The sequence below is a fragment of the Aquarana catesbeiana genome, linkage group LG07, assembly GCF_042186555.1.
Source record: "Aquarana catesbeiana isolate 2022-GZ linkage group LG07, ASM4218655v1, whole genome shotgun sequence".
In the NCBI taxonomy this organism is placed as follows: Eukaryota; Metazoa; Chordata; class Amphibia; order Anura; family Ranidae; genus Aquarana; species Aquarana catesbeiana.
Window position 1 is genome coordinate 211,358,835 of NC_133330.1, and position 72,089 is coordinate 211,430,923.

Below are 72,089 nucleotides of genomic sequence, written 5' to 3' on the forward strand. Positions count from 1 at the left end.
TAGACCCCCCAGGACAAACCACCCCCCTACAGTAGTATAGACCCCCCAAGACAAACCACTCCCCTAAATTACTATAGACCCCCCAGGCAAACCACCCATCCTACATTAGTATAGACCCCCCAGGATGAAACCACCCCCCCTACATTAGTATAGACCCCTCAAGAACAAACCACCCCCCACATTAGTATAGACCCCCCCAGGAGGAACCCACCCCCCCTACATTAGTATAGACTCCCCCAGGATGAAACCACCCCCTCCTACATTAGTATAGACCCCCAGGACAAACAACCCCCCTACATTACTATAAACCCCCCAGGACAAACCCCTCCCCCTACATTAGTATAGCCCCCCCAGGACAAACCAACCCCCCTACATTAGTATAGACCCCCCAGGACAAACCACTCCCCCTACATTAGTATAGACCCCCTAGGACAAACCACCCCCCCTACATTAGTATAGACCCCCAGGACAAACCACCCCCCCTACATTAGTATAGACTCCCCAGGGCACACCACCTCCCTACATTAGTATAGACCCCCCAAGACAAACCACCCCCCTACATTACTATAGACCCCAGGACAAACCACCCATCCTACATTAGTATAGACCCCCCCAGGACGAACCCCCCTACATTAGTATAGACCCCCCCAGGATGAAACCCCCCCTACATTAGTATAGACCCCCCAGGATGAAACCACCCCCCACATTAGTATAGACCCCTCCAGAACAAACCACCCCCCTACATTAATATAGACCCCCCAGGATGAAACCACCCCCCTACATTAGTATAGACCCCTCAAGAACAAACCACCCCCCCACATTAGTATAGACCCCCCAGGACAAAACCACCCACCTACATTAATATAGACCCCCCAGGACGAAACCACCCCCCTTACATTAGTATAGACCCCCCAGGACAAGCCACCCCCTACATTAGTATAGACCCCCAGGACAAACCACCCCCCCTACATTAGTATAGACTCCCCAGGGCACACCACCTCCCTACATTAGTATAGACCCCCCAAGACAAACCACCCCCCTACATTACTATAGACCCCAGGACAAACCACCAATCCTACATTAGTATAGACCCCCCCAGGACGAACCCCCCTACATTAGTATAGACCCCCCCAGGATGAAACCCCCCTACATTAGTATAGACCCCCCAGGATGAAACCACCCCCCACATTAGTATAGACCCCTCCAGAACAAACCACCCCCCTACATTAATATAGACCCCCCAGGATGAAACCACCCCCCTACATTAGTATAGACCCCTCAAGAACAAACCACCCCCCCACATTAGTATAGACCCCCAGGACAAAACCACCCACCTACATTAATATAGACCCCCCAGGACGAAACCACCCCCCTTACATTAGTATAGACCCCCCAGGACAAGCCACCCCCCACATTACTATAGACCCCCCAGGACAAACCCCTCCCCCTACATTAGTATAGACCCCCCAGGACAAATCAACCCCCCTACATTAGTATAGACCCCCCAGGACAAACCAACCCCCCTACATTAGTATAGACCCCCCCCAGGACAAACCACCCCCCCTACATTAGTATAGACCCCCCAGGACAAACCACCCCCCTACATTAGTATAGACTCCCCAGGACAAACCATCCCCCTACATTAGGTTAATCGGAGCGTGTCAGGCTTGGGCAGCATGCGTCAGTAAGACACAGGAGGTTGGAGAAGGAGAACTGGAACACGTTGGGCACGGGCACGGGCCGCCCCCCCAGTGACATCACTGCGCGGCTGGTCTCTCACACAGAGACAGCCGCTCCAATCTAATTTTGCTCTCCTCCTCTGACAGGAGGAGGGAGGAGGGAGGGGGGATGGGCTTCGGCACTCGGCAGGTCGAGGCGGCGACCAGCAGAGAGAGCCGCCTATGGACAAGGAAGAGGAAGAGGAGGGAGGGGAGCACTCTGGCGCTTCAGCGCCCCCACCTCTGTGGCACCTGGGTGCACTGATTCCAATATAAGATTGAACTTACTCTTCATGAAACCAAAGACCTGGTGAATGTTACACGTGCTTTTTGCTTCCAATTCCATTTATTTTAATGTTGTTTATTGTCTGTTTTTTTTTTTTTGTTTGAAAACGTTTTTATTGAAGAAATAAAGAAAATTACATGAAAAAATATAAAGTGAACATTAATCAGCATTGAGAGTGTTATATAGAGCTAGAATCTATGTACATCCAATGAATTTTCTGACTAGAGTGCTGAAATCAATATGAAGTGTAGGTATCACTCACAATGCTCAAGTCCTTGAAAGTCTATAGACAAACTTATTACAAAACGAAAAAAAAAAATAAAAACAAAAACTGCTACTTATGCAAAAGCCATTAGAAAAAAAATACTGCATATTGAACTCATCTTAACAATCTATAAGAGTTCACATATATTCAAGGCACTATTGGTGTTGATCTTCAAAGAGTCAAAGCAAATAACAAATCCCTCTGTTAGAGCTATATGTGCTTTCTGGTTCCAAGGAGGCAAAACCTTCCCCCAAGCCAGCTAAGATGCAGGCCAGGGGCCCCATTTATGCTCAAAGATTCTCATAGAATCCACGAGGGTGTGGTGGATGCGTTCCATCAGTTTTATAGATTCCATGCGGAGAAACACCTGGGACCATTGAACTGAGGATTTTTGCCAGGTCAGGGCTATTGCCCATTGTATAGCACTAAACAGCGTGTGGACCAATTTTCTCCCAGGGGGTGGAACCTCTGGGAGGTCTGCAAACAAAATACACATTTGGTACGTCAAGGTGATGCTATATCCTGACATTTGGAGTACTTTCGTAGCTGTCTGCTGCCAGAGAGAGCCCAGGACCTTACAGCTCCAGAAAGTAAGGTGCATATATAGGGTGAAATTCATTCCTCTATCTCTGGACCCTTCATGGCACAAATTTTCAAAAGGTATTCTAGCCTCATCCCTTATCTGGGTGATGGCCTTTTGGAAGAAGTGTCGAATCTGATGGTATTTGTAGAGATCTGAGTTAGGTATGGCGTAATTTTGGTGCAAATGTTCAAAAGAACAAAACATGGTGCCCTGTAGCAATGAATGCAGCATAACCAGTCCTTGTGAGGACCAGTGTGCAAAGTCCATCTCCGCATGAAAAGCCACAGGGAAGTTGGGGTCACCTAAAAAGGATGTCAATAGGGAGAGTTTAGGGAGAAGCCCGAACTTTTCCTTATACAGGGTCCAGAGGTAAAAGGACTCCAATGATTCCATTAAGCTGGGTAATAATTCTATGGTTTACTGCATTAGTCCACAAAAGACCTGGGAGGAAATATGGTTTAATTGAAGCCCTCTCAAACAGTAGCCATGGTATGTTAGACGGGGAAGTATGCCATTGAGCTAGTTGTATTAACCTAGCTGCTAGGTCAGGGATACCCTGTGGCAGGACATACACTCAGGCGTGAGTACACATGTTCCTATGGGAGCGCGCTGTACCAGGCAGCGGTGCGTGAGCACACGCAGAGTCGCGTGCGCGCGCTGACTCGGCTTGGCGCCAATTCCCCTTTAAAAAGCCAGCAGCTGCTCTGGTACAGTGCTGTCTGATCTGCAGTTTAAACCTGAGCCTGATCCTGAACCTGCTGTATTACCTGACCTTGCTTCGTTGACTACTGCTGCCTTCTCCTCTCCTGACCCGGCCTGCTTGACCTTGCTACTTCTAAGACTATTGATCTCCTGTTGCCAAACCTCAGCCTGCCTGCTGACTACCCTTTGCCTGCTGATTGTACTACCTGTTGCCCGTTCTGACCCAGCTTGTCTCACTCTGCTTAGTCCATTCCTGATCCAGCTCCGCCTAGATCCAGGGGTCGCTGACCTGCACCATACCACTGCTTCCTACTGCTTCTGCTACCAGTCCATCCGGTGGATCACCTCTACCACCTGCATCAGCTACCACGGATCATACAGGCACTCCTACCTCACTGCGCTCCTGTACCACTGTTGCAACCCCAGTGGTCCCCGAGCCAGGGCTGTAAGAGAGGTCTCTTTCTACAGTTGGGCTTTGATACCAGGTACGTGACAGTATCAGACAGCCATGACTGAGCCTACAGAAGGAGTCTTGCAGATGGAGGAGGTGGGCCGCCACCTTGCAACCCTCACACAAGCAGTACAGTCCTTACATGAAGGGTACCTTAAGTTGGAGGGACAAATTCAGACACTCCCTGTCAGCTCAGTTCCAGTATCCTTCACTACACCTCCACCTGAACCCAGAGTTCCTGTTCCTGAGAAATTCTCTAGGGAGCGCATCAAGTTTCGGGCCTTCCGCAACGCATGTCAGCTGTATTTTGCTTTACAACCCGGACTTTTGTGCTGGAATCCAGCAAAGTGGGGTTTATTATCTTGCTACTACAAGGGGATCCTCAAGCCTGGGCCCACCGGTTGCTGGAAGGAGACGACATACAGGCGCATACTATGTCGTCTTTTCTTGATGCTATGTCACAACTATATGACGATCCATTACGTACGTCTACGGCAGAAACTGCTCTCCATGCGCTCCACAAGGCCGCAGAGCAGTTGAGGACTATGTGTCGGACTTCAGATGCTGAAGCGCAGACACCCAGTGGAATAATGCAGCTCTGCGGCATCAGTTCCGCATGGGTCTATCTGAGGACTTGAAAGATGAACTTGCCCGAGTATAAATACCTGATACCTTGGAAGGACTTATCAGTCTGGTAATTCAGATTGACCGGTGGCTCCGTGAGCGCCAATCAGAGAAATGCACCCAGCAGACCCACTTTGTATGGATGATACCAAAGGCTCCTGTTCAGCCCCTTGCCGGCTCGAGTTCCATCAACCCCGCACCTGCTGCTCCAAGGCCCATGCAACTCGGAGTGATGCGCCACACGCTATCTCCAGAGGAGCGATCATGCCGCCAGCAGAAGAATCTTTGCCTGTATTGTGGAGAGGCTGGCCATTATGTTCATGGGTGTCCTGCAAAGATAAGGAAGCTTCATCCTACTAACCTCATGATGCTACCTGCCCAGTCAGCCCATCTTACTCTTCCTCTGTTAGTCCAGCTTCCAGAAAAGACAATTTCCGTTAACGCTATTATATACTCCGGAGCATGCAGTTGCTTTATTGACTTAAACTTTGCCACCCAGCAGCATATTCCCTTGCGGCCAAAGATGCATGGACTGTCTGTCTTTTTAGCTGATGGCTCACGCATCAGTTCTGGACCCGTAACTCAGGAGACACCCCTTTTACCCGTTACTTCCTCCCATCAACATAAGGAACTTTTGAGCCTTGACGCTATCACTTCCCCCTTGTTCCTGTCATCCTGGGTTTACCTTGGCTCCAGGCCCATAACCCTCAGATTAACTGGTTGTCCGGGGAGATCAAGTTTTCATCACCATATTGTCTGAAGCATTGTCTACCGGGATCTATGACTACGTCGGTAAACTTATTCTGTATGGACTTTGATCAAGATGTTCTTCAATCTATACCCAAACCCTACCCCCAGTACCTTGATGTCTTCAGCAAACAAGGAGCTGATACCTTGCGGTGCCACCGCCCATATGACTGTCCAGTTGATCTCTTACCCGGAGCTGAGATTCCATTTGGACGTGTGTTCCCATAGTCAGAGTGAAAACAAGAGGCACTGAAAGAGTATGTTGATGAGAACCTCAAGAAGAGGTTTATCCGCCCATCCACCTCCCCAGCAGGAGCAGGGATATTCTTCATAACCAAGAAGGACCACTCTCTCTGCCCTTGTGTGGATTATCGGGAGCTAAATAAAGTTATGGTTAAGAACCGCTATCCCCTGCCTCTAATGACTGAGTTGTTCCAGAAACTGAGATCTGCAACCATTTTTACTAAACTGGACTTGAGAGGTGCCTATAACCTGATACGTATCCAAAAAGGGGATGAGTGGAAGACGGCTTTCCGCACCAGATTTGGGCATTTTGAGTATCTGGTCATGCCCTTTGGGCTCTGCAATACTCCGGCCATCTTCCAACACTTTATTAACGATGTGTTTTCCAAGACCTGTTGGATATCTTAGTAATTGTCTACTTGGACAATATTTTAATCTTCTCTGGTTCCCTTGATCAACACCGAGAGCACCTCAGTATTGTGTTAGGCCGACTCCGTCAACACAAGTTGTATGCAAAACCAGAGAAATGCGAATTTGACCGGCAGAGCATTCAATTTTTGGGACTAGTAATTTCTACAGCAGGAGTTGAAATGGATTGCCAAAAAGTGTCCGCCATACTGGAATGGCCTGTATCCACAGACAAGAAGGGGGTATAACGCTTCGTAGGTTTTGCAAACTTTTATAGGAAGTTCATTAAAGGGTTCTCTGCCATCATTACCCCAATAACACAACTAACCAAACAAAACCTATGATTCTGCTGGAACTCTGAGGCACAAAGCGATTTTGAAACGCTGAAGAAACTCTTCACTTCGGCTCCTATCCTCAGCCACCCTGACCTGTCCTTACCCTACATCCTTGAAGTGGATGCATCCGAAACAGCAGTGGGGGCAGTTGTTTCCCAACGTCAAGGGGTTAAAGCCTTGATGCACCCTGTGGCCTTCTTCTTATGGAAACTTTCTCCAGCAGAAAGAAATTACGATGTAGGAGATCATGAGCTGTTAGCCATCAAAGCAGCACTGGAGGAGTGGAGATATTGTTGGAGGGCGCTAACCATCCCATCCCATATATATACTGATATATACTGACCATAAAAATCTAGAGTATTTAAGATCTGCCAAAAGACTGAAGCCATGACAAGCTCGATGGGCTCTGTTTTTTACTCATTTTTCCTTTCACATAACCTACCGACCTGGATCAAAAAATACAAAACCGGACGCACTATCTCATATGTACGATGACCCCAAGGACTTGACAACACCAGATACCATCCTGCCGACAGGGAGCTTCCTACTTCTGCAGACGGATCTTTTGTCACAAATCAAACAAGCTTCCATGAACATCCTTAGCCCCCCTGGAGTGACTCTAACCCCTAAAGACGGTCTGCTTTGGAAAGGAGGCAAGATTTTTGTTCCTGAGAGTGTGCGTGTAGGGGTCTTAAAGATGTTCCATGACCATCCGCTGGCAGGCCATTTTGGCATACATAAGACTCTTGAACTCGTACGATGTACCTTTTGGTGGCCTAACCTAGAAGAATTCTGTAAGAAATATGTGAACTCATGCTCTGTTTGTATTCAGAACAAGACAGCGAGAAGTAAGTCCTGGGGCCTGTTGAAGCCATTCCATCTATCCATTCCTGATAAACCATGGCAGATGATCTCTATGGACTTTATAGTGGAACTTCCACCTGCCGAAGAATGCACGGCAATCTTTGTTGTAGTGGACCGATTAACCAAGATGGCCCATTTTTTGCCCTTAAAGAATACCCCATCTGCTATGGAAACAGCCAGAGTATTCATTAAGGAGATTGTTAGATTACATGGGGTCCCTGCAAACATCACGTGTGATCGTGGTGTACAATTTACCTCACGGTTCTGGAGAGCCTTATGTAAAGTGTTGAAAATCGAGTTGGCATTATCCTCAGTATACCATCCCCAAACTAATGGGCAAACTGAGAGGACTAACCAAACGCTCGAACAGTACATCCGGTGTTTCACATCCTTTGCTCAGGACGATTGGGTATCCTTACTGCCATTAGCAGAATTTGCCTACAACAATGCCAATCACTCAGCTACAAGTCAATCCCCTTTCTTTTATAATTATGGTTTCCATTTATCATTTTTGCCTGATTTCATTCCAGAGTCTACAGTTCCAGCAGTACAGAATACCATGGATTTCCTCAACCACAATAATAAGATCTTGCAGGAAGCAATGGCCAAAGCGCAAGCTGACAACAAGAAGGCTTTTGATAGGAAAAGGAGAGGAGAACTGAACCTACAGCTGGGTGATCAGGTATGGCTTTCCACAACCAATCTTAAGTTGAAATGTCCATCGAAAAAGTTGGCACCCAAATTTACTAGTCCCTTCCCGGTGAAGAGGAGATTGAATGAAGTATCATATGAACTGTCTCTACCCGACTCATTTAAGATACACCCTATATTTTATGTTTCGCTACTGAAGCCTGCAGTACCTGATCCTTTCCCCGACAGAGGACCTAAACCACTGGAACCTGTTTTGATTGATGGAAATGAGGAATATGAAGTGGAGGCTATCTTGGATTGCAGGAGAAGGCGGAATCAGGTACAATTTTTGGTTAAATGGAAAGGATACGGCCTGAAGGACAATTCCTGGGAGCCCGCATGCAATATTCATGCAAGAAGGTTAGTTCGTGCCTTTTTTCTTGCTCACCCTGATAAAAAGAACCTGTTGGGCACCCGGAGGTTGCTCCTTGGGGGGGGGGGCAATGTCAGGGATACCCTGTGGCAGGACAGACACTCAGGCGTGTGCGCGTGTGCACACATGTTCCTATGGGAGCGTGCTGTACCAGGCAGCGGTGCGTGAGCGCGCGCAGTCACGAGGTGGGTGCGCGTGTGCAAGAGCACGGGGCAGGCACGCATGCGCGCACGCTGACTCGGCTTGGCACCAGTTCCCCTTTAAAAAGCCAGCAGCTGCTCTGGTACAGTGCTGTCTGATCTGCAGTTTAAACCTGAGCCTGATCCTGAACCTGCTGTATTACCTGACCTTGCTTCGTTGACTACTGCTGCCTTCTCCTCTCCTGACCCGGCCTTCTTGACCTTGCTACTTCTGAAACTATTGATCTCCTGTTGCCGAACCTCTGCCTGCCTGCTGACTACCCTTTGCCTGCTGATTGTACTACCTGTTGCCCGTTCTGACCCGGCTTGTCTCACTCTGCTTAGTCCATTCCTGATCCAGCTCCGCCTAGATCCAGGGGTCGCTGACCCGCACCATACCACCGCTTCCTACTGCTTCTGCTACCAGTCCGTCCGATGGATCACCTCTACCACCTGAATCAGCTACCACAGATCATACAGGCACTCCTACCTCACTGCGCTCCTGTACCACTGTTGCAACCCCAGTGGTCCCCGAGCCAGGGCTGTAAGAGAGGTCTCCTTCTACAGTTGGGCTCTGATACCAGGTATGTGACAGTAATATTTCCATAAGTTTGGGCAACCCAGGCACCCTTTGTTTTGGGATCTATACATCGGTGATCTACCCATGCATGGTTGTTTACCCTGCCAGATAAATTTTAGTAGATCTGCTTGTATGGCTTGTAAAGTGGATCTGGACACATACAGTGGTAAGACTCTAAAGAAGAAGAAGAATTTCGGGAGGACCAACATTTTGACCGCCTGTATTAGACCTAAAAAGGAGATGTGATATAGGGACCATTGGGAGAGCTTTTTTTAATGTTGGAGAAAGCCTGAGGGTAATTTTGGGTGTATATTTGCTTAGGAGATGGTGCTAGACGAATTCCCAAGTATTGTAAAGAATCCATGTTTCAGGAAAACTCAAAACTGTTCCCAAGGGACGTCACCAAGGAGTGCGGTATGTTGATAGGCATAGCTACGCATTTAGAGGGGTTCACACCCAGACCCGATATGTGGCTAAAGGTGTCCAAGGCTGTGAGTAGATTACACAATGAGATTAACGGGTCAGTTAGGGAAAGAAGGGCGTAATCCGCATATAAACTCAATTTAAATTCCTGATTGTTGGTACAATATCCTCTAATGTTGGGGTTGCTGTTGATATGCCGGGCCAGGGGTTCAATTGCAAGGGCAAATAAAAGAGGGGATAGAGGACAGCCCTGTCTAGTTCCCCTCCCCAGGGAAAAGTTTTCAGATGAACAGCCTGGAAGTTTAATTCGTGTTCGAGGTTGGCAATACAGAGCCCGAAAACTGCTCACAAATTCTCCCCGGATCCCAAATTTGGATAAGATAGTATCTAAATAAGGTCAGAGGGCACTATCAAAGGCCTTGTTAATGTCTTGTATAATGTTTGAGGCCTAGCATATGTTATCAGTTAGTTGTCAAGTGGGAATAAAGCCCGTTTGGTCTGGGGATATTAATGTTGTGATTATGGTTGCTAGGCGATCTGCTTATAGGCGACTAAATATTTTCAAGTCATTGTTAATGACAGATATAGGCCGATAGTTTTGGGGAAGGGAATGATCTTTTCCTGGCTTTGGGATCAATGACGTTAGCCATAAGCATATCAGTGGGGAAGGAGTCCCCAGCTAAAACCCGATTAAAAAGTTTTGTCAATTTTGGGGTTAATAGGCCAGAGAAGTTTTTATAATAGAGGGCTGGGGCCTTGGAAGGCTTCAATGTGGAAATTATTGTGGCTACTTCCTCCTCTGTACAGGGTGCATTTAGGGATTGCAGTTGGTCTTTACTAATCTTAGGTAGGTAAATTGTATCTAACCAGGATTGGGGCAAGGGTGCACTGGGGGTTTGAGGGTCAGCCAGTAGGATTTGATAATATGTGGAGAACAGTTGTAACACCTCCTTTGGGTGAGAGGTGAGGTTCCTTTTAGAGTCCCTCATCTTATATGTATCTGTGGGTTGTAAGGATTGTTTCAACTTCCTCGCGAACATGGTCGAAGCCGAATTGGTATACAGCAGGAAGCGAGCCCTGGACCACCTAAGGGATTTCTCAGTTTGCCCCGGCAGGAGAGTATCCATAGCTCTCCTTTTCTGATTGATATGGTTGAGCAACTCTTGTGTAGGGGTTCAACCATGTTGGTGATAAAGCTTGTCTAGGTCTGCAGTGAGGGAGGTAATATCCACAAGCTTCTGGCGTTTGCGCACAGAGGCGAGCCGCATAAGCCGCCCGGAGCACGGTAAAGTATTCTGTGATGTATTCTGCAATCTGGGATAGTGCTATTGGGTCTGTGAGCATGGAATCATTAACCTGCCAGGCTCCCATATCCCGGGAGAGACCCACATGAGAAAAGACGGTCAGACCATGGGCATGCGTGAATTCTAGCTGAAGTGGGGGCTGTAGCCCAGCCTGGAGTAGCTGTTGTGGGGGTGGGAATAAAAAGCATATTCCCAGGTCCCCACTTTGTGAGCCCTCCAGGTGTCCAACAGCTGGTGGGTTTTCAGTTGGTATTGCAGTCATTTTGGGAAGGCATTGGCAGCTAGCCCCGTGCGACTCCTGTCTAGTTCTGAATGTGTGCTACTAGATTAAAGTCCCCTCCTATTAGCATATGGGGAGAATGGTATTTTTCTAGTATTTGAAAAAAAATTTGAAAAAGGAATCCTGAGAGTCATTAGGTGCATACACCGAGGCAATGGTGATGCTTTTTCCCTGAATTTTCCCTTTTCACAAAACTACTATCTGGGTCCCTATAAGTGTGTTGTACATTAAACATTATTGTATTCCTTATAAAAATAGTGGCTCCTCGCGTCCTGGACTCAAAGGTGGTATAATAACCTTGTTGAAATGCCCTATCAAAACAGTGTGGGTGATTGTGGGAGGAGAAATGAGTCTCCTGAAGAAGGAGGATATCAGCCCCCAATCTATTGTATGAACAAAAGGCTTTCCTCCTTTTATTTAGGGAGTTAAAACATTTCAGGTTGTGGGAAATTTCTTTAAGACCCATGTTTTAGTAAAACGGGGAAGCGTATGGTATAGAATGAATCCAAAACACGTAGTTGACCAGGATTTAAATCTGTATGCCCGCTCTGCGGTAACCATTTGCCTTAATAGGCAGATGCAATAGACAACACATAGATTATCATATATCGACTTAACCATATACGAGAAGGCAGATACAATATCGAGTAGCATGCATGTAAAAAATAAGGTGAGCAGCAGTATAAAAAAAACAAAAAGAGGAAAAAAAAGACAAGCAGCAACGGCCACAAACTCTTGTAATTGTAAGTCATGTCTGCAAAGAACAGCTTTTTAGCCAAGGGAGTCAGGGGAGAAACCTTCACCCTGACCAAAGGAAACATCATAACACAGACCAAATGGTCCAAAACTCCAATCAAGTGGCAAAGACTGTCTTAGCAGTCAGATGACTGCAGTGGGTCCGGTCCCAAAGAAACCGGGGGGAGACAGATCCAAAAATTAGACAGTGTCCAAGTGCTTGATCCGACTTTATTGGAGTGGGGGGACGATCAAGAGAGAACGAGAACTTCCGCCTGGGGTGGAGACTGACTTAAGGTTACTGTATATGCGAGCAATATAATGACTATACAAGCCCGTATGGGCCCAATGGGGCCTAATGTTGGTTGCGGCGATCCCTCCTGGGAGAAGGTGTAGCCCATATAGCAGATGGGCGTGGGGTGGATGGCATTCTTGGGTGATCAGCAGCATCCATAAGACCAAGCTTCACTAAAAGGTCTTTCCCTTTCGGTATCGTGGTGATCGTGTAGGTGGTGCCGTTGTGTGGGACTTGTAGCTTGAAGGGGAAACTCCAGCGGTATCTAGTACCGTTGTTATCTCCTTCATTCTCCTGCGCTTGTCAAAGGTGGTGGGTGATATATCCGGGTATATCCGGATATATTTGGATATATTTGGATCGTGATGCCCTCTAGTTGAATATGAGGTGTGTTGCGTGAGGCTCTAAGGATTTCCTCTTTGATTAAAAAATCCTTCAGGCACAGCACAATATCCCTGGGTGGTCTGTCCGGGGGAGGTTTTGGGTGCGGGGCACTGTGTATTCTGTCACATGTGAAGGACGCTGCAGGGGTTTCAGGAGGAAGTGACTAGAACAATTTCTGTATGGCTGGGAGCAGGTCTGTCACCGTTTCTGGGACCCCACTCACTCTCAGATTATTCCTCCTATTTCTATTGTCCAGGTCCTCAAGGTGGGCTTGTAGGAGCTGCACCGTTTCAGTGAGGGTCTCATGATCCTGAGGTCTGAGTGAGAGAGGCTAAGCTCATCGTGCTTGGTTTCTAGCAGATCTGTTCTAGTGCCCAGGGCAGCTATCCCCAGGGTCAGGGTGTTTGTTGACTTTAGCAGTTCAGATTGGAATTTCCTGCCTAGCTTGTCATACATATAGGTGAGGCTGTCCTCCAAATCTGCTTTTGTGATCTGTACATTACACTCACTGTCCCCTGTGGAGTGCTCTGGAGATGAGGCTGTGGTCTGTGGGCACGCTGGAGCTGTGTCTGGTTGGGCGCCATCTTGGGACATCCTGCTCTGCTCTCTCACACAGAGTAAGTAGTTCAAAAAATACGGGGGTTTGGTCACACTATATGGTCATATAGTGCTAAGCCCACTTACTGCGACAAAGTACCCCGAATTAGTGGGTCCTACTCTAGTAATAGAATGGAAGATCCTTAGGACCCACTAATTCGGGGTACTTTGTCGCAGTAAGTGGGCTTAGCACTATATGACCATATAGTGTGACCAAACCCCTGTATTTTTTTAATATGTTCAGGTGTTTTTAACTAGCCCTGCAGGAAATGTCATTCTTGTATGTGTGCGCTGTAAAATATTTTGTACTGTTTGTAGGTCTTATAGCAGCACCATCTTGAATTTAAACGCATTGTATGGTGTGCCCCCCAAATATGTTCTTGTATATTGTAATAGGCCCTGACCAGGTCTTTTGGGCTGGAGCACCCCTCCCCCTCCTCATTACCTCTTAATTAGTGGCCACCAGTGTTAGGATGTATCCCCTCCAGTTCTCCCACATAGAGGAGTTCAGCTCCCATGGTTGAGACAAAGGATCTTCCATTCTATTACTAGAGTAGGACCCACTAATTCGGGGTACTTTGTCGCAGTAAGTGGGCTTAGTACTATATGACCATATAGTGTGACCAAACCCCCGTATTTTTTGAATATATTCAGGTGTTTTTAACTGGCCCTGCAGGAAATGTCATTCTTGTATGTGTGCGCTGTAAAATATTTTGTACTGTTTGTAGGTCTTATAGCAGCACCATCTTGAATTTAAACGCATTGTATGGTGTGCCCCCCAAATATGTTCTTGTATATTGTAATAGGCCCTGACCAGGTCTTTTGGGCTGGAGCACCCCTCCCCCTCCTCATTACCTCTTAATTAGTGGCCACCAGTGTTAGGATGTATCCCCTTCAGTTCTCCACATAGAGGAGTTCAGCTCCCATGGTTGAGACAAAGGATCTTCCATTCTATTACTAGAATAGGATCCACTAATTCGGGGTACTTTGTCACAATAAGTGGGCTTAGCACTATATGACCATATAGTGTGACCAAACCCCCGTATTTTTTGAATATGTTCAGGTGTTTTTAACTAGCCCTGCAGGAAATGTCATTCTTGTATGTGTGCGCTGTAAAATATTTGGGACTGTGTATGTGACTGCTGACTGAGAGCCGAGTAAGATGACGGCTCAGTGATTTCCTGCAAGGAGAGATGGTGAGCTGCATTGATAGGGGAGATAGGTGCAGATCAGGTTGCAGATGGGCACAGATCAGGTTGCACTGAAGATGCAGATGTGCACAAATCAGGCTGCAGATGGGCACAGATCAGGCTGCACTGAAGCTGCAGATGGGCACCGATTAGGCTGCATTGAGGCTGCAGATGGACACTAATCAGGCTGTATTGATGTTCACTGACCATTGTTTTGCTTCAAAGTGGTTTATTTAAAAAAAAAAAATTTTTCTGAAACTTTCCTCTTAAATTGGGGTGCGTGTTATACGCCGGCGTGTGTTATATGCCAATAAATACAGTAATTACTAAATATATCTCATAAGTCAGGGGCTATACATGTACCACCAGTCAATACTAAATAGAATAACAGAAGAGAGACTATGGGCTTACTTCAAAAAAATAACAAATCTTATATTTTATATGGATGGTCCAGGCCTTAATGCCACCAACTAAGATTCCAAATGAATGCAGAAGGAAGTACTATGAGTACATTCTTAGTTAGTGTTTGGCTGAAGCCATTTATTATTAATCAACTGTGTTTACTCTTTTTAAATCATAATGGTAACATAAACTACCCAAACGACCCTGATCAAAAGTTGACATACCCTGGTGATTTTGTCCTGATAACATGCACACAAGTTGACACAAAGGAGTTTGAATGGCTATTAAAGGTAACCATCCTCACCTGTGATCTGTTTGCTTGTAATTAGTGTGTGTGAATAAAAGGTCAGTGTGTTTCTGGACTCCTGACAGACCCTTACATCCTTCATCCAGTGCTGCACTGACGTTTCTTTTTTTTTTGTTTAAATACTTTTTTATTCATTTTCATATTACAAAATTTAAAAACATACAAGAGCATAAATTGACATGAGTTATTGCTTGGTACAAGAAAAGAGGGGAAAAAAAACTATTATTATTTTATAATACCAACTCCCTCCTTCCCCCCCTAATACGCCCGCCTCTTCACCACACACCAATTAGTCTTTGGTTATACAAACCAAGTTATCTATTATCCAACAAAAACAGGCGAAGGGAGAGAAGAGAACCACTCTAAAGAGAAAAAAATGAAATAAAAAAAACTACAGTTGTGAGGAAATAGATGTCCCCCCAGCTCCCCCCCTTCCCCTCATAAGGGGCAACCCATTTCCTCTAACCAAGGTCCCCGTAATCTCGCAAACTTCCTGAGGTTGTTTTGTCTGATATACACCTCTCTCACTCCAAATCATTGAATTAATAGTCTAAATCCAAAGCTTCACAGTAGGGGGAACCTGTGCTTGCCATTTCTGTGCTATGAGTCTCCTCGCTTGGAACAGACATCTCAGCACTGGTACAACATTACCAGATGGAACTCTATCTTCCTCCAAGCTCCCTAATAGACATGTCTTGGCCACAGGGTCTAATGTAGTCCTGAAGATTTTATTTATCTTGTCAACTATCTCTATCCAGTATCTAAATAATTTTAGACACTTCTACACCATGTGGATAAGATCACATGTCGCCTTACATCTGGGGCATTCATCGTTTGGTTTCCATCCAAATTTAAACATTTTTTTGGGGGGTGTAGTAGACTCTATGAATTAGGAACAGATGAGAGACTTTCTGTGAGGGGAAAATCGAGACCAGGGCTCCTTGTGCTAAGATCTTATCCCATTGTTCCGTAGTTATTGTCCCTACGTCTCTCTCCCACCCCGCTCTGCTCTTCAGGGGTCCCGCTTCACTCATAATTCTTTCCCCCAAGTTGGCAAATAACGTGGAAATTAAGCCTTTAGTTGAAAGTGGTTTCATTCTTTTCAAGAGTACCGGAATCTGGATCCATTCAATGGTTTGAGAACCGAACTGAGCTTGAAAAGCGTGCCTAATCTGGAGATATATAAAACGCCTTGTTTGAAATGTTAACTTCCCGTATTGAATCTAGGAATGTCTTCATGAGGTTGCCCTCATATAATTGGATTAACCAGCTAATGCCCCGTCTTTCCCATTCCCAGGGTCTCTCTATACCACTCATTTCAACCAGATTTTTATTACGCCATAGAGGGGTATATTCAGTTACCCAATTATACCCCATTGATGCCTTTGTTACTTGCCATACTTTCCTAACAAGTGTTATCGATGGGCAACTGTGAATAAAAGAGTCTGCTTCTAATGCCTCCACTAGTGTGTTATGTAGGGTTCCCATTAACATCATTTTATTGCTGGAGTTCCCACCCCCAGGGCTCCACAGCCTGCTAGATGTTGGAGCTGAGATGCCAAGAAATATAATCTTGGATGTGGGATCGCCATACCTCCTTCTTTGATCCGTAATTGCATGGTTTGCAGTCCGATGCTAGATTGGCCCTTCTTCCAAATTAAATCTCTATACAGGGATTCAATCTTCTTAAACCACTTCTGACCAATCCGGGTTGGAGAATTATGAAGTATATACAATATCTGCGGGAGCCATATCATCTTAATTAGGTTACAATGCCCTATGACAGATAGAGGGAGGCGGCACCAAAAGTCTCCCTTTTGCTTTAATTTCAATAGCAGTGAGGCTAAATTATCATTAACATATTGGTTTATATCATTAGTAATCCAAATACTCAAATATTTTAGCTTGGTCACTACTTTCAGGAGGGGAATTCCAGGCAGTAACTGGTCACCAAGTGGGTCGACTGGTAGCAGAGCCGACTTGTCCCAATTAATGACCAGACCAGAGAGTTGCCAAACTCGCCAATCATTTGTATTACTGTATTTAAGGAAGATTCAACATCTCCAAGAAAAAACAAGACATCATCTGCGTGATTCTATCATCTTCCAGCTGGTGCCGGAAACCCTGAATGTCTAGTCGTGATCTAGTCATAATTGCTAGGGGTTCCATTGCAAGAGCAAACATTATGGGAGATAGGGGACAGCCCTGTCTCGTCCCTCTCTCCAGCTGGAACATCTCTGAATGTTCATTACCAATCTTAATTCTTGCTCTAGGTTCATTATAGAGTAACTTCACCTATATAATAAAGGAGGGCCAAACCCAAATCGCTCTAGCATCTTCCATAGATAGTCCCATTCCAGACTATCAAAAGCCTTAGCGGCATCCAACGCCAAAATGGCCTTGGGGCCTAAGTTATCAGTTGGAATCTGCATGTTTAAAAAAACTCTTTTAATGTTGGTGCTAGTTGATCTGCCAGGTATAAAACCCGACTGGTCGGGATGTATCAGCTTATGAATACATTTATTTAGGCGGGTTGCTAAGACTTTGGCCAAGATTTTAACATCAGTGCATAATAATGAAATTGGGTGATAAGAAGAAACGTCCTGTTGATCTTTCCCCTCCTTGTGCGTTACGATAATGGTGGCTTCCGACATTGAGGTAGGGAGTCTACCACTATCCAACGCCCATCCCAATGTTTTCAACAGTTCAGGAAGTAATACCTCACCATAACGCATATATATATATATATATATATATATATATATATATATATATATATATATATATATATATATATCTATCGGAAGCCCATCCGGGCCTGGTGATTTTTGATTAGGCATCCCCACCACTGCCCGTTTTATCTCTGCTAGGGTAACTGGAGCCTCTATATCTATTCTATGCTTCTCTGACAAGGTCGGGATTGATATTCGCTGAAGGAAATCATCCATTATTACATCCCCCACTCCCCTGGTAGATTTATACAGAGACTAATAATAATCACTAAATACATGCATTATCTCTAATGCATCAGTAGTAATGTCTCCACTTGATGTCCTGATCGCCGGGACAGTAGAGGGGGAAGTGTTAGATTTAATCAAAAGGGACAGGGTACGTCCAACCCTTTCCCCCTCGCCAAAATAATATTGCCGCTGGAATATTCTTCTATTCTCCATCCTACTAGTAATTGCCATTTTATAGACTTGTTGCTTGTCTAGCCATTCCCTCTGTCTGTCAAGGGTTGGATCTTCAACATATCGCTTCTCTGCCAGGATCACTTCGTTCCTAATTACTCTTTCCCACTCACTCGATTTTCTCTTAGTTATTCCCACTTGTTGAATTAAGAGGCCTCTAAGATAGGCCTTCAAGGAGTCCCAAACCACCCCAGATGGTGCCGTGTCAGTATTAATTTGTATAAATTAATTTAAGCTAGACAACAATTCTCCAGGGTTGCCAATTATTACCAGCCAACAAGGGCTGATTTTCCATTCTCTAGGATAGTCTTTACCCCCAAAATTTATTGTCAGCACCAACGGGGAGTGGTTGGAGACCCCTCTTGGACTATACTCTATATTACTTACTAGCGGTATTACCCTGTTGCCCAAGGCCATATCGATTCTAGAGAGAGTGAGGTAAGAGCTTGAAAAGCAAGAATACTGCCTTTCTTGCGGATATCGCATTCGCCATGTATCACTCAGGTGTGAAGCTGTCCCTCGCCTGTTTGCTGGATCACTCAGCGGGAATCTGTCTAGAGTCCTATCCAGTACTTCGTTAAAATCACCCACTGCTAATATTGGGGTTCCTGCTTTATCCAATACAAATTCAAATAGTTTGTGTAAAACCTCTAATTTGAAAGGAGAGGTATATAGATATTTGTCACCACAAAGGGTTTATTTTCAATTGAGCAGAGCAGAAATATATACCGGCCCTGTTCGTCAATGCAACTCTCTTTGCAGGAAAACGCCACTCCTCTCCCAAACAGAATACTCACCCCCCCCTTGAATAGGAGGAATAAATTGAGTGGTATTGAGCTTGGAACTTCCAGTTGGGGAGTTGACCTGCAGTATCCACAGTTAAATGCGTTTCCTGCAAGCAGAGTAATCTGGGCTCACTCCCCTCCAGTGTCGAGAGAACATTAGCTCTCTTAATTGGATCCCCCAGGCCCCGGACATTCCATGAGGTTATGCTAAAATTCCTTACTTGCATAGTAAAATGACAAAAAAATAAAACAAGACAAAAACCCTAGAAGATACTAGAAAAAGAATAATCAACTTAATAAACTTGCTCACACCACTCCATCCCAAGTGATTTCTCCAAGCTATATATTCCACCCTTCCCCTGTATCTTCCCCCTCTCACTATTTGTGCTTTCCAATGTGTTAATATTTGTGATGTGTGGTTCTTAACCCTCACCCTTTCCCTGAACCCACCTCCCACGGCCGCCCTCCCCAATAACTCCCCCCATGCCCGTCAGGGCCATCCCTAAGGGCTACACCTGTGACCAGAAAATTCACTACTTCTCCTCTACTATTATGCATTCAAATTAAAAAAAAAAAAAAAAAAAACCAAAAAAGGTGCCTCCCCCCTCCGCTCTCTCCAGTAAAACCATATTATCCATACAATCTTATTTCCGTGATACGTCCGTGTCATTACAGTGGTATTACAGTGATTGTAATATTGTAATATTCAATTCTTCAAGCCAAAACAACCCAAACCTAAAAAAAAAAGCCCAAAGAAGTACAATATAATCAAGTCCCCCCTCACCCCCTCCCCTGCCCCCCACCCTACTCAAACAAGACAGTTCCATGCTCAGAATTTTCCTATTTTCCTCCAGCCATTTCTCCACTTCAGATGGTGAGTTAAAGAATAGAGTTCCACTCAATGCTGTCACCCGCAGTCGGGCTGGGTACAGCAAAGCATATACAATATTGTAGTTCTGTAGAGTTTGCTTAATTGGTATAAATTCTGCTCTACGCTTCTGCAGATCTGGCAAAAAGTCCGAGTAAAATGAGACCCTAGGGAAAAAAGAAAATAAAAACTGCGCTTACAAAAATAACGTGAACTATTGACTGTGAAAAGCAGCAATTCAAAATATATGACACCCATATACCAAATCAAAATAAGTAAACACCTGAATCGCCCTAATATATAACCATAAAAAATATTTTGAAAATCTAAACCCAAATTAGGGATACCATATACCCAAGACTGGATTGCTGAGATGCATAGAGTCAAATGGGTATATAAGCTATATTAAATAGTATAAATCTCTGTGATCGCTAATGATGTGATCTATAACCAAATTAAATACATAATAACAAAATGAAAGTCTCTAGATAGGTGATAAAGATTGTCCACCCATGCAAAACAAAAAGAGCCTTACCAGACAAAGATGATCCCCCATTACAGAGGATTATGGAAGGCATGTCAGCTGTGATGGTAAGTGTATCTCCCGTGCTGGACTGCGGCTGTACCTCAGATCATCACATTGAACAGATCGGTTCAGATGAAAAGCATGGCATGTAACAAAAAGTAGGAAAAACTCAGATCGTGTAACATTTATTAGTATAAAAAGACAAAAACACACTTACAAACGTAGTATCGTAATCAAGCCTTGAGTCCGTTGTGTCGACCGAACACACACGGACAGACCCGTCCTACTGGAAGTAAACACAAAGATTGGAGGTGACGTCAGCGCGTCGTCCTGCTCCCCCCTACGTGTTTTGTGATAGATCATGTCATCCAGGGGCACGTCATCCGTGCCCCTGGATGACGTGACCTATCATGTCATCCGTGCCCCTGCATGACGTGACCTATCACTAAACGCGTAGGGCGGAGCAGGACGACGTGCTGACGTCACCTCCAGTCTTTGCGTTTACTTCCAGTAGGACGGGTCTGTCCGTGTGTGTTCGGCCGACACAACGGACTCTAGGCTTGATTACGATACTACATTTGTAAGTGTGTTTTTGTCTTTTTGTACTAATAAATGTAAAAGGTTTTACACTATCTGAGTTTTTCCTACTTTTTGTTACATGCCATGCTTTTCATCTGAACCGATCTGTTCAATGTGACGATCTGAGGTACAGCCGCAGTCCAGCACGGGAGATACACTTACCATCACAGCTGACATGCCTTCCATGATCCTCTGTAATAGGGGATCATCTTTGTCTGGTAAGGAGTAACCCCTTCTACACTGGTGGTGGATCACACATTTTTTCGCCATGCAACAGTTGAAGACCCTTCTTTGTGTGGACTTTTATGCTGCTCTTTTTGTTTTGCACGTGTGGACAATCTTTATCACCTATCTAGAGACTTTCATTTTGTTATTATTTATTTAATTTGGTTATAGACCACATCATTAGCGATCACAGAGATTTATACTATTTAATATAGCTTATATACACATTTGACTCTATGCATCTCAGCAATCCAGTCTTGGGTATATGGTATCTCTAATTTGGGTTTAGATTTTTTAAATATTTTTTATGGTTATATATTAGAGCGATTCAGGTGTTTACTTAAAATGAGACCCTAACCCCGTTATACATAATGTCCCCCATCACTCTGGCCTTCTGTAATAGAATCACCTTGTCATTATAATTAACGAGTTTCAAGAGTAGTGGCCTAGTATATTCCCCCGACTGGCGGGTCCTAAAAGGAATTTGGTGGGCTCTTTCAATTGCAAATAGTGATGTAAAGTGGAGACCCCAAATATTTCCCTAAACCACCCCTCAAGGAAGGCTATGGGGTTGGGACCCTCACTCCTCTCTGGTAGGCCTATTAATCGCTTGTTGTTTCTACGGCTTCTATTTTCCATTTCGTCGAGTTTAGCAGTCTGCATAGCCATTTGTTTCTGCAACCCCTTCAATTTCTTGCTTTAGTGGATATAAATCATCCTCAACAGTACTTAGTCTCTCTTCTAATGCTGTAGTCCTTTCCACGGTACTACCCAGTACCTGACTCATTGAAAGTAATTCATCCTTAATACTTTTTAACTGGCTATCAAGGCTAGAAATTGAGTCTTTACAGGCATTAACGGTATAGAGTACATCCTTTAAAGTAGGCTCCTCGTTCTCCAATATAGGGTCGGCTGCAGAAGCTGCCCCAATTCCTGTAGACCTTGTTGTTATAGCCCCTGATTTTCCTCCCCCTAACCCCTTATTACTCACAGTTTTGTTGGTTGGTGGGGTGGTAGGGTTTGAGGGTAATAATGAAAAGTGTGGCGCTAATGAGTAGTAGGACACATACTACTAATCAAGTAATAGTGATCTCTATAGAGGAGTAATGAAGCTTAAAGTGTAAACTTATGAAGTGAAAGGTAATTATTATATAAAACATCCCAAAGAAATATAAAGTATATAATAATAGTGAGTGCTTGGATGTGTAAGGGAGTGGATACTCAGTAACAACCTGTAGGGTAATTAAGAAACAGTCGTGCATACAGAACCATATTCCAAAAAAAATATAGAGAAATAATAATGCAAGGTAACTTAATATACTAAGTATGCAGCTCAGCGAAAATAATGTTCATTGGGTAAAAGCCAAGAGAAAGGACGTCCAAATCCCTAAAAAGGTAAACATATATGGATACTCGAAGTCTATTAATGGGTGGATGGGGTACTCCTATTTAGTCCCACAACCATCTGGGCGTAGGCCGTCTTCATATGAGGTGATTAAAGGCTGTTTAAGAAGGGTCCTTAGGTATAGGCAGATTCTTGACTCATGTGGGTGGTCTCAACAAAGAAAAGCAAAAGGATGCCCTTACCAGATAAGGTGGACTCACAGGCCGTTGGCGGTGAGTCAAACGAGCTTGCACCGTCAAGCGGTATGGGGTGATGATCTGTAGGAAGACTTGTGTAGAATCTTGTCAGGAGTCCTCAGATGGTGTACCAATTTAGGATCGGGAGCCCCCAGGATTCGATTTCGGTCGCCGAATGACCGTTTCCTCAAAAGCCCGTCATATGAACAAATAGGCAAAGAAAAGAAAAAAAAGAAAAAAACTTCCACATAGTGTAAATCCTTATTTTGTAAAAAGCGTTAAAGCATTTTATTAAGGAGTACACTCCAAAAAAATTCTACAAGCGAGGGCAGTAAAAACTCGGCTCAAAATAAAATTGATATCAAAAGGCATAAAAAGTAGTGTAAAAACAGCGCAGTGGGTAGTGGTGGGGTGTAGTCATAGAGACCCGACGCGTTTCGCCTCCAAAGGCTTCTGCTGGGGTATGAATGGGGTTTGAGGGTAGCTGGCCATGTCCCTGGCTTCTTTTATCTGATGCCGGTCCCATCTGGGGTTTAAGCTGTGTCACTGCCTGTTGGTGACCTCCCTTGGCAGGTGATAGGGAGTTTGTATGAGCAAAGCGTTCCAGTTTTGCTGCTGCCACAGACACTTGATTCGCCTTTTCCTTCTCCTTTGCGGAGCACGTTTTTTGGGACCCTTCTTGGGTTGGCAGCTCGTCATGTGCTTGTTTGCTAAGCATGTTAGGATGAAGTATTTAATTTGAACAAAAGCTGATGAATGCGATTGTATACTGTTAGGTGCAGTTGAATAATATTAAGTGCTGTTATAACAGTTATTAAGGAGAGGGGAGGATTTGGGTAGCCTAGCGGGTCCCCCCGTTCACCCCGCGGCTCGTACCTCACTCATCTCTCACTCCGTGTTATCTGAGCAGATTGCTGTGAGATTGGCAGATCCCGCACTCTCCCGCAAGATCACGGGAGGGAACACAGACGGCTGCACTCGGCTCTTGGCCCCGACTCCAGCCTCGGACACCGCACGGCCCCAGCAGCGGACACCAGCGCTCAGCCCAAGGGAGACCAGAAACACAGAGAGAGCGGCTCCAGGACCACCCGTAGTCCGCTCCTGGCCAAGGACGATGAAGCCTCCAGAAGGGTAGGCACAAACGGCACAAGCACAGATGGAGAGTGGAGGTAAGGCACTCGCATTCTCACTCACTCACACACATCCTTCTCCATCCGGTCATGCCCCAAAGTCTCATCGAATTATTTCTAAATGAATTTGCACTGACGTTTCTGGATTCATAGTCATGGGGAAAGCAAAATAATTGTCAAAGGATCTGCGAGAAAAGGTAGTTGAACTGTATAAAACAGGAAAGGGATATAAATAGATATCCAAGGAAATGAGAATGCCAATCTGCTGATCTGCTGTGTTCAAACTCTAATCAAGAAGTAGAAAATAAGGGGTTCTGTTGAAACCAAACCACGGTCAGGTAGATCAACTAAAATTTCAGCCACAACTGCCAGGAAAATTGTTCGGGATGCAAAGAAAAATCCACAGACTTTAGGTGAAATACAGAACTCTTTGAAAACATGTGGTGTGGCTGTTTCAAGAAGCACAATAAGGAGGCACTTGAAGAAAGATGGGCTGTATGGTCGAATCGCCAGAAGAAAGCCATTACTATGCAAATGCCACAAAGTATCCTGCTTACAATACACCAAACAGCACAGAGACAAGCCCCAAACCTTCTGGCACAAAATCATTTGGAGTGATGAGACCAAAATTTAGCTTTTTGGCATAAACGCTACATTTGGAGAGGAGTCAACAAGGCCTATGATAAAAGGTACGGAGGTGGATCGCTGATGTTTTGGGGATGTGTGAGCTACAAAGGCGAGGGCTGGTGCAAGAATTTTTGACACCCTAGGCGAAACCTCATTTTGCCACCCTTCCCTGGCTCCACCCCTGACTCCACCACCTTTTCCCTGCCCATGTATACCCCACCTTTTTAATAAAGCGCCCATCAAATGCATCCCATCAGCGCCCATCAAATGCAGCCTCATCAGCACCCATCAAATGCAGCCTCACCAGCGCCCATCAATGTAGCCTACCAGTGCCCATCATTCGGGAGTCGGGACACAGACACAGTCCTCCACCGCCGCTGTGCCTCTAACACTATGTGCAAATGGAGTGGCGGCTGCCTGCTGATGCTGAGACTTAGTTGCTTGCTGCAGAGAAAAGAGAGTAGGAACACCAGTGGCGGGGCGCCCTAGGCAGCAGTGCACCCTAGGCGGCTGCCTAGTTTGCCTAGTGGCAGCACCGGCCCTGACAAAGGCACAAGAAATTGGTCAAAATTGTTGGCAAGATGAATGCAGTATGTTTTAAAAAAAATATTGGAGGAACATTTGCATTCATCAGCCAGGAAGCTGCGCATGGGACGTACTTGGACATTCTAACATGACAATAATCCAAAACACAAGGCCGAGTTGACCTGTCATTGGCTACAGTAGAATAAAGTTCTGGAGTGACCATCCCAGTCTCCTGACCTCAATATCATTAAACCACTCTGGGGAGATCTAAAACATGCAGTTCATGCAAGACAGCCCAAGAATTTAAAGGAACTGGAGGCTTTTTGCCAAGAGGAATGGACAGCTTTACCATCTGAGAAGATAAAGAGCCTCATCCACAAATACCACAAAAGACTTCAAGCTGTCATTGACGTTAAAGGGGACAATACACGTTATTAAGAACTGAGGTATGTAGACTTTTGAGCAGGGTCATTTGGGTAGTTTCTGTTGCCATTATGATTTAAAAAGAGTAAACACAGTTGATTGATAATAAATGGCTTCAGCCAAACACTAACCATGAGTGAAAGAAAGGTTTTTGTGTTATCATTCATATTCTCTGAAAAATGGCCAAGAAATCATGAATTCTGCCAGGGTATGTAAACTTATGAGCACAACTGTATATCCAGACTCCAGGTGATAAAGGGGGCTGACATAGCGTGATACCATTGAAAAAGAAGGTGGTTTATTAAAAATATAAATTCAACACTCACATTTGGAAGAAATTGATACAGCATGTAAAAGCATGAAGCGATGTTAGCTGAAGGTCCACCCAACGCATTTCGACTGCACAGTCATCATCTGTGCAGTCAACGGTATCACGCTATGTCAGCCCCCTTTTTCTATTACATGATACCCTTTCTGTGACAATAAGTTTTCATGCTCCCTGAGACTCCTGGAGCCTTCAGCTAACATTTCATGACCGTCTAAGGCTGATCGACTGACGGAGTTCCAGGATCTGCTGTCCCCCATTGGGTGGTTTGAACCCAACAAGCCTTGTTGACTTGGGTGGTATATGCCCCGCCAAGTTAATAATATCTGGTAAGCCTCCTCCCTCTTTCACGGTGGTGGTGTTTGCTTCCATTTTTTCACTCCAAGGTTCCCAGGAATGCCAGGAACTTCTCACATGTGTATTGGATCACAAACCTAATTGGATTGTATTTCATCATTTCGTTCAATTTGGACATTTGTGTGTAGTGCAGTCACTATATTAGCACATTGCTTAATATCCATTCACATCTATTATGTTAGAGTTTGTGTCATTTTGTCACGTATATGTTTGAATCACATACAATTTTTCCCTTTTTTTGCAATCATAACGCTGGACTTATTTATTTTCTACCTACCTAGCTCTTTATCTACAGCCATTCCGGCTGCTGGATTGCGGAGTCACAGCGCAGTATACACTTTTTATTATTCAATACCGCTTTGGAATACAAAGACTGTGCTGGAGAGCAATTTTTCTGCTTGCAAGGTAGGAAAAAAGGGACTGTCTCAACAGGATTGAAAGAAAGAGATCACAGCAACCTCTATCCCTGTCTGACTTGACTTTTACTGAATCAGTAAGAGTAAGAAATGGGTTCCCTGGGTCTAGATAAAAACTAACATCATACAAGTTAATCTGTTTTAACAAACTACTGGCCAGTGGGATAAAACTGTCACTGATATTACAAGTTAGGACTGTCTTTATATACTGCTGTTAGGTAAATGCAGTTCAGATCTGTAAAGTACTGTTAATCAGAATACTACTGGTGTTTAACCATAACTCACAGAGTAACATTATTGTCTTATTGATTGTTGGTATGAGTACACTTGCTAATCATTCTTCCTTTTATACCATGCTTGGCCCAATAAAAACAGATATTGGCGCAAATAGGGGGACATAGATGGGGCTCAGGTTCATAAAGTCTATAGGTTAAGAGAGTCCATGGGCAAAAATGTCCACAAGTGAAAAATCTCACTGTTGTGGCAGCTCAGTCTCGGAGCAAGAATCAGCTCTAAAGGGGTACAAAGAGAGAGACACAAGCACCTACTAAATGTAGCAGTTTGGTCACGTTATTGGAGTTAAAAGACCGCTGTTTTGTTGAGGAGGGTGTCGACAAACACAGCATCCCCCAACACTTTCTGGAGTTCCACGAGTCCTCATCAGGTTTGACAGTATGGGTTATTCAATCCATCCCAAGAACTTTCCCTAAAGCAGAGCGTTTTAAATGTCGCTGCCAAAGTGAAACCTTTTGGATTTATACCCTCGACACCCTTACACCCGGTGGCCTTAATAAGGAACTGGAAAAAATTAGAGAAAATTGCCCCAGGGATTTTATGGGTGTGGGGGAAAAGGAGGTAAATTTGTTTGAAAGGTATATGATTGGCATGAAATGACTAATAAATATTAGTAGTAAAAAATATATACTTTATTCAAAATTTACACAGAATATTAGGTTAAAAACAATGAATAACTCATACAGATCTTTCACTAACATCATGTTGCTGTGGGTTCTAATAACAGAAACACATACAGTCATGATATATTAAAGACCCAACATGTTTCGGAATATTATAAGTATAATTCCTTCTTCAGGGGTTTCCTGTGAAGATACACTGTATGATCTAAAAAGGATGCATGAATAAGACATACCCATCATTATTGCAGACATAAGTCGATTGTATTATAATAGAATGATAGTGAGAGTAAAGAGCAAGGGTTTGGGAGAAGGGAACAAGAAAGAAAAAACAATTAATTCGTAGTAAAAAAAGTAGAAAAAGCTTACTAGTGCATGCAGCTGTAATCATATCTTAGACCAGTGCTAAATGGTAATTTAGCAGGTGATACTTCCACCTCTGATCTCCATAATGCCAGTTTGAGATTGCCTCTTTGCAGGATGGAACAATATATAAATATAGGCATCCAACGTAGAATGTTGGGGTATATGCAAGATTACTTCAGTGTGTTTGGATGGATAACAGCATCACATTATATACACATCGGGCATGTCAGGCCAGCGGAGTCCACAAGGAGCAGCATAGAGCGAAGAGAGGGGGTGCGGGTCCCTGGATGTGAATATATAGTACTATGATGTAATATGAGTTTAACTGTAGGATCAAATCATACTGTATATCATTGATAACAGCTGCCAAAGTGAAAAAACATGGGGGAAATGAGGAAAAAAGGGGAGCCTAATGTGCATAATTATAAGCGCAGTAAGGAGATTACTCAATATAAGGTGATTATGGACAAATATCTAATTGATAAACTTTGGTAAGTTATCTATGCATTAATAGGAGAAAAATTCATGTATGAATTGAAACATAGTAAAATGAGTCTCATTCCGTCATTTAGGTGGAATGAAGTAAATGCAAATGTAGCCAAAGAGATAGAAGTTTGGAACTCAATATGGAGTCCAAAAAAGAAGAAGAGGAGCTTAGTGGGGTGAAATGGACATTGCAGCTCAATTGCTGCATACACATAGTGCCCAAGTAAAATATCTGCAATGCCCTCAAGTATTAATGTGTATTAAGTATTGGTTGGAAATAGACCACAAATTCAGTACTCACTTGTGCTTGAATCAACACTGGGATAACCTCATTTCCAGGTATGGAGTCTGGGTGTGCAGCAAAAGGTTGCTGACAGCCCCAGATTTAAATAGCAGCTGATTGGGGGAGACCCCGCCTAAAAGGGGTGGGAAATCCCATTGGTGATGGTGATATGGATAAAAGTAGGGAGGGAGGAGGGAGGGGCCCCGACAGACCAAGTTCGGTGGCATACCTCCACAAGCTGACAAGTGTCAGCAAGGAGGTAAGCAAGCCACCGAGTGCTGCTCCCCCAGCGCTGGGATGTCCGGCGCCACCGCGTCATGAAGCGCGATGACGTCAGACGTTGGAGGTTAATGAGGAACTGGAGGTTAGTACCCTCTAGTAACATAACTTTGTTGTGACACTGGCATATATTATCCTCTTGATGACCTTTTTAGCTTTACTACACATCACATATAGTAATATACAGTATATATATATATATATCCTAAGAGATTTTGTTATAGCATATGTATACATACAAATTTATATATATTCACGGTCTTCTATATTTTCCATCTAGGTACACAATGTTGCATTAGCTCTTATTAGCTAAATTAATGTTTGAGGACAAAGGTATGTTTTTTTTCTGCATTTTTTTTTTATATTTGCTTGTCTATATATACACATTGCATCAATGTGTTTATGTGAGCATTACCTTGCTTTATACATACATATATAATTTCTAGAATAACTGTTCTTATGTTGGAGTATATACATATTATTTTCGATCCTATACAAGCAGGTTATTTTTTCCTAAAAATCACTAAGTGATTATATATCAGCTTAAGTTTACATATATGCACCAGTTTTATATTGTCCTTTGGTTTTACAATTTTTAAACATGTATTTATTATGGATTTGTTATTTTTTGCAACTAGTTAAAATGATTAGTCACTGATAATCATCCGGCTGCTGCTGGGCCTTGTGGTCCGCCACCACCCATCTACCCATAAAAGCTTCTCCAACATGGTGCCCATGGGCCTGAAGAAGTAGCGTATGCTCCAAAAATGTATCGCGTACGCCCTTGCATCATGTCCAGTTAGTGACGTCACATCTGCCAGGCCTTACGTTCCCCAGGACTCAGGAAGCACTGAGAGCCACCAGTGCTCCTGACGGCTGGGACCCTGCGCTCCAACTCCTGACGGCTTTGGACCAAAATCTCTGTTGCCAAGGACCAACCCCCACAGCGCTATATGCTTGTTTTTATACCCTCATAGTGAGTAATATTCGTTTAACTACATTAAAGTGTCCAAACTGCTACACTTAGTAGGCACTTGTATCTCTCTCATTATGCTTGGCCCAATAAATTCTTTGAAATAACTCAATGTGTTTCAGTAATATTGTATAAAGATTAAACATTTAACTAGGTTAATGATCCTGTTATTTGAAATTTTCAAATGGATCATACAGAATTTTGACTGTTGGTTAAAGTGGAGTTCCACCCAAAAATTGAACTTCCGCTTTAAGTGAACCCCTGACATGCCACATTTGGCATGTCACTTTTTTGGGGGGGTGCAGATACCCTCTTTTTAGAGGCATACAGCTTTCACTTTCTCGCGGGACTCTGCGGCTCTGGAAGGAAGTTCATCTCTCCCCCCTCCCTCCCTGCAATCTTCTGGGACACGTCACAGGTCCCAGAAGATTGCCCGACAAATCACAGCTCGCAGCGCGGCCCACGCATACGCAGTAGTGATTCCAGTGCCGTGGAGAGGAGAGGGAGAGGAGCGGGGCTTCGTACACCCGCATTGCTGGACCGATTGGTGAGTGCCCGATTATTAAAAGTCAGCAGCTACACTTTTTGTAGCTGCTGACTTTTAATTTTTTTTTTGGTGGAACTCCGCTTTAAGTCAACTCTTGCTCTCTGTTTCTGCAGTTTAGTGTCAAGTTCATATCCATGAATAATAAATCATCACATCTGGACCCATTTAGATATTTTCACACATTCAGCCTAGGATTCTGGCAAAAGGCTTTTGCTAGAAAGGCAGCAGCAGCAGGGCAGCAGGTCCCAGATGGTTATATTTATCTCATCTTCCAAATACTAAAATGAAAATAGTCAAAATAATTTGGGAAAAAAAATACAAGGAAAAATGCTGTATTTAAGTTGGTTACTAGAATAAATGATTGTGCTGAGTCTGAATTGGAAAGAATCAGTAAATTACTACACTGTATATTTCAGGATGGGTGGAGTAGCCTTGTACTTCTGATCATGCTAATGGATTTAGCAGCGCATTATTTTGTTCTTTATAATGCTAGAAGAATGAATTTGTTTTGCTGCTGATATTCACACAGAGTTCTGACAAACGTATTTCTTTATTATTTCTCGTGATCTCCCGAATATTTTTTTTTGTTTTTAAAGCCAGATCTCCATAATAATGTTTAGAATTATTTTTTATAGTCATTTTTTTTTTAATTTTTAATCAAGATCTTCTGTTTTTTTGATTATTTTTATACTTTTTTCTAGTGATCTCCATAATTTTTTTTTTGTGTGTGTCAAGTTTCCACAACAACATTATTATCTTGTATTTTTAATGCTCAAGGAGGTTGGTTTTTGTCCCTTGTTAATTTGACATTGTATTTTTGAAATGTACCTGCCTACTCTCAAACAAACTGTCCTTTTTGAATAAAAACACATAGGCAAGTATTTTCATATAAAAAAATCTCCATTTATTCTGGCTCCTAACAAAATAAAGAGGAAGGCAACGCTGGAGACACTGTTAGAATTTGCGAAGCCTTTGTACCCCAGGACACACATCAACTCTTTGTAAATAAAAATTGGTAGCCTGAGAAGTCCATATAATAGGGAGCACAATTTGGTCCAGGACTCCCAGAGATCAGGAACAGCAGCAGATGACATATATGTCCCCGGGCTGTGGTACTACAACAGCCTGCGTCTTCTGTCAGACCAGACTGAACCCAGGCCATTGCTTTCATGTCTTCCTTGCAGCCTTCCCTCCAAGCTTCCCTGCAGCCTTCCCTGCAGCCTTCCTTGGAGGCTGTGGCTCTGGAGGTGGACTTCTGGCAGGAGGAGGAGGAGGATGGGCGAGCGCACATAAGTGCATGTTATCACTAATTTGGCCCCTCAACCCCTTCTGAAGGGCTTGAAAATAATATTCTTACACATGAGGCCTTGGCCCTCCTCCATTTGCTGCAATTTTGCAGCTACATAGCAGTCATAGGCCTCTTCAGCATCGGGGGTCTTTTCAGGGCCGCATTAGCGTCCTTAATGAGGCCCAGTGCTGCCTCCTCCATGTTATTCCCCTTCCTGGCCCCTTTTTTTGTAAGGCGGGGGGGAGGTGCCCGGGATTGGGTGAGGCTACTGGGCCTGGCCTCCTGGCTGACACTTACCCCCACCTCCTCCTGTCTGCCACATTCCAGAGCCTCGTCCTGGCTGAGGTCTTCCTGTGTATGAAAAAGGGACATAGTTTTAGTTTTTGGTTCATCAATCACACACAATTTTCAGCTCATGATTGTTGCAAATTGAATGTTAATAAATAGAAAAGACTATCATTCTGACTCCTGCATTTTTCATTCTTGTCCCAATCATTTTTGACCCCTACTGTCTATTGATATGTCAAACACTTTTTGTTCAATCATTCATTTGTTATCAATAATAACATCTAGTTAACAACACTAATTTTTGGAAAATAAATATGTTCAAAAATACTATACCTGGCTCCAGCTGGGCTTCTCAACTTCTTCCAGGATGGAAGGCCCAGGTTGGTCCTCGGAAGCCTCAGCTGGGGTTGAGGGAAGGGTGGATGAAAGTGCAAAAAAACTACAAAAACCTCTATTTGGGATTTTTAAGGCAATGAAAACTATAAACTTAGATAAAAATACGTTTATTATACATATAAATTTAATTACATCAAATACGAATAAATAGATAGGACTTCATCATGATATCACATGGCATAATTGTTAAAGGAGTGCATTGCATAAAGAAAAAGAAAAAATTGGAAGAGAGTGATACATCATACTACACGACACAATCACCACAGACAGAATATTGTGGCGTTGAATAGTAGAATACGGGATGATGGCAATGACACATCCATACCACTTGGGTCAATTATAATTTTGTTGCAGGGTGGATGGAGGTGTAGAAAGTGATTCCCTGGCTTCAATCTGGTCTTCCAGAAACCACATCCTGTTGTAGTACCACAGACTGGGTACATACACATCCTTTGCTGCTGCTCCTGATTTCATGGAAGCCTGGACCTTATTAAGCTCCTTCCTATACGTGCTTCTCAAGCTACCAATTTTCTTCTCCACAAACTCAATGTCTGCGTCGGGGACCTGCATCTTCACAAATTGCAGCAGTTTCTCCAGCGATGCCTTCCTAGCTGTTTTATTTTGATATAAGGGGTTTTTAACCTTTCACAAATTTCTTATATCCCTGTATCTGTCTATGAACTGGCCCATGAATTCCGGGTCTTTGAATTGTTTCATATTTACTGCAAGACAAAACACAAGACAAAAACACTAATATTAGGCTAAACTCTCCTAATCGTATCCCAATATAGGCCTCAATCTCGAATCAGTATAGGCCACTGATGTCCCAAGTTAAAATGTTACCTTTGTTCTCATGATCGGCACTTCCTCCACTCACAGATCGTACGTACGACACATGCGTGTTAGCTTTATATACACTGTGCATGCTTGAAACTCTGCCTGTGTCGCCCGCCCCTGATGTTTTTTCTAGAATATTCCCCGCCCCTTCTCTTTTGCCGCAGTGGGAGAGGAACATGGCGGAGACACAGCAGGTGCATAATAGCAGTAACGAGGAGGAAAGCCCGGAACCAGATCCCGCAGGAGATTTAAGGCATCAAATATGGCTTTTGTAGAGATGGTGGAGATGGTGGACATCTTGAAGTGGGCCGACTATGACGGGAAGTATGGATCTTACCTAAACCCAAATGTGAGAAAGGCCAAGATCATGTCTAAAGTTGTGAAGAGTCTGCACAGGAAATTTGGGGTACGGCATTCGAAGGAGCAATTGAGGAAACGCTGGTCAGACCTGAAATTAAGGGAGCAGGATCAGTGCAGAAGGATCAAGAAAGTGCTTCTAAAAAGTAAGCAGTTGTCATGTGTTCCTATTGTTATTATTACTTGCATGCTGCTCCATGAGCTTTTCTTTACTGTTGTACAGTTTAAAATGGCTACTTTCATGTTTGTGGGCACAGTAATCGGTCGCAGTAAACATCGTTCGTTTACAAACTAAATATGATGTTTTTGGCAGATATAGTGTTAACTACATTTGGTCATGCTAATTAAAAGAAGTTTAGGACATTGTTGTCTAGACGTGTTTAAAACTAGAAAGAATTGCAAATTCGATTCTGTGTAATGTAAGGAGAGGACACTCAGCAGCTGTTTACACATCTGGATTCGGGAGCACTAGTGTAGGACACAAGAACAAACTTTTGAGGGTAAACTTTTTATCCAGTGGATACTTGGAGTGTCTCTACGTGTGAAACTTTGGTAAGGGAAAAAATCATGTCTTCAGCTTGGAACTCTGCCAAAACAGACAATTGTACCCCACTTTCAAGCAATGTTTCATATTCCTATTTCTGGCCTCAAATATCGGTGTGCTAAGTATACCTTTTGTTTCATTCTCATAGGGGAGAAAAGACTCCGGACGTCTGAGGACACCAGGAACCCCCCACCTCCTGAAGAAGGGGAACAGAGGACACCACAACCAGAGGATGTGGAGGAAGGAGAGGTGGTTGAAATTGTCACCACAACAGGTGAGTGTCTGAGACCACAGGTTCAGGTAATAGATGTATGCCTGCATATTTATAATACATGGTGTGTATTTTTTCTTTTAGGTGATGTGCATGTTGTGGAAAAACAATCTCCTCATTTTACCAGTGACAGTGCACAAAGGGTAATCCAGGACATAATGTTTTGTTGGGATTTAGACATCATCAAGCAAAAAACAAATGAGGCTGAACAATAACTGAAGAACTTGATTGATGTACTAGGAAGAATCTAAATAACAACAAAATGACACCATTTTATATTTTTTGTGACCAATTTTTTAAAATTTTTGACGCATTTTAAAAGCCAAATTTTGAAGATGTACACAGTGTGTCAACATGTGCTATCTGCCATCACGGGATATCAATGTATTGTCGGTGCAACCCCTTCCTCGTAACCCAAGTAGGTGAGAGGAAGTGGTTGCACCCCCAAAACACGTCCATTGATCCCCCATGATGGGAGATAGCACATGTTGACATTAGGCAGTTGACATTTCAGTTTTTCAATGTTGAACTTTGTAAGTTCCTGAGTTGTGTATGTTATGCCTGTATGTACAAAAAAAATATTTTTAAGGTAAAACTTTATAAAAACCAGATGTTTTTTTAAAACATGTGAATGTGCACGGAGTAAAAGGTTTTATACTCAACAATGTGGCTTCTTCTTTCAATGCTCAATACCAGTTTTTGTATTAAGTTGGTATTTACAGTGACAATGGGTGTTATTTAATAATGGAAAAACCACTTGGCACTACAAGTGCACTAGGAGACAGCTAAAAGAAACACAAGCAGTAAATCAAAATCAAGATTTTTAATATCGAAAATATTTACAAATTTGCTGGCATAGCAATGGCCCCCCACCCGTAAAATAATCTACATATTTTTGACCCACTTCACGGGCTCTTTGGGGGGGGCAAGCCAGGATGGCCAGCTTCCAGGCCCATCGTTGTATTTTCTGGAAGTCCGTCCTCAGGCCTGACTGAGGTAACATAATTCGGAGCATTTCTCTTTAAAAAGTTGTGAAGTATGCAGCATGCTAGAACTATGTGGTTCAGTTTGGCTTCTGTCAGACAGATCGTCATACACACGGGCTGATTGTTGGCCGTTTGTTTTTGAACCAGCCAGTCTCCCGACATTTGGCCCCTGCGCACTGGCTTTACCCGATGCATGCTGTCAGACTGTGTTTTTACAGAACCGCCACAGACCAGCTTAGGATGCTGGCTGACTCTACTTAATATTCTGGGCTCTGCATCTGGAAAAGTATCTGGTTTTGATATGCATTTTACTCCTACAACAGGTGACAATTGGGCTGCACCTCCCCAAAACCTCCCCCCTTCATGGTATAGTCTGTGAATGCTGCACTGATTAGTAGAAGTCTGAAAGCAAAACAAAATCTTCTGGGTCCCCCGTGGCTCTCACTTGTTCCACCTTCTGTCCTCCAAGCCAAAACTTCATTATGTAATGAGTGGAGCTCAGCAGTTGGGTGGGACCCAAGTGATCAACACACCTGAAAGTGTCAATTTCTTTGCAATTTTCGAGGAAGATTTCTAATGAATGGGGTGGCAGGGTGGGTAATGGGAAACCTAAGTATTTACTTATTTTTCAGCAATGCCTCTTTGCTACAATGTTTACTAATGACAGAGTTGCTTTAAAGTAACAGTGGTAAAGTACAGGCACCTGGTGTTGCCTTCAAGCACCTTTGATCACTAAAAAGCCTTGGATGTTCAGGTTACACACAATTTAAAGCTGAAAGTTGGGTTAAAGTATATTTAAAATGTAAACTCATTTATTCATTTTCACATTGAATTTCATTGTTTCTAGCCTACTCAAAATAATCTGAACATCCCATGTGTGACATCATCACTGCTTTTAGGCAGAAGGGTACTATGGAATATGGAGTCCTTAGAAATTAAAGTAAACCAATTGAATGAGCGGAGGAGAAACTACAAAGCATGCAGGGAATCCAGGAGTTCCATCCCTTCAAAGAAATGGCCAGCATATAGGCAGCACTCATGAATGGAAATTTTGGATTGTCAAAAATAAATATTGAACAGTGAAGGGAAGTAACTTTGGGGCACTGGATGCACAGCAGTGTGGAAACCTGTTGGAGCAAGCAATGAGGTAATTATTTCTACATATGACTCCACCCATAGATATAACAAACATATAATCCCTGCAGTGTGTGTGTGTGTGTGTGTGGTTGAGTGTAAGGGTCATTTTTTTCACTTAACTTGGAGTTCAACTATAGGATTAAGCTCCATCACGTAAATGCCAGAGCCCCATAAGGCAGTATATGCTCACTCTTTTTACAAGCTGGTTAAACCTTCAGCATTCCAGTTACCAGACATCATAGTAACCTCTAAGCCACATTACAGTCTGCCTTTCTCTTTCCCCAAATAGTTGTGGCTAGCCTATTGTGAACATGAGACCCAGAGAGGGCATACTTTTCAGGTTGTACCTATGCCTAATCACTACTTCTTTACTATATTTTCAGTGGATGAAATTTAAGTTTATTTTGACCCTCCTCACAAAAATCTTAATGGATATTCTATAAAGAAAACTCTGCTCTTGATTTCGCCATGTTTGATCTGTATCTAATACAGTACATTTTGCTGACTGCTTTACTTCTGGTTAATAAACATTTTAACAGCATGAATAAAAAAAAAAACTTACGCAAATGACCTGATTAAATCATACTGTAGCTGTACAAAGGTCTTTCACGGTGTTATTGCAAATGAATTTAAATGTATTTCCAAACACACTTATCAGTTATCAAAAAATAAATAAAATTACACTATCTAACAATGTAGTAATGCGTCCTGACACAGCCTGATCATAGCAGTGGCAAACCTCCATCCCAGATATACGTTAGACAACAAAAAAGAGGAAGGAATGAGGCTCGGGCTGGCCAGCTGACCATTTCACATGGGCCATTCACACGAGAGGGATCCCAGACATGCTCACATCCACAGAACCACACAAGGCAACTGAGTCTCACTTATATCCACATATAACACTCTTCAGGTTCATTTTAGTTTCACATTTTATAGTTCACCATTATTATGGTGTGCACATAGTCATCACATGGTGGGTTTGGTTTTGGGTTCATTTTTGGTGGGTATATGCATACACATCTCCTTTGGCTGTAGTCGCCTTAGCTAGCACACTTCAGATCACTGCAGTAATTACAGGCATACCCCACTTTTAAGTACGCAATGGGGTTTATTTACTAAAGCTGGAAAGTACAAAATCAGGCTCACTTCTGCATAGAAACCAATGAGCTTCTAACCCCAGCTTGTTCAATTAAGCTATGGTAATAAAACCTTGAAGCTCATTGGTTTCTATGCAGAAGTGAGCCTGATTTTGCATTTTTCAGGTTTAGTAAATAAACTCCATTGCGTACTTAAAAGTTGGGTATGCCTGTACACACTATTCATCACCTCCACTCACTCACTGGTATAGGTTCATCCCATTAATAGTTTATTCATTTCACATGGTTTCATCTCCATATCCTTGCAGAGCACTGTGGGCTGTCAAGCATACACAAGATTCACATGGTCATGATATGGTCGCCTGGTTTTCACCTGGCTGCTGTCTCTGGTCTGGATGGGATTCCTCACTTCAGCCCCGGGGGAGATCATCATCCCTGTCCCCCGTCCTCCCTTGGACATAGGGTGGGTGTAAGTTATAGACCTTTTTTTGAGAGATGGTTTTCCGTTTAAAGGGTATCCTATATTTATAGATATGTTATTGATTTAATTTCAGAGCATTTTATTCCTGATGATTGGCGTGAGCCATGAAACGTGCATCGAGTAAGGTTCGCACACTCCACGTGTAGAGCCCACCAGGAAGTCGGCACGGCGCTGTGCTAATCACAGGCAGTGAGACATTTCCCGATCTCTGCAGCCGCACATCGGGAAAATGTCTCACTGCCTGTGATTAGTGCAGCGCAGTGCCAACTTCCTGGCGGGCTCTGCACGTGGAGTGTGCGAACACGCCGGAGCTCATCCTTAGCCCTCATGCACACAGGCTGTTAAAAAAACGTTATGAAAACGCCAGTATCTTTGCAGTGATTTTTTTTTACTTTTTTCAGCGTTTTTGCAATAGCGTTTTTTAGTGTTTTTGAGCGTTTTTCCGCGTTAGCGTTTTTGAGCGTTTTTTTTTTTTTCAAAATTTATTTATTTATTTTTTTTTCAATGGATCAAAAACGCTAAAAAACGTTGGTGAATGACGTTTTTTGAGCGTTTTTGAGCGTTTTTGAGCGTTAGAGCGTTTTTACAGCTGAAAAACGTCTTTCAGAACCCACTGGTCCTGGGTTTTTTTTACAGCTTAAAAACGCCTATGCCACTTGCAGCTCACAAACGCCTAGGTGGGCATGAAGCCATAGACTAACATAGACAGGCCTTTTTAAGCTGCAAAAAAAGCTCAAAAAAGCAGCTGTAAAAACGTCCGTGTGCATGAGGACTTAGTGTCGAGTACACATCGAAATGATGCCCAGACAAGTTTGGCTCACTAAGAGCAATTTCTTATGTTTATTTAATTAATATCAATGGGTGTTTTATGAAATTGTACTGTTAATCATGTTGTATTTTACTTTGTATAATAATTGTATATTCATACAAGTGAACTATTATTTATAGTGTATTGTGTCCTTTACTAAAGATTATTGACACTTTTTTAACTTGATTTGTAATCAATAAATAATTCAATGATCAATATGAACAAGGTATTAATTCAGTGACATACCTCATTAAAAAAATCCCATTCCTTCCTCTTTTTTGTTGTCTAACATGTATCAGGGATGGAGATTTGCCACTGCTATGATCAGGCTGTGTCAGGTTGCGTTACTACATTTCCAATAGGGATGAGCCGAACACCCCCCGGTTCGGTTCGCAGCAGAACATGCGAACGGGCAAAAAATTTGTGCGAACACCGTTAAAATCTATAGGACACGAACATGAATAATCAAAAGTGCTAATTGTAAAGGCTTATATGCAAGTTATTGTCATAAAAAGTGTTTGGGGACCTGGGTCCTGCCCCAGGGGACATGTATCAATGCAAAAAAAGTTTTAAAAACGGCAGTTTTTTCGGGAGCAGTGATTTTAATAATGCTTAAAGTGAAACAATAAAAGTGAAATATTCCTTTAAATTTCGTACCTGGGGGGTGTCTATAATATGCCTGTAAAGTGGCACATGTTTCCCCCAACAGTCCCTGCACAAAATGACATTTCTAAAGGGGAAAAAAGCCATTTAAAAGTACTCGCAGCTATAATGAATTGTCTGTCCTGGCAATACACATAAAGGTCATTGAAAAAAACGGCATGGGATTCCCCCACAGTCCATTACCAGGCCCTTTGGGTCTGGTATGAATATTAGGGGAACCCCGAACCAAAATTTTAAAAAATTGCGTGGGGTCTCCCCAAATTTCATACCAGGCCCTTCAGGTCTGGTATGGATATTAAGGGGAACCCCGTGCCAAAATTTAAAAAAAATGTCGTGGGGTCCCCCCAAAAATCCATACCAGACCCTTATCTGAGCACACAACCTAGCAGGCTGCAGGAAAAGAGGGGGGGACGAGAGAGGAACAAATGTACCCCTACCATTTCACAAAAAAAGTGTGAAAATGGTAAAAATGACATGACACGGCTTGGGGACAAGTCCTTTATTAAAAAATAAAGAAATAAAAATGTCCCACAAAGTCCATTCATCTTCTTTCTCTCACTCCAACAGACCGGAAAAAAAGAAAAAAAAAAATCCTGCACGCCGCCACCGATCCGCCTCCATGGGAGGCACCCGCCGTAATGACCGTCCTGTCAGGTGATAGTTCTTTTATAACTAAGGGTGGGGCCACACGGTGATGTCGCTGGGTGACCTCACCCCCCTCTGACGCACGGGGACATCCCTATGGCTTCCCCGTAGCGTCAGAAGGGGGCGAGGTCACCCAGCGATGTCACCATGTGGCCCCGCCCTGTTATAAAAGAACTGTCACCTGACAGGACGGTTATTACGGCGGGTGCCTCCCATGGAGGCAGATCGGTGGTGGCGTGCGGGTTTTTTTTTTCTTTTTCGGTTCGTTGGAGTGAGAGAAAGAAGAAGATGAATGGACTTCGTGGGACATTTTTATTTTTTAATAAAGGACTTGTTCCCAAGCCGTGTCATGTCATTTTTACCATTTTCACACATTTTTTTTGTGAAATGGTAGGGTACATTTGTACCCCGTTACCATTTTCACACAGGAGGGGGAGGCCAGGATCTGGGGGTCCCCTTGTTAAAAGGGACTTCCAGATTCTGATAAGCCCCCCGCCCGCAGATCCCCACAACCACCGGGCAAGGGTTGTGGGGATGAGGCCCTTGTCCCCATCAACATGGGGACACAGTCTTTTGGGGGGCTACCCCAAAGCACCCTCCCTATGTTGAGGGCATGTGGCCTGGTACAGTTCAGGAGGGGGGGCCACTCTCTTGTCCCTCCTCTTTTCCTGCGGCCTGCCAGGTTGCGTGCTCAGATAAGGGTCTGGTATGGACTTTTGGGGGGACCCCCACGCAATTTTTAAAAAAAAATTTTGGTTCGGGGTTCCCCTTAATATTCATACCAGACCCAAAGGGCCTGGTAATGGACTGTGGGGGAATCCCATGCGTTTTTTTTCAATTACTTTTATGTGTAATGCTGGGACCGACAATTCATTATAGCCGCGAGTACTTTTAAATTACTTTTTTTTCCTTTAGAAATGTCATTTTGTGCAGGGACTGTTGTAAACACAGGAAACATGCGCCACTTTACAGACATACTATAGACACCCCCCCATTTAAAGGAATATTTCACTTTTATTGTTTCACATTAAGCATTATTTAAATCACTGCTCCCAAAAAAACGGACGATTTTTAAAACTTTTTTTTGCATTGATACATGTCCCCTGGGGCAGGACCCAGGTCCCCAAACACTTTTTATGACAATACCATGCATATAAGCCTTTAAAATTACCACTTTTGATTTCTCCCATAGACTTTTTAAGGGTGTTCCGCGGCTTTCGAATTTGCCGCGAACACCCCAAATTGTTCGCTTTTCAGCGAACAGACGAACACCCGATGTTTGAGTTAAACTTACATTGGACTCGAACATCGGGCTCATCCCTAATTGCCAAATAGTGTAGAAGACACCCACTTTCCTAGTGACCTGCCACACCTTAACCAAATAATTAATTTCTCATCCGTATTCATATTTCTTTCTATATTGAGCCACCTATCTTTAAAATTTAAATCGATATATAGTCATACACTCTGGCTTTTATTGCTGGAATATAGGGGTATTAGACACAGTATATAGGATACAATATAGTATACTTCCTTCAGCCCTGAGTGAGCCCTCTTGTCAGGGGGAGGGGGGGGTGACAGGATGTTTTTTTGACCCCCGGAGCTGTGATGCATGGCAGTCTCCCTCCTCTCCCTTTAAACAGGCTTAGGGGCGGGGCATTGCCTCCTATGCATCGGCGTCATGATTTGATGCCCTGGTCAGGGCATCAACACGTGTGAGCATGGAGCAGATTCCCGCTTTCCATCTAGTTGAGGCTGGGGCTTGCTTGGTTCCGCAGCTGATTCGCATGCTGCGGATGGATGGATTGTCGCCATTTCCCACCGCATTGGGGGGCTTTTGTGACGTTGGTGGGGACCCATCCCTTATCGGGGATAAAAGAGACTCGGGCTGGCCAGCTGACCATTTCACATGGGCCATTCACACAAGAGGGATCCCAGGCATGCTCATATCCACAGAATCGCAGAGAGGGTAACTGAATCTCACTTATATCCACACATAACACTCTTCAGGTTCATTTTAGTTTCACGTTTTATAGTTCACCATTATTATGGTGTGCACATAGTCATCACATGGTGGGTTTGATTTTGGATTCATTTTTTGACGAGTATATGCATACACAGTGACATCTCCCTTGGCTGTAGTCCCCTTAGCTAGCACACTTCAGATCACTACAGTAATTACACACTATTCATCACCTCCATTCACTCACTGGCATAGGTTCATCCCATTAATAGTTTAATCATTTCACATGGTTTCAATATGAACGAGGTATTAATTCAGTGACATGCCTCATACAAAGTCCCATTCCTTCCTCTTTTTTGTTGTCTAACAATTTGCGTTAAAAACAACATTTGCAAATATGTGTGGTGGCTTCCACATATATTTCCAAATGTGTGCAACTAAAATATCTGTTTTTAATGCAAATTAAACTGTTTTTTTTTTGGCTAGCTAATAAGTGTGTTGAAAAGTAAATTTTGTTTTGTTTGCTGTGTACAGTATATACTCCTTCTATGTGCACCTTGCTTTTAAGGCTTGTTATAGATTGGGGCAGTTGCCGTTTTTGTTTTTCCTTTTACTGTGTTAATCATTGATTAATGTGAAATTAACATCTAATTCCCCATTCACACTATGAGGTCTACATAGTTGCCAACAGTCCCGATTTTCCCTGGACAATCCGGATTTTGGGACCCTCGTCCCAATCGGAGGCTGTCCCGATTCGGGATTTTGCGTTGTGTCCATGGAAAAACTGGAATGTTTGGCTCCGCAGCAATTCTGGCTCCTGGCTTCAACAAAATGGCCACCGGCACTGCTGCGAGAGCTCTTTCCCCTTGTGTTCAGCTACATCTCCTCTCATTCCTTGTGTTCAGTGTAGATGGGAGGGGCCGGTCCATGCAGGCAATGAATCGGCCCCTCCCCTCTCCACTGAACAGTGAGTGAACACAAGGAACGGGAGGAGATGTAGCTGCACTGCAGCCAATCCTCCGCTGGCCCTGGGGGCACTGATTTAAGATTGTGGGGTCCTGTGTGCTACCTTCATGCATTGACCTGGCAGCAGCAAGAGGACCATGCTGGCCTGGGAGGTGAGACTGCGATGGAGAACCTGCACCCTGCGTCCCTGGTCCTGTGCCTGGCAATTTTTCCTCTGCACCCACTTCATGGCTGAGCTCAGAAGACAGTCCTGGCCACAGGCTGATCTGCTGCTTAAAGTCCAACCAAGAGAGCCTGGCATCTTCATAGAGGGGCACCACAGGAGAGCAGAGGAGGTGCCCAGCAAGAGGCAGGTGATATATGTCAGGAGGAGCAGCAGAGGTGGGGGGCAACTCTTACACACTTCAAATCTATTATTTGATCATTCAAAACGATCAAACCAAAAACCGATTTAATCCCTCCGATTGATTTAGAGGCACTTTAGATCATAATTGATTAAACTGGGTTAATCAGCCAGGATGAAAAATGAACGATCAAATTATATATCATTTTGCATCAGTCTGCAGAACTGATTTGGTAAATAATTTGATTGCATTTCGATTGACAGGATTATGAGGTTGCCTAGTGGAAAAAGAGAAATGATCAATAACTTATCGTTAATCGTACCTTCCAGTTGTCGATCAAATTCCACTTCCCCATGTGTGGCATATCAATTGTCTGTGTTGTCAACTATCGATTGATTATTCCTATCAGGAAAGATTGATCAGAAAATAAATCGTTCATTTGTCAAAGCGTGTATGGTCACTGTTATAAACACTTTAATAAATGACGGACTCCGTTGATGGGGACACAGATGTAAGGAGGACTGATGGGGACACAGATGTAAGGAGGGGCTCCACTGCTGGGGACACAGATGTAAAGGATGGCTCCACTGATGGCAACACCAGATGTAAAGGAGGGCTCCGCTGATGGCGACACAGATGTAAGGAGGGGCTCCGCTGATGGCGACACCAGATGTAAAGGAGGGCTCCGCTGATGGTGACAAAGATGTAGGGAGGGGCTCCGCTGATGGGGACACCAGATGAAAAGGAGGGCTCCGCTGATAGTGACACAGATGTAAGGAGGGGCTCCGCTGTGGGGGACACCAGATGTAAGGAGGGGCTCCGCTGATGGGGACACCAGATGTAACGAGGGGCTCCGCTGATGGGGACACCAGATGTAACGAGGGGCTCTGCTAATGGGGACACCAGATATAACGAGGGGCTCCGCTGATGGGGACACCAGATGTAACGAGGGGCTCCGCTCATGGGGACACCAGATGTAACGAGGGGCTCCGCTGATGGGAACACTAGATATAAGGAGGGACTCTGCTGATGGGGACACAGATTTAACGAGGGGCTTCGCTGCGGGGGACACCAGATGTAACGAGGGGCTCTGCTGCGGGGGACACCAGATGTAAGGAGGGGCTCTGCTGATGGGGACACAGATGTAAGGAGGGGCTCCGCTGATGGGGACACCAGATGTAAGGAGGGGCTCCGCTGATGGGGACACCAGATGTAAGGAGGACTGATAGGGACACAGATGTAAGGAGGGGCTCCTCTGATGGGGACACAGATGTGATGGGGACACAGATGACATCTGTTGGCAGGTGACACGCTCAGGGCTCCTACTGATTCTGCATTATGGTGAGTTGAATGATTTCATTCTATATTACAATGTAATAATAGAAATAATGCACTGTAATCACTTTAATCATCCTGACACAACAACCATGGTGCTGGGATGATTGAAGTGCTAACACAAGATGTTTGGAGTATCTTTATCTGCTGATTGTTAAACTCTGGAATACACATTTCTAGTGTGGTGTAGGATCTGGGTCTGCTGTCCCCCCCTCCCCCTTTCCCCCTTTCCCTCTCCCCCTTTCCCTCTCCCCCTTTCCCTCTCCCCCTTTCCCTCTCCATCCCTCATTCATCTCAGAATCTAACCACACCCCCTTTGAGCCACGCCCATTTAAGCCACACCCACTTTTCCCGTAAACCACGCCCATTTTTCAGCGGGGCTCACTGCACGCGCCATAGTTTTTTCCTACAACACATCTACAAATGCATGCCATGCCCCCAATTATAATGCGACTCCGCCTACAGCCAAAAAAGTGGCCCTAAATTTTTTTTTACAATGTTGGCAACTATGGGTCTATTTAAAAAAAAAAAAGACAAAAAACAAAAAAATGCAGAGCGATTTTCCCAGTGAAAGTGGATGTACCTTTGTTCTATGTGAATGGGGGCAAAAAAATTAAATGTTATCATAATAGGTACTTGGATAGCGTTGACAATTTACACATGTATATTCTACACTCACATCAGTCCCTGCCCTCAAAGAGCTAACTCACATACTAGGACCAATTTAGACAGGAGCCAAATGGCCTACCAGCATGTCTTTTGGAGTGTGGGAGGAAACCCACACAGGCACAGGGAGAACATACAAACTCCAGGCAGGTAGTGCCATGGCTGGGATTTGAACAAATGACCTAAGTGCTGCTAGGCAAAAGGGCTAACCACTTAGCCACTGTGCTGCCATAGGTTGTTAGGGTATTTCCTGTGTCCAATGTTTTTCATTGATTTAAACCAGAAAATACAGCATTTGGGCATTAGATGGTGCTAAGTATTATAGGCATTTGCTCTTCTTCTTTTTTTTTTTTGTTTCCATTCTCAGAGAATGAAATTAAGCGCACTTTCACTGGGTAATGTCCAGCAGGATAACATGGGGCTGTGCGGCAATCAGGGGTGCTGTGCATGGGCATCTGCAGAACTTTTTTCGGGGGGGGGCATAATTTTATGGACACCCATGCTCGGTCCCTTAATGCACGGGCCGCCATTGTGTTCTGGCCATATTTTGATCTTGATGAAAACAGCTATACAGATTGTATAATACAGCCTGTATTATACAATCTGAGCCACAAGCCTCTGACTGAGGCTCCTTACTACGTGATCAGTTGTGACCAATCACAGCTCATCATCGCGTGAACCAGGAAGTGCCGGTAAATGGCATTCCTTGGTTCACACTGACAGGTAGAGCGGATTAGCGGCTCTCCCTGTCAGGGGTGGGGGGTGGAGGTCTGTGCTGATAATCAGCACATTCATTATCAGTACAGCCCCATCAGATGTGCCACCACAGCTGCCAATAAGTGCCCATCAGCTGCCCATTAGAAACGGATGACAGTGCCAATCAGTGCCCAGCCACCATCATCATCAGTGCTGCCTGTCAGTGCCTATCAGAGCCGCCTATCAATGCCCATCAATTCTACATATCAATGCCACCTCATCAGTGCTGCTTCATCAGTGCCTTTCAGTGAAGGAGAAAACAAAATTTTATAACCGAGACTAAGAAAAACTTTTTTTTTTCAAAAATTTCGATCCTTTTTAGTTCGTTTAGCAAAAAATGAAAACCCCAGTGGCGATCAAATACCACCAAAATAAAGCTCTGTTTGCGGGAATAAAATGATAAAAATAAAAACTTAGTTTGGGTACAGTGTTACATTACCGCACAATTGTCATTCAAAGTGCGACAGCACTGAAAGCTGAAAATTGTCCTGGCCAGGAAGGGGTGAAAGTGCCCGGTATTGAAGTGGTTAAAGTGCACATATAGCCAAACCTTTTTTTTTTTTTTTTTTCTTTCTTTTCTTTTTAGTACTTGATAATGTAGATAAGGATTAAAAGCCTGATCATTTTTCTTTTATTCAAGATTTTCCTTTACTGCCTATTTTGCAAGAAATCTTCCCAAACTGAGAACGCTTCTACCTTAACAGTTGTCACTGAAATATGTATCCCCATTAGATGATTTACCCTCACTTTTTTTTTGTTAGTGACATTTTGGATTTTCCCCCGCTTTGACAATGGCCACCAGGATGAATAAAGGGGTATAGTAAAGTGCAAGACAAAACAGAAGATCGAACCATTCCTCATTCTATCCAAAACAAAGAAAAAAGCTTTGTCTTTACATAATTTTGAATCCCGACACATTATTGTCCATTAAGGTGCACTGAGATAAAGTAGTCTATTAACTTGGACTATATAGGCTGTTAGCGCAACTTAATTAATGCATTAACAAACATGATGCTTTTTTAAAAAAAATGTTTAATGGCATATCTGTTTTGGTGCACTGCAGCTTTAGTGCACCACTATCGCTCACCATTTACCTGAAACCTGTCTCGATCCAGTGCCGTCCCCTTCGGCAGAGAAACTTTCATTTCTTCCTGGATTCACAGAATTCACTGCAGGATTTGTCTGCTGCTGTCAGGCAAATCCTGAGAGAAGGCAGGGTGCTCCCATAGAACACGGCCTGCTATGGGACACTTGGAAAAGAGCAAGAGCGGAGAGCACCAATGGGGACCACCAAAGAAGAGGTAAGGGACTGTTCTGTGCAGAAAAGTATATCATATTTATTTTCATAAAATAAGGCCTTTCTAGTAAATTTTCTGTGGACTAATTTGCAGGTAAAGGGCACATCTGTATATAGTAGAGGATACTACGAAGGACAGTTTTTAGACATTTTTCAGGGATGTAAAAGATCGGAAAAGCCTGTTGTTGCTGAATACTCAAGACATTTATTCAGAATCAATAAACAATCTTACATCCATATGCTCATGGAAGAGATACACATAAAAGTTAAGCTGGGTAATTGCTTGTACAAATGCTTCCAATTCACCATCATTTTATTGCACTAAAATGGACCTGTCATCTCCTCGTAAAATCCAATTGATGTCTGCAAACTATTAAGCAAACAGTTTATTCTCTTACTCCTGATTATCATCTAATAATATATTGACATATATTGCTGCTGTCCAGATGAAACTGTAGCTTCTTCAAGTCCCACACAACACACCCAACTGTGTTTTTTTTTTTTTTTTTTTATTGGGGTTTTAAAAGAGGAAAAAAATTACAGAACATTAACTGCAATTGCAACAGTAGTATGAAACCATTATACAGTATAAAGAAGGAAGAAAGTGCCAGCTAAGTGTAGTATCCCAGGTGAAGAATTTATTGTCAAAGGATTAAAAACACTTACAAGAGTAAAAACAAAGTATGCTCACTGGTATAGTAGTGATGGAAGAACGATTCCTCCTACATCCGTTCTGCAAGACCACTGGTGTTGATTCCGGCTGCTGAGGTTGGTGATGGCCGGCTCGGGAGCCTGTAGGAGTCCGGCGGAAGTGATGTCACCAGAAGGAAGGGAGGACCAGACAAGAGGAAGGCAAGGCTTCGCGCTCAGAGCAGCTAGCTCCTTCTACATGCCTGTTAATTTGTTCTTCCATCACTACTATACCAGTGAGCATACTTTGTTTTTACTCTTGTAAGTGTTTTTAATCCTTTGACAATAAATCCTTCATCTGGGATACTACACTTAGCTGTCTCTTCCTTCTTTCTTCTTTTTCCTATTTGTTTTTTACAGAGCCGGTCACAACTCTAAGATAGCAGCTGTGGGTGGTCCCATAATGCCCCTCCCCCTTCCTAAGTCTCTTTCTACAGACTAGAATTAATTATGGACTTTTCATAACCTAGAGCAGGGATATGCAATTAACGGACCTCCAGCTGTTGCAGAACTACAAGTCCCATGAGGCATAGCAAGACTCTGACAGCCACAAGCATGACACCCAGAGGTAGAGGCATGATGGGACTTGTAGTTTTGCAACAGCTGGAGGTCCGCTAATTGCATATCCCTGACCTAGAGCATCTGGGTTATATAGTGAGATATATACAGTCAGGCTGGACATTATAATCTCTGTGCGCCAGTAACTGTTCTTCCTTACCATTATACAATATAACATACTGTATATGATCTAGATCTTCCGGACCGCCCACGGCATATACAGTGCCTTGCAAAAGTATTCACCCCCCCCCCTCCTTGGCTTTTTACCTATTTTGTTACATTACAGCCTTCGGTTCAATGTTTTTTTTAATCTGAATTATATGTGATGGATCAGAACACAATAGTCTAAGTTGGTAAAGTAAAATTAGAAAAATATATACATAAAACTATTTTTCAGAAATAAAAAACTGATAATTGGCATGTGTGTTTGTATTCACCCCCTTTGTTATGAAGCACATAAAAAACTCTGGTGCAACCAATTACCTTCAGAAGTCACATAATTAGTGAAATGATGTCCACCTGTGTGCAATCTAAGTGTCACATGATCTGTCATTACATATACACATCTTTTTGAAAGGCCCCAGAGGCTGCAACACCTAAGCAAGAGGCACCACTAACCAAACACTGCCATGAAGACCAAGGAACTCTCCAAACAAGTAAGGGACAATATTGTTGAGAAGTATAAGTCAGGGTTAGGTTATAAAAAAATATCCAAATATTTGATGATCCTTAGGAGCACCATCACATCTATCATAACCAAATGGAAAGAACATGGCAGAACAGCAAACCTGCCAAGAGACGGCCGCACACCAAAACTCACGGACTGGGCAAGGAGGGCATTAATCAGAGAGGCAGCACGGAGACCTAAGGTAACCCTGGAGGAGCTGTAGAGTTCCACAGCAGAGACTGGAGTATCTGTATGAAGCGCTTACCCCCGAAGGAGCAGCTGATTAATTATTACATCCTTAATTTACGTTCACCACCCAACCCTCTCTGCCCATAGATTCAAAACTCACAGTCCTTAATGCTTTTTCTCTTGCTTTATTCATCAACATAAACTGGGATGGGAGAAGGACTTCCTTTGAGATGTTCTTTGGTATTATCATCTTCCAATTTCTCTTACAGGAAAACTATAATCTATTGCGGTTAGTTGGGAAATCACTTTGTGTGATCTCTTCAATCAGGGAAGATGGAAGTAGATTTGATAGAGAATAATTCATAAAGAGCCACTCTGAATAACTTCTTCATCTGCATGACTTTTAAAGAACAGTCCGTATCTCTATATGTGTACTTGCAGCTTCACCGCTACCTTTTTACCACTGCTTCCCATCTACATGGTACTTCCAAGTTGAGCTAAAGAAAGGTCACTCTGAATAACTCCTCCAGCTTGACTGATTGGAATCCCGGGGTATTGCTGAACCCAAAGTCATAGGCCATCACCGCCCATCTCACTGACTTGTGTACTAACAACCCTCAGCCTCTGGTAGTACCCTTCCCTAGGGCTTTTCACTCATGTGATCAATAGTCCATGTGCCACTCATAAACAATCGCTCGCTCAGTTTCCTTCCGCTTCATTGATACTTCTTCCGCAATGATTCTTAGTTCCCTTTCTCCTTTATGGCCCGCTCCCCTCCCTGCAGGGGCGGCCATCAACACCAGCAACTACATGCTGTGAGATGTCGTCTGCTGCTCCATGAGGATCCGTTCCTCACCCTTATTGCAGGGGTGAGGCTCTGTTGGTTCCCCGGAGGGGAAAACCTCCACTCCCCCCTCCGGGAACCAGGCTGGCTTCCCTTTTATATGAGAGTCCCAGGGTTACCAAGCAAATTAATGATTGGCTGAGATTAGCAGACAAACTACCTGCCACTCAAAGGAAAATTAACAACAGACAGGCCTGCTGTAATAGCACAATCCTGTCTAAATTTACCAGACATAGAAACTACCAGGAAAAAGGGTCACCTACCGAAAGTAGGTGCCCGCTACATGTACATAGGATGACAATAAGCCGTACGCTCTATAGAGTTGGGCTTTACGGCAGAGTGGTCAGAAGAAAGCCATTACTTTTAGCAAAAAACAAAATGGCACGTTTTGAGTTTGCGAAAAGGCATGTGGGAGACTCCGACAATGTATGGTGGAAGGTGCTCTGGTCTAATGAGACTAATATTGAACTTTTTGGCCATCAAAGAAAACTCTATGGGGCAAACCCAGCACATCACATCACCCAAAGAACACCATCCCCACAGTGAAACATGGTGGTGGCAGTATCGTGCTGTGGGGATGTTTTTCAGCAGTCGGGACTGGGAAACTGGTCGGAGTTGAGGGAGAGTTGGATGGTGCTAAATATAGGGATATTCTTGAGAAAAATCTGTATCACTCTGTGTGTGATATGAGGCTAGGATGGAGGTTCACCTTCCAGCAGGACAATGACCCCTAACACACTACTAAAGCAACACTTAAATGGTTTAAGGGGAAACATGTGTTGGAATGGCCAAGTCAAAGCCAAGACCTCAATCCAATAGGAAATCTGTGGCTTAAAGATTGCTGTTCACAAGCGCAAACCATCCAACCTGAAGGAGCTAGAGCAGTTTTGCAAGGAAGAATGGGCAAAAATCCCAGTGGTAAGATTTGGCAAGCTCATAGAGACTTAACCAAAGCGACTGGAAGCTGTGATGGCCACAAAAGGTGGCTCTACAAAGTATTGACTTTAGGGGGGTGAATAGTTATGCACATTGACTTTTTCTGTTATTTGGTCCTATTTGTTGTTTGCTTCACAATAAAAAAAAAAAAAAATCTTCAAAGTTGTGGGCATGTTCTGTAAATTAAATGATACAAGTCCTAAAACAATCTATGTTAATTCCAGGCTGTGAGGCTACAAAACACAAAAAATGCCAAGGGGGTGAATACTTTTGCAAGGCACTGTATACTGCGGTAGGGAGGCCCGGCTGCGCAAAAGATCTGGGACTCGCACATGCGCCGCTGGAGCGCCGTTCCCGCTGTGCTTGGACACAGCAGGAGCCAATCAGCAGGTCTGTCGGCAATGATAAAAATCACTGATCGCTGTCATTGCTAGTAAAAACAATAAAAGAAATAAAGTCTCCATAAATCTATCCCATAGTTTGTAGATGTTATAACTTTTGCGCAAACCAATCAATATACACTTTTTTACCAAAATACCAACATATGCATTTTTAAATAAAAACAGCAGAGGTGATCAAATGCCACCAAAAGAAAGCTCTATTTGTTGGAAAAAAAAGGATATCAATTTTATTTGGGTACTGCATCGAACGACCACGCAATTATCAGTTAAAGCAACACAGTGCAGTATGGCAAAAAATGGCCTGGTCGGGAAGGAGGTAAAACCTTCCAGAGCTGAAGTGAATATTAAAGCATTGACAACAAGGGTATGACATTATATAATATAACATAGATCATTTATATTTTAACATTAACAAAGGTTTATAGTCATTATACAATATAAATAATCTACATTTTACTTAGTTTTAAAGGAGACTTTTATCCATCTCTGTTGTTTTAGGGACAGTCACATGTAGCCTCCTAGGCATTTGCCATGTAACCTGTTGTGTAGGTGGTCAGCAGAGCTGACATTTTCATCTCTTATGTAGCAGCAATTGTTTACTATTTACTGCACACTTTTTTCTACAACTAGAGGACACTCTGGGGCTGATTTACCTAAAGCGAGGCACAACGCACATTTTCATATTTATGAAACGGTGCGCCGGTTACAGAGCGCAAATCCCCTATTTACTATAGGAGAATGCAATCTGTGCGCCACTATGGACATGGCGCACGGCATCTTCAATTTAATATTAACAGAAGATAGAGGTGCCAATATTATGGGGTGATGTGGAGTGATGTGAGGAAGTTTAGTAACAAATATTCCCAAAATAGAATAAGAAAGTAACTTTTTCAGAGAAAGCCTGCTGTGCCTACAAGTACATTTAGAACTGCGTGAGATCAATGTAAGCACTGCGCATGCACAAGCAGCTCTTGCGCTTGATGAAATGTATTTGTTCACTGCATGGCCAAAATCTTAGTAAACGTCAAGCAACGCAAATGCAATTGCGTGGGTTGCACAGGCGCACCTCTAAACTTGACATTTTTTAATTTTACGTTGGTTCACCTTTATGTATTTTTTAAGGAGATTTGCACACAAGTCATGTTAGCATGTTACGTTGCCAACATGTGACATGCACCTTGTTAAAATTATGTAAAAAGACTCTCGCTCCTCAAGCTCCTCCTAAAAGGGCATTATGATTTCTAATGCATATGATTTCCTTGGGCTAGCTTTTGCTTTTAAAGGGGAACTCCACACTCCATTCTCCAATGCTCTTATCTCCCCCCTCTAACCCCTTGGATTTCCATGGGCTAACTTTTGCTTTAAAAGGGGAACTCCACACTCCACTCCATTCTCAAAAGACTGTGAGCTGCGTTCACCAATTCAAACCACATCCTTTTTCTGAGCATACAACAGGACCAGCTAGGAAAGGGGTGAGAAGAGAGATCGCTCAACCCCCTCATGAACCATACAAGGCCACATGGACTCAACATAGCTGGCTGCCTTTGGGGCATGGTGGGCTCAGCTCAATACCAACCACAAAGCACCTTGTACCCACTAGTTTAAAGGGGCTTTCCACATTTCGTAAAGCCTCCTGTCTGCAGCCGCCCCACAACCCCAGCTTAGGGTTGTGTGGAAGAGGCCCTTGTCCCCCTGAATACGGGGAACAAGGTGGTTGACTTTTGGGGTGCCCGAATGCCTTCCTGCCCCCAAGCATCCACCCCCCTTTCATGGGCTAGCTTGCTGTGTGTTTGGCTAGGGGTTTGTTAGTGTGTGGGAGGGGCACAATCTTTTTTAGTTTGGGGTGTGATTTTTCATGTGGGGGTTCTCATTTTATGCCTTAACATACTCAAATGGCATTGTATGTAATGGTGGGGGGGCAGGCTAATTTTTGTTTTGGGTTAAAATCTTGCAACTGCAATGTAGATTTGTAAGTTTTCTCTAAAGCCTTACATCTTTGAAGCAGCATTTTGGATCCATGCTACAGATGCGCCACTTTACAGGCAGAGTAACCCCCCCCCCCCAAGTTACTTGCTTTTAAACAATTTTGCATTTTTAAAGGCACTTTTCCTTGTTTTGTTTTTGGGGTTGTCCAAATTGGTGACATTGATATATGTCCCTCAGGGTGGGACCTGAGCCCCCCATACCCATTTTAAGGCCAATAACTGGAAGATAAGCCAGCCAATTGGGGACTAGCAAAATTAACAAGTCAGTTCCCATAGACTGCAATGGTATTTGTTGTATAACTTTTACCCATGTTAGGCTCTTTGTTACCCCCTGGATCAGGGGGTGTTTGTCCCATCTGTAATTTTGTATCATGCTGGATGATGTGCTTCATTTTGGACGGGGAGGTGGCTTATTTTGTGCTAGCTGCATTTTGGTTGGTCTGGGCATATTCAGGGACTTTGATTTTTTTCAGCTTTTTGTGTGTGAACAGCAATTGGATGTTTCTGGGCATGCTCAGAGAGTGTGTTTTTTTGGGTTAGTAATTTAAGGACATCCTTAACAGGTGTACCCACTTTGAGGTTCTGTCTCTACATTGGGTGAACTTGCATTTTGTGTGTTTCATGGACTGTGCATGTGTTTTCAATTGCCTCATTAGCACACAAACCTATGTTATATAAAGCTTGCAGATAGCATTGTTTACCTTGCCCTGAAAAGGGGCAAGATTGTATGAAGGTCTGAATTTTTCTTTGCTGAGCTCAATAGAGCGAAAGGGGATTCAGAACACCCTGCGGTTTCAGGTTTCGCCTTGCCATTTGCATAAAGTGAGTTTGGAGTTCCTTGTTCAGGATTTGCTGGAGAAATTGGTTGGAGTGGAACCATGTCACATCTATTGTATCCAGGAACATGCAACACCAAGGTACTATGATGTTTCTTTTGTGCATAGCAATTTTTGAGTGAGAGTTATTGAGAAGTGTAAGGAATTGGAGAAAGCTAACCATGAATCTATAAGTCTTTCATAGTGGAACCCTTGTATGCTATGGAGGAGAAACCATTGGTTGTTCACCAGTTTAACCCCTTCACGGACATTGCCTTGGTAGTGGCCTTTTTGAAGCGATACTGCTCTGCAGTGAAGAGAGGCTTCAGGCTGACTAATCGTTTGGGGATCGATAATGGCAAATTAAAGTTTTTTTGTCAAGCTGAAGGTGGATTCTGAAGGGATTGGTGGAGTGCGGCATCCACCAGCTAATTTTTCAATAGCAGGAAATAGAGGGTTTCTCTACTGCCCTGGTCAATCAACATACTGCAGAAGATGTCATAAGTTTGGGCATACCAGAGATGAATGTAATGTGGAGATGCACTGCCAGGAATGTGGGGAGGAGGGACATGAGCCTGGGGCTTGCTTGATTAACCGGGCCTGTGATATATGAGGACAGCATGATCATACAGTGAAGAATTATCCAAAAGTAAGAAGGGCTTATGTCTTTTATGCTGAAGCTGTCAGGCGCACCGATGAGAGTGGACGACCAGTGTCCACACAGGTGCTGTCTGACTTTCCTGAAAGACAGGAAGAGGAGGAGGAGGAGGTGGAGGTGAAAGAGGAAGAAAGTGGGCACCAGGGTGTGGAGGAGAGAGTGAAGGAAAGAGTAGAAGTTCCACCCACCAGTGTGGAGCCATTAACAACGGAGAGTGGAGCAGAGGTGGAGAGGGTGGTGGAGAAGGCTATGGAGGAGTTGACAGCAGCCTTACAGTGGTAGCCGGAGGTGCAGTAAGCCCAAGAAGAGGAGGTGGAAAAGATGGAGACACTGGGTGCCAAGACCAAGGTGGATGCTTTGGAGAGCCCTAAGAAAAGAAGGGTTAAGAAATTGAAAGACAACTAGAATTAAAACAAGTAACCCCTTTGAGGTCCTGGGGGATGTTGGAGTGGAGGTAGAATCACCAGCACTAAGTCTGGGGACTCCAGAAATTTTTCAGCTTGCCACAATGTCGCCTAGTCAGGAGTTTTTGGATGATGAAAGCGTTATGGCCCCGAGGAATGTATATCAGTTTTCTGGCTTAAGTGATAGGTCTGGGGGTGAATGATGCACATCTTCATGTGAATGAGCATCAAGCTGGTGTCCCTCAATATGAGGGGTTTTGGGTCTTCTGCTAGTTAGTGTGCCTTTTTTGAGGACTTGAAGGTCAATGGAGGAGACATCACCTGTCTACAGGAGTGTTTTTTTAATCGACCGCCCAAGCCTCCGGAGTGGGTGGTGGATTACATATGGTCATCAGTTGGGGAAAATAGGAATGCTAGGGTAGGCATTATCATTACAAATAGAAATATTCACATTATGTCTCATGTTGTGTTAGTGCCAGGAAGGTAAATTATGGCAGATTTAGTTTTGTTTAACCAGAAGTTTAGGCTTTTTAATTTATATGCTCCTGTGAATAGCCAGAAACATCTTGAGTTTTTTGAAGTTTTGAAGTTACATGCAGTGGGAAGGAGACCTAGTGTGATCATGGGTGATTTTAATAGGATCCAATTTGTGAAAGATCGGATAGGAGTAGCGGAGACTAAGTTAGATGTAGGTAGCACTTTGCTGAATGGGGTAATTCAGGACATGCATTTCAGTAATGCTCATACTGTTCTGGGTTTAGTGGATCCATATTTCCCTTTTTTTTTTGGAGTGTGGGCGCACCAAATCCAGAATTGATTTATGTTTGTTTTCTGATGCCTTCAAATGTGCTAATGTTAAGCACAGTCCAGTAATTTTTTCAGACCATGTGGCATTGTATGTTGATTTAAGTATGGGAGATAGTATTAAGTTTGGTTTAGGGGTATGGAGGTTAAATAGTTTATTGTTGCAGGACAAGCATGTCAAAGCCCATTTTAGTAATGTATATAGTAGATGGGTTAATAGGTAAAATTATTTTAGTAATATTTTGTAGTGGTGGGATTGGGTCAAAAGGAAAATTAAATTCTTTTTTCAAAAAAAGAATAGGGATAAAAGTAGAAGTGAGAAAAGGAGATATTCTCGGTTACAAGTCAGGTTGGCTACATTATATTCATTTAGAAATATGGGCTTTGACATGGCCGATGAAATAGACCATATTAGGAAGAGCATTAAAGAGGTATTAACTGAAAGAGGAAAACAAATTATTTTTCAAGCGAGAGTTAAACACCTGGAGCAGGATGAAAAATGTTCTAGATTTTTTTTCAAGAAGGTTTGTAAGGAAAAAGGAGTGTTTGAGGGTGTGTATGATGAAGAAGGGAAGGAATGTAAGGGAGAGAATGTGCTGGAATGCGTGACTAAATTTTATGAACGATTGTATGAGAGAATGTATGTTGATGAGTCAGATACTAGAATGATTGATTGGAGGAGGATAATTTAGATGAGGATGATAAGATTTTTTTGCAGAAAGCGGTGAACGAGGAGGTGTGGGAAGCTGTGACAAGCATGGGGGCTAATAAAACCCCGGGAGGGGATGGCTTACCAAGTGAGTTTTATTAATTGTTTTGGGATATTATTAAGCGGGATGTGGTTTGGGTATTTAGTTACATGATGAGGGAAGGCATTATATCTGAATCTATGAGAGAGGGGGTAGTGGTATTAATTTTTATAAGGAGGGGGATAAGATGGATATTCGAAATTGGAGGCCTATCTCTTTACTAAATTCAGACTACATGATCTTTGCAAAAATGGTGGCGAGGAGATTATCTAAGGTCATTAGTAGGATGGTTAGCAAGATGCAGGCCTGTGCAGTGCCGGGTCGAATGATCTCGGAGAATTTAATTGTAGTTAGGGATATAATTAATTTTTGTAAAGATAGGAATGGTTCGATTATCCTGAGATCATTTGACCTTGAGAAGGCATACGATAAAGCGAATCATGGATTTTTGTGGGAGGTTTTGAAGCGGATGAGTATACCACAGTTGCTTATTAATGTAATAAAAGGGTTGTATTGGGGGATCAGTAGTCGGGTTCTGGTTAATGGAAGTTTGGGGCGGGCTTTTTTGGTTAAATCTGGGGTGAGACAGGGGTGTCCCCTGTCCCCTATTCTCTTTATTTTTTTTATTGATCCACTGTTAAGGATGATACAGAGGGATAAGGTGGTGAGGGGCGTTTTGGTGCCTGGGAGTGGGGGGGGGGAATTGTGAAATGTTTAGGTTATATGGATGACGTGGTGGCAGTGTGTCAATCGGTGGTGGGTGTAAGAAGGGTGAAGTTACTTTTGTCTATTTTTTGTGTATGTGCGGGAATGAGTGTGAGTTGGAATAAGTGTAGTTTGGGTGTGTATGGAAGACAAGTGGAATGTGTGGATGATCAGATTGGGAGGGTTGAGGATGGAGTGAGGATTTTGGGTATTGTGTTTGACTATGGTATGAAAGGGGAAGTGTGCTGGAATGAAGTGGGAGAAAAGATAGCCAAGAAGTTGAGGTTTTGGTGTCTAAGAAAATTGTCGATTTATGGGAAAGTTTTAGTAGTCAAGGCAGTAATCTTACCTTTAATTTTGTATGCAAGTAATATCTTCCCTCCTGGGGAGATAAGATTGAGGAAAATTAATAAGTCATTGTTTACCTTTTTTATAGGGGTTAAAAATGGAAAGAGTCAAGAGAGAATATGTGTGTAGATGTGAATGTAATGGTGGGTTGGGTTTTCCAAATGTGAGAGTGTTTGTTGTTGTTAATGCATTGTTGATTTTGCGTGGTGAAAGTTTTGAGGAATGGTGGAGTGTGTGCTAGGGTGATAGCTTTTTCAGGTGGGTGGTTGTTTAGGAGATGGGGGTGGTTGGGAAGGGATTCAAGGATACCGGTGGCTTACGTGGTGGCACGCGACTACTGGGTATTGAAAAAGTTTAGGGTAGAGTTTAAGTTGGCACATTTAAGAGAAGAGGAGAGGGATAAAGTGAAGGTGAGAAAGTGGTTGATAGAGAAGGAGTATGTGTGTAACCTTAGGGGAGTTAATGTGTCAGTGGCTGGGGAAGTATGGAAGAAAATGAGTATATATGGGGTGACAAATGTGCAGAGACAGATAGTATGGATGAGTTTGCATGAATGTCTATCTACAAGGCTATTTATGAAAAGGAGGGATCCGTGTGTGTCTGATATTTGTCCGAGAATGAATTGTAGGGGTGTAGAAGACAGTGAGCATGTGTTCTGGGGGTGTGGTGTAGCGAAAGATGTGATCAATAGGAGTCAAGATCTGGTGAAAGAAATAACAGGAGTGAAGGTGAGTGAGTGGAAAATGATGATGTATGGCTTGGGTAAACTGGAAAAAGATAAACAGAGTATTGTGGTTAGTGTTATGTGCATTAAAGCAAGTGTTGTGGGATGCACGCAACTTGTATGTATATAAAAATGTTTCATTAGACAGTAAACAATGTATACGATTATGGCTAAGCAAGCTATAATTTTTTTTTGTGTTGGATAAAAAGAAGGGTGTGGATGCCAAAGGCATCTGAAAGGTTAAAAAATGGAGGATGTTGATTAAAAATGAAGTCTCTACCATGATGATGTAAGACCTTGTTGAAGACAGTGAATGAGCGTCAAGGTAAATAGCCTCTCAAGAGTTTTCTGAAGTGGAATAAAAAAAAGAAAAAAAAAAAGTACATTTGGGTGTCCTTATAGAGTTTGTAACACATGTATTTTCTCTTCGTATTTTGTTTATTATGTCTTTGCAAAACAGATGTGTTTTAGAGCAAGTTTTTTTTACTTTGGTTTATTGTATTTTTTGGGTGGGGGTGGATTTTTTCCCCTGAAATATTTTTGATGTTGTCAATGTGTGTCGTTTGTAGGTTGTTTCACTTTGATTTAATTGTCTGTGCTGCATTATTTTGCAAAATCTTCCTCAAGATGTTGTGACTAATGTTTTAAATCCTTAATAGATGTCTATTTGTGGGTGCAGTCCTTTTAACTCCTGTTAATTTCCTCTGCAAAATGGTCAGACCTCAAAAACCATATTCTGTTAATGTCTTAAATTAACATGCATGTGTTTTTTTCCTTTCCTTGCTCTTTTCCAAGTCCTGGTTTGTTAATTTCCATGCAACAGATTTCCCAGCTGCAGCTTAACTAGGCTGATTAGCATGGCAAAACAAAAAAAAGGTGTGATTTGCCTAAAAGCTACTTTCCTGGTGCCTTCATGGTAGCATTTGCATGCGTATGCTGCCATGGATAGGCACCAGAAAAGGAAAATTACAGTGAGGTAAGTATTCAGTTTTCCATTTTAACGCAGTGGTTCTCAGGCTCAGTCCTCAAGTACCCCCGACAGGACATGTTTTGAGAATTTATCTTAGCTAAAATAGCTGTCCAAAATACCAAGCCGTTAACTGTGATTTAAAGCACCTGTGCAAGATGAAGGAAAACCTGCAAACATGGCCTGTTTGGGGTACTTGAGGACAGGGTTGAGAATCACTGATTTAGAGCACCGAGCTATAATCTAGCTCAAGACAATCCTATTCTAATTGTGGGAATTTGAGGGAAACCAAGTGAGTGTTAGAACCCCTGCTTTGTCTCCTTTAGGTTGGGCTTTGTGTCCCTTTTCTGAAAATTGGCTTCACTTCCTATCACAGTCAAACAGGAAATGAGGGTAAAGCCCTACCAATGTCTTTCCTTGGGGACACGCAGGTCATTCTAACTAGTGTTCCCATTAGGCAAATTGCACTTTAGCACTTTGTTGTGTACACCCCAAATTATTAGGTATTTGGGGGTTTATTAAAGGCAAATCCACTCTGCAATACAAGTGTACTCCCTGTAAATCTGAGGGAAAGCACTGGTGATTTTATCATCCAATCATGTAGAAGCAAAGATGCTGTTTTTTTATTTTCCTTGCATGTCCCCCTCGGATCTCCAGCATCTGCACTTACAAGTGCACTTGTAGTGCAAAGTGTATTTGCCTTTAGTAAATAAACCACAAATTCCAAGATACCTAATAATTTGGGGTGTACACAGCAAAATGCTAGAGTGCAATTTACCTAATGGGTAAACTATTTAGATTGACCCGTGTGTCCCCAAGAAAAGACATTGGTAGGGTTTTACCCTCACTTCCTGTTTGGCTATGTAACAGGAAGTGAATAAATTTGAAGGAGAAAGTGGCAAAATTTGCAGACATCCCCAAAAACTGACAAGACTTCTAATCCCTCTGCACTCTTTCCCCAAGCAAAAATAAGAAAGGATTTCATTTAGTTTAACTTTGCAAAGACACATTCCTAAGTTCAACTGTGATGCATGTCAATGGTCCATTTAGACCTTGTTTTATATAAAATACCAGTTGCCTTTCACTAGAAACATTTGTTAGTCCAGTCCTGGAAATCTGCATCTGCTTTACTATTAATTTCCATAAAAATTGGTTCCTGCAGCTAGATGTATGACCACTGTGTATGTGAGATGTGCAACGGCTGTGTGCGAGGTATGTACCCGTGGCGCATATCTGGTTCCCAGAAGCGGTGGCCAGCACACAGGAATGACATCACGCCCCTACAGGAAGCTGCTTGTACTGCTGCTACTTTCTTCTCACCACCATGCCCCGCTCACATTTCTCTGAGGAAGTGATGATCCTTATTTGCAAATTAAGAACATTTTTTGTTTTTTTTTTAACATGGGGTGGTGTTTGTGTGGGTCCCTAACACACATTTATACATATTAAGGCCAATTTAGACAGGGTCCGATTTACCTACCAGCATGTTTTTAGAGTGTGGGAGGAAACAGGAATAAACCCACACAAGCACAGGGAGAACATGCAAACTCCAGGCAGATGGTGTCATGGGCGGGTTTTTGAATTGAATAAGCAACCGTTATGAGCGAGAAATGCGTCAGCTGATCTCTGTACATTCCTGCTGTAGTGTCTTGTATATTTTGTGATCCAGCTTTTTATTAATAAAGGCACTTGTTATTTTGTCCGGTGTGCAGCATCCAGATCACTTTGTCTACTTCTGCTCCACCCTGCATCAGCCAGCACCTGGGACTCTTCCCCTCTGAAGGATTCAACATGCTTATCCACTCATTGTTTTAAACCTATCTGAGCGGTGGAACTCTCTTCACCTCAGGATTCGAACCAGCAACCCTTTTTGCTGCTAGGTGAAAGTGCTAACCACTACACTACTGTGCTGCCCAAGTATATATCTATAGATGTAGGTTCTTGTGTCCACCAGCAGAGAGAAGTTGGGTAGATGCCACACTCCTAATTCTGGAGGCATAATAATGGTCTAGCACAGGGGTCTTCAAACTATGGCCATCCAGTTGTTCGGGAACTACAAATCCCATCATGCCTAGTCATGTCTGTGAATGTCAGAGTTTTACAATGCCTCATGGGATATGTAGTTCCGCAACAGCTGGAGAGCTGTAGTTTGAAGATTCCTGATCACTCTAGCACAGTGGTTCTCAACTCCTGTCCTCAGGGCCCACTAATAGGCCCGATTCGCAAGATAACTGAAATACATCACAGGTGATATCATTTGCTGCTCAGTGATTGCAGTATTCTAGTCTGCATTTCCCCAAGGTAATACATAAAACCTGGTCTGTTAGTGGGCCCTGAGGACAGGAGTTGAGAACCACTGCTCTAGCATGTCTTGAAAAAAGGTGGTTTCTCATTAGCCTTGTATAATGCCCAAGAAATATAGTTAGGAAAATACAAGTAGGTCATGGCACATCTACATTCCAAATTTGGCACTTAAGATGGTCATGCACTATGCAATCTGATTGGCCAATCTCTACACAACTGGATATTTCAGCAAAATGGGTAATAGGAAGATGCACTTGAACAATGAATTCAAATAATAGGAAATCACACAGGCTCTTGCACTAAATTTTTTTAAGATCTAACTGATTGCAGTGTATGGTCACCTTTTAAAGATCAAGGTTTGAAAATATTAATTTATTGGGTTCAGAAACACTTCTCTGTTTTTAGTAATGTATTGAAAGATTTGGGTAAAAATAGAAAAAAAAACATTTCAAAGATATATTAGAAGTAATAGGAATGAGATTAGCATCAAAAGGGTTAATTAACTGAGAACACCTACTAATTGCCTAACAAGATACATCCAATAAGATGAAATTAACCAATTGTATTGGGCGTGCGCTATTATCAATGAGAAAACCGCAGTTACCCTAGCACCAGTTGCATATTTATTATAGTTTTGCGCTTCAAAGTGCACGCCTCGGTTCGCACGTTCGGTTAATGACTTTTCCAGCACACCATTTAAGGTATGAACTGGCGCAACGCATTCTTCTTAGTAAATCAGCCCCTCAGACTACACCAAAATGGCTGTCAAACCACAACCTCAATGGTATAGCCTTGGATTGAGGACACTGTCCCTGGAACAAGCCTGTCCCTGGTTTTGTCCCCGGATTGGCGGCATCACTTCCGCCGCAGCAGCCATGGCACTCTAGAAAAAATAATAAACACATCTTACCTACCTGCTCTGTGCAACTGTTTTGCACGGAGGAGCCCCGATCCTCCTCTTCTCGAGTCCCAGGCTGGCACTTCTGGTCCTTCCCCCTTGTCGATTGCCCCCAGAGCAAGCTGCTTGCTCTGGGGGCACTCATGCGTGTTTGCTCCTGAGCTGCCTCTCTGTGTTTATGGGACACACAGAGCGTAGCTCAGTACCGGTCCTGCTCCCTCCTCATTGGCTGTGATTGAAAGCAGCGGGAGCCAATGGCCTCAGCCAATCAGGAGAGATAATCCTGGGAGAACCTTGGCTCTCGTGCACATTGCTGGATAAGGATTGGGCTCAGGTAAGTGCTGGGGGCTGTGGGGCTTCAAGCTTTACAACCACTTTAAAGGTGCTGTATACTTAAAGCTCATCTCAAGAAAAAAAAATAATACTCCCTTGCAGTTGAGCTGTACCTGCACTTCAAAAGTTAAATTCTCATTTATGTCTAGGGGCTGGAAAAGCAGTTTTTCTTACCCAATGCTTCTATCCCCCAGATGTTCTTCAATGTCCTCATGTTCAATGCAGGGCTATGGGCACTGTGTTGATCTTGATGATGTCAGACAGTATCCCACCTTCTGAGTGGAGGGAAGAAGAGGCTGCAGGGACTGCTCTTGCAGTAAGAAGTAGCTTGTGGGAGTGAATTGGGTAAGTAAAATGGCTTGTTTCCAGTCCCCTAGACATAAATGAGCATTTTAACCTAGCACTGCAAGGAAGAGAGTTTAATTTTCCCAGATTTTAGCTTTAGTGAAGTCAGTGTGGAAGGCACAATTCTGAGAAGCAAGCAGAAAACAAACTTAGCGGGAATAGATGTCCAGAGTAGTTCACAGTGCTGGATCTTCACATCTGTGCTATGACCCTTAAAGGGTAATTTCATGTACATGTTATATATTCCCTTTAACTTTGGTTTGGCAAGAAAGTCAAACCCCCAGGAAACCTTAGTGGCATGCTTCTGATACACAAGGTACACAAAGAAGTCTCTGTATACTTTTTGCAATCATACAGGTAGGGTTGCCCCCTTTTCTTCAAGCCAAACCCGAACACTTCAGCGATGCACGGCAATTTTTTTTTGGTAGTATATACTATAGGATTGTAAAAAACCTGGGACACCTTTGGGTGCCCCAAGGAGAGTAGTAATGCCGAGTGTATAACGCGCTTTGGCGAACTGTGGATGTGGCCAAATTACATTCGCAGTGGGAAAAGCTTAAAGGAGCATGGTTAAATAAAACAAAAGCATTCCTGTACCCATAAAACAGTCTTAGATTGCTGTGCCACAAGTAAGAGTCTCACAGACATGTACAAACCCCAGCACAATCATTAAAAAAATAAATAAAACTCATTACATATGATTTTGCATACACTGAAAATAGTCAGAAAGCTGACGCTTTGTTTGGGCCGACCTTAAAGAAGACCTTCATTAGAAAAGTTACCGACTGCTTGGCAGCCAGCAACTCTTAAGACAATGACCACTTTGGTGAGTAATGTACTATAAAGTGCAGGACTTTGCTAAGCTGGCCATAAACAGTTAGTTTTCTCTTATTCAACCAGCGGCCTGAATGGAAAAAAAAAAAAAAAATGAGGTGGATGGAGGAATTCCTTTCGCCTTAAAGGGGTTGTAAAGGTACATGTTTTTTCACCTTAATGCATCATATGCATTAAGGTGAAAAAATACCTGGCAGTCACCGGCCCCCTAGCCCCCCCGTTTTACTTACCTGAACCCCTTCATTCAGTCGGCGAGGACGCGCTGACTCTCTCTCCATGGGTTCCCGGTTCTTGATTATTAATAATCCCCGGAGGGGATTATTAGATGTGGGGAGGAGCTGCGAGAGACACCGGGACCCCAGAAGAGCAGGTTCGGGGCCAGTCTGTGCAAAACGAGCTGCACAGTGGAGGTAAGTATAACATGTTTGTTATTTAAAAAAATTAAAATAAAAAAAATAAAAAAACTTATCCTTACAATCACTTTAAGGGCTGGTTCACACCATAAAGGGTGTGTTTTTGCGTGTTCACATGTGGTGCACTGGAACACACAAAAAGTAAGGCAGGCATGATTTTTTAAATTGCGCCACACTAAATTGCATGGTACTGCGGAACCATGTGTTGGCCACAAACACACCCACATTTGCCAGATGTGAGGATGCCAATAAGTATTATTGGCACCTGTGCATGTCTGCAGAGGTCCGCACATTTCTGTGTGGTGTGGGAAATGTGCGTGGAAATGTACGTTTTCCACACTGCAAATAGTGTGAACCAGCGCTCAAAAAAAGAAAATAAAGGATTTTGACTTCTGCTGTTCAAAAACAAAAACACAAACACACACATCAACGCAACACAGCGCAATAAAAACAAACACATCAACTCAATTGCATTTAAACGAAAATCAATTGGTGCTATACGCAGCACATGTGGTGTGAATGAGCCCTAAATAGTCCTAATTAGAGGAAATGTCATTCCTTCCAAAAATATGACTTTCCTGGCTGTCACTCTGATCAGCCAGCTTCAATACCTTCGGGAAATGTGGATCTGTATGACAGCCAGGTGGAGGGAAGGCCAGCTTTCATGTAGGCAGTATGATGTGATCAGACATGAGATCTGATCCCCTCATCTTAGCACTGTCAGAGGAAGGTGTGATGTGCCATGCATAGCCCTGTATGGAGGAGGGGCGGGGAAAGGGTTAAATCCCAGGAATGAGGAAGGTGACATCAGAGGGGGCCGGGCTGGGTGTCCCTGGATGCAGGCTATATTGGGAAGATCCATGAATCACTTGGGATGGGATGAGCAGCTGATCATTACCTGGGGAGGAGGTGAGCGGCAATCCTGCACTGTCCAACCGCTTGCATGCAGAATTATCTGACCAGGAATGTGATGGAGGCATCCAGGCCAGGACCTCACACCAGGCTCAACTCCAGGCTCAGCAGCTCTGCCCCTGCACACGCAGCGGACACACACAGGGCCAGGATGAGGAGAAGTGGGGCCCTGGAGAGACTGTCAGCCCAGAACATGCCATGTATGGCTCGAGCTTTGCCCGAATCTGCTCCGCCGGGGGAAACTTCTAAGGAGGAGGGGCCAGAGAATCTGACCAGTTCTGATTGGTGCTCCTTGTGGCAACATTTGGCCTGGCTCTGCAGAAGGGACAGACAGACTCCCACTGACTGCAGAGGGGGTGACGGGGAGTGTTCCTCCATCGCTTCATTGCGTCAGGCACAGTGAGCCACACAGCCCAGTCTGAATAATGTGCCCAGGTTTCCGGCGGTCTGAAACCTGGGCACATGATTCAAAACCCAGACTGTCCGGGTGAATCCTGGACAGGTGGCAATCCTACATACAGGTAATGAGGCAAAAGCTGCCAGCATAAATTTTAAAGACATAATAAAAGTACAAATACATTTATAAATGCAGCGCTAATAAGTGATATATAAAACAAAGAGGCAGTATACCACCCAAACTCAGTGTAAAACTAGTAATGGCTTGATGATAAGACACAAGCAGGTGTGTACCAGAAATGACCTGTTTAAATATAAGTGAAAAGTCAATCTACAATAATTTAAAAAAGTGTCCATAGTGAAAAAAAAATATTCCTCAATGGATACAAAAAATTCCATGGGAAAAAACAAGTGATGTGTAAACGATGCCTTTTCAGCCAATGGGTGCAGCAAAACAATATTCTTCATGTGGTCTAGGCCAACATACAGCTGTAATAGTAGAAGAAATGGGTACGCTTACCACAAAAGGTGGACACACTCACCGTACGGCGGCGTGTCAATCAGGCATTGGGATCGATCGATCCTACAGATGCTTGATAGAGACAATGATGGTGAAGAGATGCACTTCAATGGCCTCATCCGAAGCAGCAGTGGAAGGATGGTGATGTTCAAATCCCCAACAGATGAAGTAGATTAGCTGGATAGAGTATGCAAACTCCTTGGTGCAGCATATCAAATCATAAAGAAGAGAAGAAAAAGCCTCCACATAGTGCATGAATCCAATGGGAAAAGGTTTATTAAAAAACGCCAAGTAAAAAAAGGAAACATACAGTCACCTAAACAGGTGAGTACAGCTGGTGATCACATATATTGAATAAAAATCGCATGGTGACAAGGCACAAAGGCTCAGCAACCCGACATGTTTCGAACAATGGTCCTTCAACTGGGGCAAACAGCCTAGTGTTTGGCACCATGCTATATAAGAACCCTTTAAAATGAAAAGAGCAACGATCAGCTGTGTGCACTCACAGTGATCAGACATAACAACCAATCAGGGACCGTGAGTATGTGCAAACTCGTCGTCATTGGGTCATGTGATGGCATAGCCCAATGACCGCTCTCAACACACTCAAAAAACAGTCACATGTCAGTACTGCCATAGATTACATCATCACGCACCGGCATATGTGCTCCAAGCCTCGTTTTTGTTACAGGCAGCAGCCTGTATGCTCGTAAAGCCGAGGATGAGATAACCCCACCCACTCTCCAAGAGTGAACATCATTGCGCACCGGAATGAGGAGCTCATAGCCTGATAACACCCCGTGTCTATGGAAGTGTATTTAAAGAGCCCGCTAGGCAGTAGTAAGTGAGGTATTGGAAAAAAAAGTATGTATATGGTCATAGAGCGGAGTATGGACATCAGGGTCATCCTGCACAAATGTTTACAAGAATTAAAATATTCGATGTAACCATTCTTGAAAGTGTACACTGCAAATACATATAACCAGGCAAAAATGATGAGAGAATATATGTTGAAAGGATTATAAATGCAATACATCAAGTGCAAGCAATGTCTTAGGATCTAAAATGAAAGATCCTAATATGTAAAAAGAATGAATAAAAATATGAAAAAATATATAAAAAAAAAACACTGTGAGTGGAAAGAGACTGAGAGACAGACCAGTAGAGCTCATATCAGGATTTATTAAAGAACGCATTTATGTCCCATTCAATGTTTAACCCATGTCGGGAATAACATTTAAGCTGATATATCCAGAAGGTCTCTAGTTTGGATACCCCCCCTGATACGTGGTCCCCCCCTCCAATGTGGGATGAATTTGTCGATAATTTGGAACTTCGTGCCTCTCGGGTTTTTATCATGAAATTGTAGATAGTGCCGGGGGACACTATGATTAGTGCGACCTAATTTAATAGAAGTAATGTGTTCGTTGACTCTAACTGCGAATGATGTTATAGTGTGTCCCACATATTTATTATTACAAGGACATGTAATAAGGTAAACTATGTATCGAGTAGCACATGTGGTAAAATGTTTCATATGGTAGATGGTAGAAGTAACTGTAGACTGGAACAACTTTTTCTTCCATCCATAAAGGTTATGTGTACATACATTGCACTTTTTGCACGGGTAATAACCCTTGGATTCAGGAAAAAAGGTTGGTTTTGTTGGAGCGTCGATCACATTGTGAGATATACGGTTACGCAAAGATGGAGCATCCCTAAAAAATATGCCTGCTTTGGTAGGAAGTGCAGGACCAAGTATTGAGTCATTTTTCAAGACATTCCAATGGCGGTTCAAGATACTCTTGATCTGTTTATGTTGGACTGAAAACTGAGTAACCAAAGACCATTTGAAACTATTATCAGAGGGTGGTTTGGGTCGTTCTGCAGTAAGCGTACATCGATCTATAAGAAAGACCCGCGTTATCTCTTCATCGATAAATGATGACTGATAACCTTTCTCAACAAAACGTTGTTTCAAACATTGGGCCTGTCTAGCAAAATCTGAAGAATTTGTACAATTTCTTTGAATCCACAACTGGCTGCGAGGTATGGAATTGAGCCAAGGGCCATAATGGCAACTGTCAGTGGAAATATATCCATTTCTGTCCCTCAGTTTGAAAAATGTGGTGGTCACGATACGGCGGTCAGCAATGGAAATCTCCAGATCAAGAAAATGGATGGAGACAGAACTCACCTCATAGGTAAGCGCAATACCCATCTCATTATTATTTAAAGTGGCCATGAATCATGAAGGGATTCTTCATCTCCTCTCCATAGGAGGAGGATGTCGTCTATATACCTGACCTAATAAAAGTAAACTTTTCCTGCAGCTCTATTATAATGGTGCGTATATACCACATATGAGACTAAAATAGGTTCAATTTGAGAAGCATTATCTCTTAGAAAGTTACAATATTTCACAAAAATGGGTACACCCCTCACATTTTTGTAAATATTTTTTATCTTGACAACACCGAAGAAATTACACTTTGCTACAATGTAAAGTAGTGAGCGCTGTCCCCTCAAAATAACTCAACACACAGCCATTAATGTCTAAACCGCTGGCAACAAAAGTCCCAATGAGCTATTTTCCCTCCTCGATGTTACGTGACTCATTAGTGTAACAAGGTCTCAGGTGTGAATGGGGAGCAGGTGTGGTAAATTTGGTGTCATCACTCTCACTCTCTCATACTGGTCATTGGAAGTTCAATATGGCACCTCATGGCAAAGAACTCTGAGAATCTAAAAAAAAATGTTGCTCTTCATAAAGATGGCCTAGGCTAAAAGAAGAGCCCCGAGACCCTGAAACTGAGCTGCAGCACAGTGGCCAAGACCATACAGTGGTTTAACTGGACAGGTTCCACTCAGAACAGGCCTCGCCATGGTCGACCAAAGAAGTTGAGTGCACATGCTCAGCGTCATATCCAGAGGCTGTCTTTTGGAAATGGATGTATGGGTGCTACCAGCATTGCTGCAGAGGTTGAAGGGGTGGGGGGTCAGCCTGTCAGTGCTCAGACCATACGCCACACACTGCATGAAATTGGTCTGCATTGCTGTTGTCCCAGAAGGAAGCCTCTTCTAAAAATGATTCACAAGAAGGCCCTCAAACAGTTCTCTGAAGACAGGCAGACTAAGGACATGGATTACTGGAACCATGTCCTGTGGTCTGATGAGGCCAAGATAAGCTTATTCGGTTCAGATGATGTCAAGCGTGTGGCAGTAACCAGGTGGGGAGTACAAAGACAAGTGTGTCTTGCCTACAGTCAAGCGTAATGGTGGGACTGTCATGGTCAGGGGCTACATGAGTGCTGCCGGAACCATGAATGCCAATTTGTACTGTGACATACTGAAGCAGAGCGTGATCCCCTCCCTTTGGAGACTGGGCTGCAGGGCAGTATTCCAACATGATAATGAACCCAAACACACCTCCAAGATGACCAATACCTAGCTAAAGAATCTGAGGGTAAAGGTGATAGACTGGCCAAGTATGTCTCCAGATTTGAACCCTATTGAGCATCTGTGGGGCATCCTGAAACGGAAGGAGGAGGAGCGTAAGGTCTCTAACATCCACCAGCTCCATGATGTCATCATGGAGGAGTGGAAGAGGACTCAGTGGCAACCTGTGAAGCTCTGGGGAACTCCATGCCCAAGAGGGATAAGGCAGTGCTGGAAAATAATGGTGGCAACACAAAATATTGACACTTTTGGACCAAATTTGGACATTTTCACTTAGGGGTGTACTCACTTTTGTTGCCAGCGGTTTAGACATTAATGGCTGTGTGTTGAGTTATTTTGAGGGGACAGCAAATTTACATTGTTATACAAGCTGTACACTCACTAATTTACAATGTAGCAAAGTGTCATTTCTTTAGTGTTGCCGCATTAAAAGATATAATAAAATATTTACAAAAATATGAGGGATGTACTCACTTTTGTTAGATACTGTATTTACCACCAGTAGGGATGAGCTTCGAGTTCGAGTCGAACCCATGTTCGACTCGAACATCGTATGTTTGATCATTTGCCACTCGAATTTGGCGCGAACGGCCCATATAGTTCGTAATTCGGCAAATGACCAAACACAAGACGTTCGAGTCGAACATGGGTTCGACTCGAACACGAAGCTCATCTCTACTGGTGGTAAATACAGTATCTAACAAATTCACTGCAGCATCGTAGTGCATTGCTGGCTGATTGGCCAATCACAGCACTTACAGTGTATTGTGTATATATATGCATCCCAGGTGTTGTGTGTGTGCGTGTATATATATATATACACACACACATACACACACTGTATTCAGTTTAGCTAGATCCTGTTCTTCTCTTCCTAATATACTGACAGGCAGGCAGGTGTTTTTACAGTATTTCCAGTTACTGTACTGTGTACCCTGCACAGTTGCACCTACAGTATAGCTACCTGCAGCCAGGTGTTTGTGTAGGCTCTTTGAAGTATTTCCAGTTGCTGTACTGTGTACCCTGCACAGTTGCACCTACAGTATAGCTCCCTGCAGCCAGGTGCTTGTGTAGGCTCTTTGAAGTATTTCCAGTTACTGTACTGTGTACCCCGCACAGTTGTAACTACAGTATAGCTACCTGCAGCCAGGTGCTTGTGTAGGCTCTTTGAAGTATTTCCAGTTACTGTACTGTGTACCCCGCACAGTTGCACCTACAGTATAGCTACCTGCAGCCAGGTGCTTGTGTAAGCTTTTTGAGGTATTTCCAGTTACTGTACTGTGTACCCCGCACAGTTGCACCTACAGTATAGCTACCTGAAGACAAGTACTGTGTGTTATCATACTAATAATACTACAGGCAGGCAGTTGATGCTGCTAGTTGCAGTATAATCGGTATATATATAGGAAGGCAGTAATGTGAGCCCAGACAGAGGGGGTGCCCAAGAAAGACAGCAATCTGGCAGTCATGTTCCCCCAGCATACTGCCAGGTTTGCTCCAGTGATGAGGAGGGAGGGGATGATGAGGTCACTGACTCCACGTGGGTGCCTGATAGGAGAGAGGAGGAGGCACATCATCAGGCAGGATGTCCTCCGGGGGCAAGCTTAAGGGCAGCACACTGACTGCATCACCCCGCAGAGCTCTGCATGTGCAGGGCGCTGCTGTCTCTGCACGTTATTCCAAAAGTTCTTTGGTGTGGGCCTTTTTTGAGACGAGTGCATCAGATCCC